The sequence below is a fragment of the Onychostruthus taczanowskii genome, unplaced genomic scaffold (genome assembly GCF_017590055.1).
Source record: "Onychostruthus taczanowskii isolate IOZ18803 unplaced genomic scaffold, ASM1759005v1 scaffold4, whole genome shotgun sequence".
NCBI lineage: Eukaryota > Metazoa > Chordata > Aves > Passeriformes > Passeridae > Onychostruthus > Onychostruthus taczanowskii.
In genome coordinates, this window is record NW_024501459.1 from 5,050,795 (window position 1) to 5,122,883 (window position 72,089).

The window sequence follows — 72,089 nt, forward strand, 5'->3', positions numbered from 1 at the left end:
CTGTGCTTTTTTTCAGATACAATTTTTTTCATTTAGTATAAGTGAAAGTCAACAATAAAAGTAACAAAATGTTTGCTGTATTAATTAATACACTTGCTTTTTATGTAGCATGATAGCTTTTCTTGTGGTCTCTGTTGGTTACATAGGAATTAATGCCAATTTTACTAAAAGCATGCTTGATGACCCAATTTGTTTTTTAAATAATGATCTTGTAGCTAACTGTATGTAGTAACAACGGGTCAGATTCAACATAAGGCTTGTAGGCTGCAAGAAGACAGATGATACTTCATGTGACTAAGTTTATGCCTCAAAGCTTTTTCCATGTTCTTTCCTGCTTAAGAACCAAGCCTGACTCAGTGGAGGGCAGCTGCTTTGATTGGCAGTTACTTCAAACACTGAATTTAAAATACTGTGGCCACAGATTCCCTGCTGTGTGTACCACTTGTGTGCCCAACATGGCACCCCCTTTCTATACCTACTGGCTTTTTAAGACATAATTTAAAGGTTTATTGTCTCCAAAGCAGTTGAAATGTTGTTGGGGAAGCCTTGTGCTCTCAGAAACCTGTAATCTACCTACAGTTGTTGAAACTGCACTATTTTATCAACCTTGCAATGTTTGTAGAGAACTTAATTTTTAATGGATGTTTGTTCAGTTGGGGTGGTGGGTGGGTGGATGTTGTATAGGATTTTTGTATTATTATTAATCCAGATGGCAAAATATCTGTAGAACAGGGAAAACATGTAAGGTTTATATAAAATATATTTTAATACAATATTAACAAAATGAAGTTAAACCAAAAAACTTTTCATTGTAGAAAATATGAGTGCCTTAGAGTAAAATTACTTTTGATAAGCTAAAGATGCTAAAATAGAATGTGTTTTTTCTGTGATTTAGTAGACTGAAGACATTGCTTTTTATTTTAAATGTATTTTTAGACCTTTTGAACGAATTATTACCATGCATAAGGACAGCACAGGGCATGTTGGTTTCATATTCAAGAATGGAAAAATAACCTCAATAGTGAAAGACAGCTCTGCTGCAAGAAATGGACTTCTGACAGAGCACAACATCTGCGAAATTAATGGCCAGAATGTAATTGGGTTGAAGGTAAAATAACTACTATGTAAGGGGTGGAGATAGCTGTGAGCTTTTTATGTTTGTATAGTGTGTTTTGGAGAGAATAAAAACGTTGTGATATATTGTTGGGTGTTCATAAAATAAAAGCTTCAGTCATGATGTAACTTGACTGGAGAGACATGGATGTTTTGGGCTTCTGTGCCGTTTTGTGTTGGTTGTCAGGGCAGCTCATTCTCATTCTCTCTGCCTCTACCTGGCAAGGCTGGGCCCCCTTTTTTTATCTGTAGTCCAACCTTGCTGGCAAAACAAAGAGTAAGCTTCCTCCTTCCAACCTACATCAAATTTTAGCAGGAATTGTGTATGACTTGTGTGTCCCTTCTCTAGTCAGTTCATGCAAGATACTCTTAACCAAACATCTGTGAAGTGGCATTGCAGTTTCAGTGATTTGTCCTGAAGCTTGAGCGCTCCAAACAAGGAGCTGGGGGGGGTCTCAAAGCCACGTGAAATGCGTCTAGAAAAAGCTCTTGAGCTGCTGCTTTCTTACTCAGCTTGAGTTGTGTTGCTCATATGACTTCTTGTTCCCTGACAGGACTCGCAGGTTGCAGACATCTTGGCAACAGCTGGAAACGTAGTGACCATCACTGTCATGCCTTCCAGTATTTATGATTATATAATAAAGAGGTAGGTAATACAAAGCAGCCATGGTGTTTTTTATAATCCAGTGGACAGTGACTAGAAAGTGTACTCATGATAAGATGTAATTACAAACTTTACTTGAAGACTGGAGGAAGGGGTGGGGATGCCTGAAAATTTGTTTAATCTGATGTTTTGGTTAAATTGGTGTGTTGGCACTGTTTCTACCCCGTTCTGTGATGATCCTTTGCCTTTTTATCTCTGGAAAAAACCTTTTCTAAACTTCTTTTGACGAAGCCTGCATTTTTAAGAACTGGATACTGCAAGTATTTGTTACCTTTTAACTAAAGTGTTGTTTGTAGTGCAGGTAATTTCTGTGGCATAAAAGTGATTCTGGGCAGGATAGTTTTGGGTTTCTTCCTAATCCTTTGGAAACAATGGCTTTCTACAACTAAATCTGTCCTGCAAAAATATTTTTGAAGTTGCTAGACATTGATAATGCTTCAGGTGTAATTGAATCTTGTTTTCCTGGTTTTTTTTTTTTTCGGGTAAAGGAAAAAGATACCTGCTTTGCTTTGTATCCTCTTTCTGCAAAGCAGTTTTCAGTCTAACAGCCACCTTTCCCTCTGCTCTCCTTCCCTTGTGCTTGTACTCTGCTTGCATACATATCCATACCCTGAAAGATACCAACAACACATAAAGTGTTGAGTATTGTGGGCTTCTGTTCAGTCTTGGGGTGTAGTTTGGTGCACCTGTCTGTAGCAACTTGTCAAAAATAGTGGAGTGAAAGTCTAGCTTCAGGTTTGTATTGAAGGACTGGCAAAGACAAAACTTAAGTGGTCTTCTGTAGTTGTCTTACAAACCTAAATGCCTTTTCATTTTCCTTAGGATGGCAACTAGCATCATGAAGAGCCTGATGGATCACTCTGTTCCCGAAGTCTAAACTTGCACCATGGATGTGTGTGTACATATATATAATGATGATTCCACTAAACTTGGGCTATTATACTCAGTGATCTCTTTCTTCTGCACATGAGCCTTTCTGGAGGCTGAGAGAAGATATGCTGCATCAAGCATTTGCATCTATAATGGCTGGGAATGTCACCGTTCAACATATCTCGTGTATTCACACACTGTAAAACTTGCAGCCTTACATGCTTGACAATGTGAAATTCCAATTGTGTTATGACTTCTTTTTGTAGGTCTTTTATTTAGCTTACTACTACTATAAGCCATTGCAACTAAAGGAACCAGGTATCACTTGCAAAGCTACATGTTGTTACCCAGGACAATGCTGTGCTTTGTATGTCTAAGACAAATGAGTATTTTTACTGCTTTTTGTTTGCAAGAGTAGATTTGAAATAGCATATTAGAAGTAAGGCTAGTACTAGTTAATTTTTTGTTCTAGTAAATACTGTTTACACAAAAATGCCACCTAGCTGAATATAGCTCAAGGCATCAGTCAGTAAGCGTTAATTCAAGTAGTGTACAGATACTCAAATCTTTTTATTACTTGTTATATGAATTGTAACTAATATGCTTCTCTCTCGCCTTAACCATGTTCTTTTAAGAATTTAGACATAACCAAATAAATGACCAAAACTTTACATCTGTGTGTGTACCTATTTAAGATGAGGTAAAACAGGCTTATTTTATCGAGATCAGTTTCAGCCAACAACTAAGACAGGAAATGCAGTGTAAAATATTTTAAAAAGCTTACTCCTTTTAACATTGAAATGTTTTAGAAGGGGTAGCTCTGGGCTACTTTAAGATGTGTTGAATGGAAAAAATTCTTCACTGTGAGGGTGGTGAGGCACTGGAACACGTTGCCCAGAGAAGCTGTGCATGCCCCATCCCTCAAAGTGTTTAAGGCCAGGCTGGATGGGACCCCAGCAACCTGTCGAGTAGAAGGTGTCCCTGCCCATGGCTGGGAGTTGGGAACAAGTGGATCCTTAAATCTCTTCCAGCCCAAGCCCTCTTACGATTCTAACTCTTTCCACCTTAAGCTTAACATATGGAATAGCAACCAGCTGTTCTACAAGATGTACTAATTGTAGAGTTGCAATTTCACTGTAAAATGGCCTACAGCTTGCTGGGTGTGCTGGATCTAGCTGGGTTAATGAAGGTAATGAAGTAGGGGTTGAAGTTAATTTTCTTGTAGGAGCAGGTCTGGGGCTGTGTTAGAGGGCTGTGACCAAAGCAGGGCTGATAACGAAGCAGGGTGTTTGCTGAGCTGTATGTGCACGGTGTCAAGGCCTCTCCTGCTTCTCACTCTGTCCCCTCTCCCTAGGGAGCAGGAGGTTGAGAGGGAGCACAGCTGGAGCCACTGATACAAACTGGCCAAAGGAGAATTCAACACCATTTGACATTATGCTCAGCAATAATTAGGGGGAAATCTTTCCAAGGCAGTTGTTGTTCTGGGCATCAATCTGCTGGAGCAAAACAGGTATGATTATCTTTAAATCACTGCTTTTTTCTTCCCCACTTTCTATTTTCCCTTTGCTTAGTTCTCCCATTCATTGCAGTCTATAAGTTTTCGTAGCTTTTTGCACTTTTTAGTGTCTTGCCCCTCTTGCTGTGGGGCAAGGTGAGTGAGAAATTGATCACTGGGACCAGTCCACCACAACAGGTCAGGAGCATGTTCAACTAAGACTTGAAGTTTAGTGATTGCCTTTTTACTATTTTTCCCCCTCTGCTCTGTTCCAGGTTTCAGCTATGAAATCTAGAATTACTGAACTTCAGTTTTTCTCATAGTTGGCAGCACCATGAAGTCACAGCAAAGAACTTGTATTCAGCAGAGGTATTATTTTGTAAAGATTTATTTGGGGAATCAGTTCAGCTATTCCTTCAGAACTTACTTGGATCAAGAATTGGTCTGGGGGTGGTGGTGGCATCTTAGTTATTTTTTTGCTTGTCCATTTAAGGGACATATGCAAAAGATTCCAAGAGATCACACCAAAAAGAAAAGCAAACACTTCAGAGTTTGGCAGTCTGTAATAAACTTCCTCACTGGCATGTGTAGTTAACTGTAGCTTTTCCTGGGTTGGGAGACCTGCTCTTCCAGGAAGGACTGAAGTTCAGCAGTGAAGAAGGGTCTTGGTATGTAGCTTGCTGTTTCTCAAATGAATTTCTCTGTTATGGTAAACCAGAGAAAACCATTACAGCACTTCAGGCTGGAGAAGTGATCAAATTCATCCGGCAAACCAATTTAATGGGACTGTTTGGTTACTAAATGATGTGTCTCTGGAACCGCTGTGGCAAGCTTACACTGGTAGTAATTGGTAGCTTCATGTAGCATTGGTATAACTCAGCCTCATGGGCCTAGCCCTGTGCCTGCAGTCATCTCTAAGGGCTTTGCCAAGCTCCTCTGCTTAGCTGTGCAATCCCTGGAGCCCAGACACTGATCTCTGCTTCTAACCAGTTTTTACTTAGGAGCAGATGAGTCAGCAAGGGCTGATTATAGTTCTAATTGGGCTTTAAAACTCTGTCTACAGCTTAACAAGTGGCATTTGGTTACTTAAATCTTGTGACTCCCTACTAAACAAATCATGCTAAAACTAAAACTGAAAAAAAAGAGTAAATCAAGACAACAATATGTTGGGGGAATGTAAGATGACAATACTTTTTTTTTTTGTTATCAGCCAGATGGCTGGAACTACTGGGGCAATCTATTGGAAAAAACTGTGATAGAATGTCAGTACAAGAACTCCCAGCTATAGCAGACAGCAACCAGAAGTAAAAGAATAATTAAAAAGCTCCTGTTTTAAGGCAGAAATTAGCTAGCACTGAAGAGTAACTTATGATTAAATGCATTTACATAAATTCACAGAAACTGCAAAAAAGTATCCAGTCAACAGGGTTAACTTGACTGTTTTCTTCCCTTTAAAAAGCTATGGTTGCTTTAGGCAATGGAGCAGGGTCAGGGCTCTGTTTTGTGAGTATGCTTTACAGCAGAAGGTAATCTCAGCTGCACTCAACAGCTATGCATACCATGCATCCATATTTAACCAAAAGGGTATATTCTCTCAGGGAGTTTGACCCTGAAGCTTCTGCTTCCTCAGTTCTGAGTTATTTTGATCTGGTTTAGCTCAGCAGGAGGCCCCCTAGTGACAAAGGACAATCCAAAATTCACCCAAGCCATTTCCAGGCAAATGTACAAAAATCACATTCTATCATGTTTGCCTCCACACAGATATGTTTGGGAAATAAATAAGGGTGGAGAAACAGGGCAGACACCAAACATTCCCCTGAAAGATTAAGATTGGTACAGCAGCTGTGCATGGTCTGGCTTAGTCTTTCACCGTGTGTGGCTTTACCACACACACTCATTGATTACATAAGAATCCAGTTATCTTCTAAGCCAAGAGAGTAGTGCAGCTGAAATAAATACCACTTTGGTTTAGTAGCTTTACCTTACTGAAAAATAAGGTCACACTCCAGCATACTAAAAGACTGGGGGATACCAAGGAACAGCTCTGTCTTGGAATAGGCATTGGGTGTCAAACCCAAGGCAGGGTATCTGACTGAACACAGTTCAGTGGAACACTTGTCCTGGACACAGGGCAACTTCAACACCAGCAGTAGGGAAGATCAGCAGAGAAATAAATAGATCTTCACTTTTACTCAGGCAGCATTACCAATGCAAATGCTTATTGTAAATAAACCATTTAAATACTTCTTTTAAACCATTTAAATATTTCAACTCTTTCACTTCAGAACAGTTCCTCCCAGGAAAAGACACCCTGAAGTCCTACAGAGAAAATAATCCTTGTGCAACATTGCTTTGTTCCTGGGTAAAGACAGCTGGGGGATTGAATAAACGCAGGAACTGCAGCTCTGTTTAAATGCTATACTGAAATTCCATCCCAAAGATGATTTGAGTTAAAGAAGGTTGGGAACACTAAATAAAACATGAAAATGCTGAAGATTACTAAGAAAAAAAGGATAGTAATAAAAATGAGAAAAGAGAGTGACAGACTTTTTATGCTCCAACTTCAGGCACAGGATTAGGGGAATATTTACCCCAACACACGTATGTGTAGCTGGTCTGTAGGGAAATCAACTTTAAGCTTGTCTTCTTTTCAGACCAATACATCAGTGCCATTTTTGAGTAGGGAAAAGCAAGAGAGAATTTTTTCTCATTGTGTTCTAAGCCTTTGCAAGTAGCCACAGCCAAGGACTATCTAGGAGCCCAGACTTGGGACTGCTGAGAACAGCAGCTGCTGTGTTCAAAGCAGTCACAGGCATCTCCACTAAGAAGAAATGTTGACTGCACATGACAGACAGCATTAAGCTCCACACACCCTAAAAGGCTTAAATTAAGAATGCAAATGCTTCTTCTTTCAAAGCAGTTCAAACAGCAAGCTAGGATATATTCCATGTAAATCAAACAATGACTGCAAGTTAAGAGCTCTTTAATTACAGAAAAATAAGTCTTTAATTTCATATCAGATATCATTTTACACAAGCAATTTCAGTATGACAGTCCATGAAAAACAAATGCATACTCTATGGAAGTTAAGGGCTCTCAATGAAGTCAACATAACATAGAAAGTTGTGGTTGAACAAAGCTTCCTATCTGGTTGAACTTCAGCAGCCATCATTGCACAGAGTTAAGTTCCTTTAAAAGGTTTGGTTTAAAATTAGAGTTCATTTAAATGACTGGAGGGAAAGGCACTTAGTATTGCAGTTTCCAGAACATGATTTGTTTGTCTTCCCCTCCTGTAATAACACTGTTGCACTGTTCATTCATCCACATGGATGTTACAGCACCTGGGAAACAAAATCACAAACAAGTAAATCCAAATGCAAGTAAGTGTGGTACTTGAGATGACAGATCTTTTTTTGAGAGAATTTAGCATAGTCTGAGTTTTGGATTATACTGACACCATATATGCTACAAGGAATTTTAGTAGGGTCCTAGGTAGCTGCTCTTACTCACAGTAAGGATCTCATGCTCCATTCCCTCAGCTCACTTTTGGAACTAGAGGGACATCACTGCTATGCAGAATGCAGATTGCAACTTAGGAAAGTATTCAGGGAGAATGAGCTTTTTCACTCTGCCATTTGGAATTTTCATGTTAAAAGTGTATTCAGATCTTGCAGCATATGCCTCAGAAGCCCACTTCTGAAAAGTCCCCAACTACAGAATGATCTCTCCACAGGTCAAGTTCCAGTGTAAAACTTAAAGCAGAGAAGTTAGAAACAACTGTTCTTAGTTAAATAGCCTTAAAAATTTGACTTAGTAAAACTAAGGTAGCTTTTCTCCACGCATCCTGGTTGCTGATGTACTGAGACTATACAGATACATTTAATCAGCCTATAAATCCCCATCCAGAACAAGTTTACTAGAGAAGTTTACTTAACATTGTTAGACTCAGCGTGGACAGACTGTGGCAAAAGATACAGTACAGTCTATACTGTATCTGAGGGCCAACAGGTTGACTTTTACATTGTTGTGTGAAGTAGAAAAATTGAAAGTAATTTCCCTTTGGCCAGTCTTCTACAAAGCAATATTCCTCCATTCTTACTTGAGTTCCTAGGAGGCTCACATGGACCTACTTCTAATTCTGGTATTTCAGGTAAAGCTGACATCAGGAACAGCCAGCTGGCTGAGCAGATGACTCTCAAACTTTTCAGTACTAAAAGAGCTGGAAAATAGGAATCTCACATTCAGTTTGAGAATGGGAATAGTTCAGGCATACCTGTATGCCCTTTGATTCTTTCAGTAATTTTTCCTCCAAGAAGGTCCCAAACCAGTAATTCACCAGACTGAGATCCTGATAAGATGGTATTTCCATCCCATTTGAAGCACCTGCAAGTAAATCTGAAATTAGTTCATGTCAAGCTTTTGCATAATGACAGCCAAACACTTCCCAACTAGGTCAAAAAAGAACTAGAAAGAGAGATATGAAACTAAAGAAAACCATCTTTTAACACAGTCTTTCTGGAAAGATTATTCCCAAACTCTTTTAAAGATTCATGACCCAGACTTGGTTCTGTGACTGCCCTAGACCCAGCCAGGGCTTCTGCTGGCAGAGTATGAAACATAGTCCCATAACAGAAGAGGGCCCAGTCAGCTATGCATGCGTGTGACATCCCAGTGCTCTCATGAGCCACCACTTTCACTTCTGCCACTTCATATTCCTGAAACCATCACTTAAAAAGCAAAGATGACTTTCAGGTAAATAACTAGTGAAAATATATATCTGAACATGCATATGTAATTATGTATACCCACAAAAAAATGAAGTGTATTCCATGTATAGCTGCTGTATTTTTACTCCAGTAACTGAGTAAACATTCCATCTGTTTATCTGACAAACCATAAATAACTGTATACTTTTCAGTTGGTGGAGAAAGGTGATCGGTCTTTGATTTTAAAGCCAATCTTTTTTTAAGACTATCAAAATAAAAAGAAAACATTAAAACAAAACCTCCACAACAAACCCAAAAAATCAATATTCGTGATGGAGGTGATTCAAATAAGAAAACTCAACTTGTTAGACATTTCAGTAGCCCAGCTGCTGGAAGAGCTGGCTAGCTACAGCTGTCATCATCTCTTAAAGGACATGAAAGTTGTTGTTGAAAAGGTGTTTACTTAGAGAGCTGTTTTGATTTTGCCCAGTTTGGAAAGCTTGATCATAATGCACACAACATGCTACAATGTCAGTCTTTGCACTCGAAAAAGTGATTCAATAAAACAAAGTTCCCAGTATTACGGCCCTTCCCATGCTGCTGTCACCAACCATCTCCACCCAGCTCCGTAACCTGCATGTTCTCACATTACCTCTGTGGCTCTTCAGTGCTCACAGAAGATACGAGCATTCCAGTTTGTACATCTATTACTTTAAAACAACAGTCCTCCCCTGTGCTCAGTAGATGTCTGCTGTCTGGACAAAAGAAGGAAGCAAACAAAAGAAACAACAACAACAAAAAAAGCATGTTCAGACATTCAGTTCTACTTGCCAAAGCACTCTGTGATCAGCATGTTGGATGTGACATTACCTGACCTACTTATCTATAAATAATTTACTGGAAACTAAGTCTCTAAGCAAGCAAAGACTAACAAGATTGGTTTAGAGTCTAGACCACTGGTCTACAGCCTAGCATGGCCTTGTGTACAATTAAGTTCTTTACAGAGGAGAGGTGTGACAATCCAAAACATCTCATTATCCCCCTTAAAGCAGTAATTTCAATAAGAAAGATATATTACATGATATTAAGAATAAGATTCCCTGTGAAACTCCCCACAGTGCATATTAAAAACTGAAATCCAACATACCAGGACTAAAAACAGCATGAAATACAGTCCCAGAATGATGTGGCAACTGGTGCAACACTGTAGCTGTAGTAACATCCCAAACACTAATGGTACCCTCTTTGGTTCCAGATGCCAGGATGGTATTTGCAGCATTGAGGTCCATGGTATTTACCTAAGAAGTTAAACATCCTGTGATTTCTCCTCTTCTTTCATGTGAGGCATCTTGAGACAGGTTTTAAACATACACAAAACAAGCCCATTATCCCTAAGAGGATATTTTATTTATGAAAAACTTTGAATTCGATTTTCAACATCCTTAATTAGGTACAAGTATGAAAAATTCAAACTATAAGAAGAAAAAATAGGTCACTTGGAAGACATTTTAAAAATCTTTTGCTTTGCAGAATCAGAAATGCTAAGTGACATTTCAGATTGCTTTTAGTACCAATACTCTCCATCTAACCGCTAGACTCTACCCTTAAGGGTAAAATTTTTAACTTTTAAAAAACTTCCTACCCATCAGCTGTTACCACCTCTCTTGGGTACAGTTCTTAAATGTCATCAGAACAGTTTCAGTATTTGCCAATATTGTGACCTATTAAAAAACTAACTTTTAGGAAGGTTTAGAACACAGTCATTCTATATATCTTCTTAGATTGATGTTAGAGTCTATAAACAAAAGTATAAAGTTACACATTTATGATGCATTGCACACAATGTGTTTGTATATTTACAGTGAAATTCACTAAGATATTTACCATGATAGCACAGTAAACAACTCAGGATTTCTTTTTCATTTGCTTGCCTGACATTAAGAGCAAGCTGTAACAATCAAAACACTTGAAAAAAGATTAATCTGTTTTCAATACCAAAGAAGCAAACAGAAACCACCCAATCCTTCCTGCCCCCCCATAGAAATTCTGTGCATACAAGCTGAGCAAGACAAATTAAGAAACCTCTGTTTACACTGGTGCTTCAGTCCCAAGAAATGGACCTTTCCACCCAGGAAGCAGGGAACACTGGTGCAGAACCATCAGACAGTGAAAACTCCAAAACAAAATGCCCCTACACATTTCCCAAAATACACCCCTCAGCCCCTAACCCAATCTTTGTGCTTTACCACTAGATCATGATTTAAATAATCAATTAATTTTCTTATTCTCAGATACCCTATCAATATACTTACACTAACATCATGTTCTAACTGTGCAAGCAGTTCAAAGTGGTGTTTTTTATTGCTCAAGATCTCTCCAGGAACACAGTGCCACACCTACAACACAGATAGTTATGTTTGTTCAAGGAAGCAGTAATATAACCCCAGATGTGTTCCTTCAGTGCTGAACTCTCCCATTACAAGGGGGGGCTGCTTGTGTTCTCTGTGGGCCTTGCCTACGTGGCAGAGTACAGCAATGGCACCTGAACTCCTTTACCCTAAGCAGAGCCACATGGTGAACACAACTCTGCTGACTCCAGACAGCCTACAAAGCCTACCTAAGAGTGGGATATCACTGCACTAAATGTGTACTTACCAAAAAATCACATACAGCAGGCTTTGGGAAAGTTTTTCCTGTCTCTAGCTTCCAAATTATCTTTCCACCTAACTGTAGGCATGCTCTTTAGATTAGCAAGTTTCTGCTCCTCTTAGCTGAAGAACGTAAACTACAAAATTATTAAACATTTTAGAAATCTATTCCACCCAAGAAACACAATCGCCAAAGTCACAAAACATTCCAGTTTTTGCAACAAAACAGTTTTCCTTCAGAATCCTCATTTTTTACAGTAAGTGATAATGAATGAAATTTCCTAAAAAATAACACTTTAGCTTTGAAACAGGTGAGCTAAAGCTAAATAAAGAATAAACTCTGGAAATAAATTTACTATGATATTAGCCAGGTTATTACTGTAGTACAGAAGGTACATCTACCCCAAAGCATTTGGCTGGCTAAGTATTACAAAGTGCTGGCTATAAATAGTCATGCAACTGTAACAATCCCATCTACAAACCTTCACAGTGGAATCCCAAGATGCAGAAAACAAGCGCCCATCACGCCAACAGATCTTGCTGACTGCATCGTCATGGCCCAAGAGGACATCTTGCTGTCTTCCAAATGCAATTGAATAAAAATATCTAACAGAAAAAGGTTATAAAACATGACATTTTGTAAAATTTAAGGGTTTTTCTTCTAAATAAAGTAAGTATGTTTCTGTAGTTTCTAACAGAAATCTAGTGGGAAAAAACAGAAATACAGACACTATTTTAAAAATGTGATGATTTTCTGTATCATTATCTAAAACCATAAACATAGTGACCAAGGCACTCCATGCAATTCAATAAAGCAACAGGAAGTAAATACACACATATGATTGTCCCATGAAGAACTTATGACAGTGGTATCTCCTGGTAAGATTAGACAAGATGACAAAGCCTGTAAGAAAAAAAAAAAAGCAATACTCAATTTCTTACCTCAAATCCAATTCAAGTACATTAACATGCTTCTGGAAAACAAGAAGCATTTTTAATATTCTATAAAAATAACCTGCAGATGTTAAATGAACACTGATCAAGAAAAACCTTAGAGGTTGGACACTGAACATCAAGAATACTTAATCTCTATAAAATAAAGGTAGCAGAAACATTTAGAAATACATGCAGAACTGATAAATCTTTCCAAAGAAACTGGTATTTCAAGCACATGGTATGCAACTCCTCATTCAGAAGTAAGCGGGTCAGCTCTTCATCTTGTAAGCTGTTCTGAATTCTAGACACAAATATCTAACAGAAACTAAAAATGCAGATTCTTTTGCTGTTTGTTCTCCATCACAGGTCCTTATCAGCTCAGGTCTTTCAAAGAACAAATACAACTATCTAATTCTTACTGCTCTCAACAAGAAACATTATTTACAGATACCTGCTCAGTTACATTTCTGTCACTAGAAATGGCATAGAAAAAACCAACAATCACAGCCCAGTGCTTCTACCTGGTGTCATTACTGGTCATGTTTTAGGTCTGTTTGAAAAACAGTAAGCTGCTGGACTGTAAACACTACTCCTTTTAGCATTGCTTGAAGTGTTTAGATCAGCACTAAAACTAAAGGGGAGAAGTACAAGAGTACACAAAGCCTCCTCATGAAAAACAGAATTTTGGCTCAGGAGTCAAAGAGCCCCCTTTTCACAGTGCCAAGAAGCAATGTTCCCAAGTTTCCCGTTGCTGAAGATTAGGAATTGATGTATCTAGATTCACCTGCTAATGTGTCCTATGGCAGACCATAGGGTCTTGATCCTGCAACTTACTTGGGGACCTTCTGTCTGGACAACACATTTGCCATTCTTGTTCCCCCTAGAGATGAGAAAACTGATATATCTTGGCGTCTTGCACCAATAAAAGACTGAATATGGCAACTAGGAGTGTATCTTTATAACCCAGGTCTGGCCAAGTGCTCAAGCACAGAAAATCAAATTCAGAATCTCTTTCCCAGCTCTTTTAGGAACGGGGGAAAGTGTTGTTCACAAGTTGCTGAGATCATTGCTCATGGAAGAAGGATGGCTCATTTTCATCCAGCACAGATTCCATTCCCTGTGCTTGGTTTTCCTCTGCTGGCTGACTCACAGGCTTCAAACACTTGGGTACAGTAAGGCAATGCTGGATGTGAGCATGTGGTGGAATTTAAGCTTTGAAATTCTGGTCCCAATGGCAGTTCAAGGTTGCTCAGGAAGACATCCCTGCTCATGCCAGACTGTCTACCACAAGCTGTTCCCTGGACAGCAGGGCAACTCAGAACAGAGCCCGTGTAACCATTTAATGCTTCTTCCCCATATTTGCAGAATGTGCTCTGTTTCTCTGGTGGCCTGAGAGAGTCTCAATTCACTCTGCTGAATTATTCACACACAATACAACTGTGTAGGCAGGGGAAAGAAAAGAGGCATTGATGGATGCTAAGAGCCATCTCACTGAGCAGCTTTCAGAAGATTCCCAATCATCTCATTCTTATTTTGACAGCAGCCTACCATGTTTGAAAAGGACACACTTCTCTGGATGGTTTTCGAATCTCTGGAAAACATCTTCAAAGTTGAATCTGGGGATAAGGGACAAAATAGAAGATAAAAGGACAATTTTATATTCTAGAAGCTAATAATTTTGCTCCTGCTTGAGTATCTTACTATGAAAAGCAGACACAGGTTTCTCATAGTCTCTGAGAAACTCTTTATAAGGCTTGTGACTTGGGCCTGCAAATACCCTGTTTTGTACCAGTTACAGATTGTTGTCCACAGTTACCCCATGCTCATCAAACTCTTAAAGAGAACTCTGGTATCTAAATGGACAAACTTTCATTATTACCATTACTGAAATTATCTTCCAAGCCTAGATAATATTGAAATACTTGAGTCAGTCAACTGAGCAAATTCATATAGTTAAGTTATTTAATTACATCGTATATATATTTCAGTTTCATGCCATTTTGTTAAAAAAACAACATTAACCTCCATTTACACTGCAGGTTGTGGCAAATACTTGTGCAATACTTACCCTGGGATGTAGTGAAAACAGAAGACCCATTGCAAGTGACTGCTATTCCAGTAATTGCCCTGTTTAATACAAGTAAGCTTGTGGGTGACTTCATAGGTTTTGAAACTTAACCACCATACTGTAAATAGACTACAGCTGAAATCTGTTATTTGAGCTCTGTAAGAGCTAAGACATTCAAGGAGATTAAAAACACTACAGTCGTGTGTTATCTGCCTAGAGACAAAAATATACCTTGACATATTATGTGAAATACCATGACAGGATCCCTATAGTGTTCTGTAAGAACTCCAACTTCATCAGAAGGGACTTGCCCGTGTGAAAAGATAAATGGTTTCACATTTAGTTTTTCCAATTCTGGAGTAGCTACAAATAGTCAGGAAGCTGCCTACAAGCAGATACTGAAAACCTCAAGTATCAGGAATTGGAACTTGCACATTTTTTCTCTTTTAATTTGACATTGGCAAAGTCACTACAGGAAGAAATTTAGACAAAGCTTATGTCAGGGAATTAGGAAGCACAGAGCATCCTGCACAGCCAAAGTTCTGTTACACAGCTCTGTGTCTCATTATTTCTCAGCAGTCTTCAGGAAAAAAAAAAAAGTAATAAAAATAATCAGAAGCTGGAATTTGAGTCTCTTTTCAGGATCAAGATTTCTCTAATGCTAATAATCTGGTAACAGATTTCTCACTACAAATATTACCTTGTTTTAGGGACATGATAATGTTTTCTGAGATTCAATTACAGTCACCAAGAAAGCAGCTGGACCCAAGGTAGTAAAAAATTCTCCTAACCAGCCCAGTCACTAGGAGAAGAGATGGGGCCACAGGAAAACCTGTTCTTTAAAATATAGCTGACATTGTTCATTATTAGGTATTTTCAAAGTTCACCCAGAAAGTGCCCCTACTGACTCCTGAATCCCTATGAATCTACCAGAACAGCAGTCTGGTACGTGGATTAACTGAAAACCTATAGCTGGAGACTTGGCAAACTGCTCATGCAGCAGCAGCTTGACGTGTACAGTGGAACAACTCAAGTGTTTAACCTTTCAGATCTGATGGGATGAAGTTGTGTCCTCCTGGCATTATAAAAAAATTAATGGAAGTCTTTATCTGGCCGCTGTTATCAGTTTTAGAGAAGAGTAATCAATATCTGCTTCAGGTACTAAAATGATAATGAATTTATACAGATCTAGAGCTAAGGAAAAGCAATAGCAAAAATCAAGCTGACAAATACCTTCTCAGGATTCATAACCCATCGTATGCTCAAGTTCATCTTGCATAATCAAATCACTAAGTCATCTCCCAAAGAAAAGTATTTACCTTAAACCCTAACCCATCATTCAGATTGACACACAGATGCCCCACCCAATTCAGTGGAAGAATTTTGACTGAAAAGAATAGTACCTACTCTTTGTGAATTTTACACTGCGTATCTAATTTTAGTTTGGCAATATTGTTCCAGGCAAGTGTTATACTTTCTTCTGTCAAATCTTCAAATGATTCTTCATTTGGAGAAACTGCAATAAAATGCCACAGTACAGTTCCATCACAAATAGAAAATAAAAAGACATGTTTCAAATACCTAGGTAGCTGACAAATATGAAATTACAGAAATCATGCAGAACTCCAGGAATAAGATCATTAGACTAATGCAAAGAGTGACAAGATCACTTTTTTCCCCTAAATCTCTTGCTGAATTTGCATAGGCTTACAGAGTCAAAAATAGGACTTTTCTCACCAAATTAGTGCTTTTAAACTGCAGACTTTATGGAATGCAATTCCAAAATGGAAAACAAACAAACAAAAAAGGAAACTTAAAAACTCTGCTGCAATGTTTTGATGTTCTTTGAAATGTCAAGGGCTTTTCAGATGGAAAAGAACTAGAAAAGCCATTTACTGCTACAATGATTTATATGCATTTATTATTCTATTGCATTATGTTAAGAGTGTCACAACTTCATTTCACTGTTGCAAATGTTAAGGGATTAAAAATGCAACAAAATTGAGACCATTAGATGGAGATTATAAAAAGGTCAAACCCAAGAGAAACTGTTGATGAGTGAATTAATGACTTAGGCAGCAAATCTACTTAATACATGACCATTACTATCACCACATACAACTCTCAAAGCTCCTCTTGCCATTGGATGCTACAGGTTGCCATGCCAAGTAGCACTCATTGTCACTCTTCTGCTTAAAAGTGAAGGCCATCAAATGGTAAGTGAATTGGAGGCAATCAAATGAGAAAAATCTTTCCAAGTGATACCTGGGCTGAATCTTCAGCCCAATTTATAGTTATATCACTATATACATTATGAAGACAACAGCATCTTAGTTTTGGAGAAGTGGTTTAAGTCCTGTCTTGAATGGCAATTGTAATGCCTGTGAGGGTATTACCATCCTTTTTAGAAGAAAGTTATTCAATCCACTCCATCCCTACAGTATAGGGGAAGTATAGGGGGAAATATATGTCCTTTCAAATTTTCATTCAAGTCATGGAAAAGGAGAAAAAACTGAGATGCTTAATTTAAGTTTTTAGGGTTTACTTTGATCAAGCTAATTAACTGATTACCCCTAAGACATTCTTGTTAAAAACCCAAACAAATCTTTGCACCATTTAGAATGCCTGCAGATATGGTCATTGAAACTGCTGTCACATCAGCTTGAATTTAAAGTGTCGGGAAAGGCTAGGGATGATTGCCCTCCCACAGCTTCAGAAGCAGAGGTTGAATAGTTCCAGAGGAGACCACTGGAACAGAAGGTAAAATACAAAAATTTGAAATTTGAAACTGGTCTAGTTTTGTTTTTCTGTAAGATTTAGTTCATGGATTTATCTTGAGTTGGATTACAGGGAAAGTAGCCAAGAGAGCTGTATAATGAGATCCTGTGGGAGAAAGAAACTACTCAAAATTACAAATGCTTCACATTGTTAGTTTATCTATTAAACATTTACCTGGAGACTCGGCTATGGAAATGCTGTGACTAGATGTTCGAGACAAGCTTTTCAGTTTCTGAATTTTCCTTTGAGGATGAGGGGTTGTAAACAATTGTTTTGGCGTCTGTCCAAACTCCAGGATTTGTGTCAGCAGAGCTACTTTTTCATTGGGGTCCATAATACTTTACAAAGCAAGATATATAATTAGGCCAAGGAGGCAAGAACTTTTTTCCCTCCCCTTCCCCAAAAGCATGGAACTGTGTGTGCAGTTATTACAGCACTACAGGCCATGACATATTCTTATAGAGCTGATTTACTGCAGATTTACAATCATATAACAGCTTCGTAACTTTGTTCATGTAAAATAACAAGTCTCAATGACTGAAAAAATTAAGCACTTGCAGAAAAGCCAGACTGAAGCAATGCTTAAGAAACAGTCTTTCAATGCAAGCTAAAACCGAGAATATGATGCTGTTTCTCTTCATATTTGGGAGTATAAAATGGAAGAGGAACACCATTCCTGTACAGAGCCCTTTTAGAGCTGGCAGAGAACCTGGAGAGATACTGAGAAACTTAGCTAACTGCTTTAACAAAAACATTCAGATTCTTGTTAATTACCTGTTTAAATCCACTCCTCCTTCATAAGTTAATGGGTGAAACACTGGAAAAAAAAGTTTATTTGTACAATGTAGATATACAAGGCTCATTTTGTTTGTCTTCCTACAAACAGAGCTGCATTTCTACTCACAAATAAACTATTTCAGCAGGCATTAGAGTTTGAGGTCTTACATTTTAATCCTGTTTTTTTTAACCTGAAAAAACTTAGAACTTCCAAGAGTTTTTCAGAAAGTTTCAGAAGGAATCAGTACTTTCATAGAGGAAGGCTCCTTACTTAAGCTTTTTAAATACCTACCCCCAATAAATAAATAAATAAACAGATAAATAAGAAAGCAAGCACAGTTGCATAACTGGATCTTTGGTTAATTTTCAGACAGGGAACAGAAAGTAATAAAAAATGATCAGAAAGATCTGTGTATTCACCTTTCCAGGTGAATTGCCATGACGCAAATGACTTGGAGGCCTCTGCTTAAGAATATTTACTTTGACCAAAGTTCATTCATACACAGATCCTTTCCGACTCTCTTATCTACTTAAATGTCTGCAATTCATTATGCTAATAAAAATCCATACTGCATCAGAAGCAGCACATTATGCATAAAAAGTGCTCTCATTAGTGGTCTCTTTTGAGTGGTAAAAATATAGGTGACATAATTTATATGCTGATTTGCTGTATTTAAAGTCTGTGGTACATTGTAATTGACACTTATCCTCACAGTATGACTGGATGCCAAATCCTACATTCTAAAATATAGCCAATCATATGTTAAGGACACAAAGAGAAAGTACACTGGAAAGAAATGAACAGCAGGAAAACAACCCAACCCACCCCCAACCAAACAGCAAAAAAACCCCAAAACCAAACAAACCCCAGGAAAACAACCCTTGCAATCTCAGCTATCTTACTCTGGAATTAGAAAGTGCTGAGCACCAAAATGTTGCTTATTTCTACCCTCACCACTGTTGTAGGAAGGTTTTCTTTCTAAACTTATTACATCTTTAAGTGCAAACTACTTCAACATTTTCTGTAACTAGAAGTTCTTCAAAAGGATCAGGGTTTTTGGAATAAATACCCTAAAATTCTGATCTGTTACTCTTGTTTTAAAGAGGGCACATCCTTATTGGGTAGTAACATACACAGCTAAAATATCAGACTGATGAATAGTTAATCATTGGTAATACTATTAGGTGTAAATGAACACAGCTTCACAGCAGTAACATAAAAACATCCCCCTTTGTAAGGGGGATCCCCATAGTGGCTAGATACATGCTCAGAGTAAGGCTGCAAACAGTGAAATGTCTCACATGCAGTCACATGTAGGTATAAACCAACCAAGGACAAACCAACACACACTTTTTCCTTCATTCTTGTTCTGAAGACCTGGAGCCCATTAGCATGTTCTTTCCCTTGCCAATTCTCTCAGGGGAACTTGTTTTGAAATTCTCACGCTGAAATTACAGTGGAGGAAGGCTAAATACGTGTTCATTTGGAGACCCTGCAGGCTTCCATTTTTAATTGGGAAACACTAATTCCATACTATATTGCCACACTGTGATGTGCAAGCAATTCCCAGCAACGCTACAGAATCATCTTGTCCACCCTCTGAAGCACATCTTCAAAGATGCAAATCACCATGAAGGCAATACTGCTCAATAAGTCACTATTTCCAATAAGGATCAAGCATTCAAAGCACAGTTATAAACACTCAAAACAAAATAAACATTACAGCTATGTTGTGATTTATCATTCCTGCCTAATTGTGGCATCCCCTTTTTTTTTTGCTAGTTCTATAAATGTGTATTTACCATTGTGAGCTGCAACTGCTTCACTTCCTTTCTGCTTGTAGCCAAATATGATGTCAATCCATTCATGAAGATGTTCTGATACATAGGGACTTTCTAAAGCCTCTTGGCTCTTCTGAAGAAAGTCATCAGGACCTGACAAGATAAAGGTTAATTAAAGGAGAAAATATCCCGTTCAGTACTGGCATTCATCTATCTTCCTCCTTGTTCTTAAAAAGTCAATAAAACACCCCACACTAAATATCAATTTTCTAATAAAAATAAAAAGCACCTACTAATTATGTCAGTGCTTTAAAGGAAGAGTTCATTTAGAAGAAACTGGAATGGACATTTTTGAGGAAGAACAATGATTCCAGCAATCTTGAATTAATTAATAATACAAGAAGTTTTAATCTTGAATTAATTAATAATACAAATCAATCTTGAATTAATTAATAATACAAGAAGTTTGGTTTGAACCAAAAAGTACAAGTCTTTAACTTAAAGAAGTTTAATAATACAAGAAGTTTGAGTATTATTACCTGATGCCCAAGGTGGAAGCTCTACATCTTCAACCATCTTTCCACCTTGTCTTTTTCCCAAGTCCAACTTCAAACTATTTACTAGAAAACTAGAATCATTTTCATAAAATTCTGGAATCAACTGGAATTTTAAAAAACAAACAAAAAAAACCAACTAAGTTTTGATATTAGCTTAGCTTTCATCACTTAAACATATCATTCATTGGCAAGAAAGTTATTAAAGTTCATATGTCAAGCCCTAAAGTTGGGTAGCCCTAAAGTTTCCAGGTTTTCCCTACAAGACAGTTCTCTGAGCTAAACTGCTAAATTCAGAATGGCACATTTTTAACAAGTAATATGTGACACATGAATCCATAACATCTACGAGTATCTTCAGAACTGTCATTGCATAGCTACGCTCTCATTTTTAGGACATCAAGTAAGAGTCAAGGCTAAAATCTAGAATAACATTTAAATTATGACAAATTTCAGAGGTTAAATCAATTATTTAAATACCACCATATCTAACCCTTAACTCTAGACTATTTTTTAAAAGCATCACTGTATTAAATAATGTTTCTTTGATAAAGAAATTCAACAGTATTTACTATATGACAGTTTATTCTTCTCAACACAAGTTAGAATTTCTAAAGGCTCAAAAACCCAAGATACTACTTCTACAGTTTAACTCTCTGGATGTAACATTGCAATACAGCCAATCCTTACAAGATTCCAGCAGATAATACATAAAATTGTCTTTTCAGCCTTAATCTACACTCTGGTGATTCCCATTTCCATTAACATTCACAATGATACTTCTGTTAAACTAAAAGCCAGAAAGCAGGCACAGATGAGCAAACATGGAGTTTACATAGGATTAGTATACGGTTAATAAAGGATTCATAAAATGAAGTCATCAGCCTTACAAAAAACCCAAAAAACCAAACCCACACAACAGAAACGCACAAACAAAAACAAAACCAAAAAGCAACAACAGAAAACAACCTAACACACTCCAAACACTCTCAAATCAACAGTAGATGAGAAAGGTAAGCACAGATGAGAAGATTTGAATAATTTTCCAGCCATTTCTTTACCTCTTTGAAATCTGTTGCACCATCCAAACAGTTTTTCCAGGTTTCTGCAATGCTAGGTAGGACAGATCAATCACACATTTGTTAAAAAAAAATATTTTTAAGTCTTTGCACTCCCCATGGATGCATACTTGAAAACAAAACCAGCCTAGTTATAGACAAAATGCAAACAAACCTGTTGAACATTCTGTCAGCATGATCAAACTTTCCATTCTGCAGACAGAGCATGTATTCTGGAGCTAAGGAGAAGGAAAAACAGCATCAGCTTGCTCCAAACCTTGTCTGCTTTGGAGGTAACTGTCTGCTCAGAGAGCATATAAAAGCTGTCTTACCGACTCTAACGAGATAAAACAAAACATAACCCGGAGAAGAATAATGGCTTCCATACATGAATTTGGGCTCTGGCATTTCCTGGTAACGTGTCTGCAGCATAGGAAGGAGAAAGAAACATCTGTTTCAAATCAGCACTGATGCTTTGCCTCAATACTGAACGCATACACACTGTTTCTTTCTAAAGGCACAGATTAGGATCACCCACCCTCAATTTTTCTTCTAATGATAAAATAAACTCTTAAATTCTAATATCCATGCAGCTTTAATCAAAGCAGTAAATCAATATGGCAAAATAGTTGTCAAAACTGGTCATCCAGAACTATCAGGTTTTCAGTGTTTTTTTCCTCTCTCACTTTAGCATATAACTGCAGTGACTCCAATTCAAAGAAGTGCAAACAAATGCTTCCTTTTTGTCTTTCACATGAAGATTCATAAGAGTATGGAAGAACATATGACTTCCATCAACCTGGGAGATTCCTTCCTGTCTGAAGCTCCTATGCATTACTCTAAAACATATCATAATACAAACAGAATGACTTTTACTGCAGTAAGCATGAAGCCAATAACAGTTTGAGGAAAGTCAGATCTTAGAAGGAAGACTTTATTTACTGTTACTGTAAACACAATATTGTTCATATTCTTCCGCCTTCCACAATCTTAGGCAGCTATATGATTCTGAAATATTTTAATCTTTTTATCAACATAATGGATTTATATTATATTTTATCAATATAATGGAGTTATTCTGGCAGTATTTTTTTCTAGTGTTCCATAAATTATTTTGCAATAATTAACTTTCCACAGAAGACAATAATTTTACACAAATAATTAAAAGCAAAGTAACTGAGGACCTTCTAAGTCTCTAAGTACGTGTTTGACAGCTTATGAAAGGAAAGCCTACCTACCTTGAGAAATAGAAAAACTTGGTGCACTATTATAAGTATATAGAATTTTTAAGTTGCTACTCTGACCTCCATGGATCCAAATTTCCTCCCTTTAAAGCACTTTTCCTCAAATGCAGTATTTTTCTTAAATGGAAATATTTAAGATTTCTACTACCCTTTCTTTCTTCTTTCAAACATGTGTTTTACATTACGCACTTAAATCCATGGGTTTTGAAGTTTCATAAACCCATGTATGTTTATAGCATCTCAGTGCCACCATATATATATATATAAATTGGATTTCAGAATATTATTTTAAAAGTAAGGCAAAACTTTCAAAAGTATACACATATGAAAAGGTAGTAAGAGAGAGGAAATGGATTAAAATAATTTTAAATTAGTACTGACAAAACCAGTTCTGATGAAATTAAGCTGGAAAATAAATGTGGAATGGTTTTAGGTATGTTTGATAAAGTTTATAGCTAACTTTTGATAAAATAATTTCTAAGACATAATTCTCAAAGCTTGCTGGACAAAGCTCCTTTTATTGCCAATATGTACAAGGCACAAAATGTTCAGCATATAAATATCAAGATATACGTACCACAAGTCTATCCAGCCTTTCCTTATTCAGGGCACCAACTGGTTTACTAAGGTCACGAAATGTTTCAGGCTTTGTCAGATCTTAAAAAAAAAACCAAATGCTTGGTTATAGACTCCAGGCATTCTACTAGACTTTAATGTACTCTAATCAATATTTAAAAACAAACCGAAAAACCCCCCAGCCTATCCAAGCAGCGACAAAGCAAACAAAAGCCAACACAGAACCCCTCCAGTAATTTTCTCCCTCCCTACTAACTGCAATCCCATAAAGTCTTAATGTAAATAGCTACTCATCTTCCTTCCAAGTATGTATAATTTCAAATCTCTTGCTTAAGAACTAATAGTTAATCTATGGGGCAGTTATTACAAGTAGTATCATGTAATCAAGGTACTGCTACCCAAGGCACAAAAGCAGCTGGTATCATTTTCTTCTTACTCATTAACCATTCTGTCAGGCTACAGTTAAGTCTCACCATACAATCAGACTGAAGTGTTTGAGCAGGTGCTGATGAATACCACAAGATTCCCCTACTCTGCTTCTTGCAGAGGGACACAGTCCTCAAGAGGACAAAATCCCAACACAAACTGCACTAAGACCCTTAATCAAGGAGCCTATTTAGGCACAAGCCTTGTCAGCCTCTTGCATTCAATCTGCAATGATAAGAATTTTAAAAGAACACCTGGATTCTACACACTTCAGTGCATCCAACTTGTTAAAAAAAAAAAAAGTAATGTTACTGCTTCTTTTCCATTTATAAGAATCACAACATATTTGAATGCTCAGTACTGCTGATCTGCAAAGCAACTAAGCAGATGTTTGGTACATACTCTGTATCTGAGGAGTGCAATACTTAACAGAAAAAGGTGAGGCATTTTGTCCCCTAAGCTAAAGGAGAGGGGTAAGGCCACAAGAAAACACCACTAATGCCAGGTTCATTTTGATGTGACATGAAGTTTATGCAGTGTAAAAGTCTCTCTGCCCCATTTCAGGTTGGTCATGATGCACTAACATGCTTTTTCATATACACATACCTAACACTGAACTAGAGTAGTCTGCTATGATCCAAGGAAACACAGGATACTGGGAGAGATCGTTGCAGCTTCTATCAGCCAGATTGTTGAGATGGAGAAGATACTGGTAATTTGATATATGTCCTCGCTGCCACTGCAACACATAATTTTCAGCTGTGTGCTCTGCAATATGATTTTCTAAAATAAAATAAAACAAAACATTAAGAGTTGGGAGGTTTGGAGTTTAGCCCCAAAATTATACTGTGATTAACATTGTTCAATAATTAAGGGCACAGTTTCTTAATAGAACGAGTTGGAATTAACTGGCAACTTCATGTTGCCATACCTACCACACTTCACATATTATTTAATATCTCTGCACATGGGTCTCAATTGCATTTGGCCAAAAAAAAATAATAAAGAAGGAGTGTGGAAATCAAACACAGTGAGAATGGATGCATATTTACATAGGAATGGAAAAATATTTGCAGACCATGAACATCTCTCAGCAATCTGGTAACCTTTAGGATTTCAAGTTTCTAGAAGCAGTTCTGCTTGAGTCAAGAAAAAAACTAAATATATTTTCCTACTGCAACCAAGGACACCCACTATCAGTAACTTGTGGAAAGAAGTCATGTATGTACATGAACAGGACTTAATTTCAGATCCACTGAAACAGAGTAGAGGAAAAGAAAATTGGCCCACACTCAAAAAAGTAGGAATTATGCACTGGAGTTCTCTTTGAAGTATAGGCAGGAGGTCAGTACATTCAAACTGCACTACCCTACTTATTAGCTGTAATGTCAACACATGCTGCTGGAAAACTGGGTTATTTATTTATTTTTAAACTTTCTTCCATTGATTCTGTATGCAGCATCTGGGCAAGTGCCTGAAATAGTATAATTGAAGGACTGCAACCATAGGATGATGGCAAGAAAGAAACTTGGATTAGATTATGGCAAGCCTCTACTTTACTCTCTATTTCAGCATAAGATGGAAAGACATTTTCCCATCTTTTCTTTACTGGAAAGACACAGTCCAATCTTTCCTTCACTTTAGGGCTTTAAATTCTACAAGTAAAAAGCATTAGTGTGTTCAAAGAGAGGCTCTTCTACTGCCAGAGAAATATCAAGGTGCTACAAACACTTTTAGGGAAACGGCTCACCATTTTTTTATTTCTAAGCCCAACATCATCAGCATTTTCATCTACACCTTGAAATTTCACCTTAGAAAATTATCCAGAGTAAGTCTGAAGTAGGGTAACAGCATGCAGGTATTTTAACAAAAGAGAAAATTATGTCAGAATCTATTTCCTTTCCAAAGAAAAATATAAAATACTAAAACAGTTCTAAAACAAAGTTATCATTGCTTTGTGGCCTTTCCATGTTTCTTTGTGAAGCAGGAGGGAAATGTCAACTGATATTTAGGTGAATTCATTGAAACAGAACCAGAGTCCTGGTACAACAATAAAATAGCATAAAATTTACATAAATATTTTCAATATTGGCAGTAAATATGGACTTCAATATTTCAAATTACAGAAAAGGTCATCCTTTTTCTTCCTTTTTTTTCCAGGACACACACATTTTAGGAAGTTTCTGTTTGCAATCTGCCAAAAAATAACCATCACTTTCTAGGAATTAATGGGTACAAGATTTAATAGAAATGAGAATTCATCTGTTTCAGAATGGTAATTTTCGTCAACTACTCCTAAAACTGAGGAAAGTTCAGGTACCTATGTGTGCACTGTAAATCCACCTATTACAGGAAGTTTTTCAATGGGGTCTTAACTGAGGACTTAGGGGATCCACACACAAGCTAGTCTATATTTTTTCAGCAAAACAATTTAGCTGAGTGGATCTTATTTATCCCTTGCTTTGAAGATAGTGTTTTGTGGTTTTGTTTCATTTGTTTGATTTTTGTTTTGTTGGTTTTTTTTTTGAAGGGGGGGGGAGAGAGGGCTGTTAAATGACAGTGTATATCAAGTGGCTAATTAAAAAAATTAGTTTTGCCTCACTAATGCCTCCTCAGCTTTCATATTCAGCTTTTCAAACACAACCAAACTGGTGCCATTTCACAACATTCGTTCTGATCTTCGCTCATTTCTATTAAAAATTGTTACAGCCTATATATCTGTTTATTCTTCTCATTCTTCCCACACACCAACAGAGAAAAATCCAGGCAAATTTCCCTTCAAAAGGTACTACACACTACATTAATAAATAAATACTCCAAACCTATATATTTTGCAATAAGGCGATAGACCTCATCTCGATCCTGATAGTTGTAGAATTTCAAGTAGATGTCAGAACATAGATCGTTTTCCGTGCAAAATACTTCAAGTCCCTGAAATGTTAAAGGGAGGAAAAACAAATGAGGGCAACTATTAACAAGCTGTAGTACTTGTGGTTTTTAACAGAATGTTCCAGTTACTAATAAGTCTTATGACTCTATACGGGGTAGCAGCTTTGCCCACAAAATCTGACATACTAAATTTTCTATTTCCAAACACAACAGCATTCAGTTTACACTGAGCCAATAGATTGTCTCTGTCTGGACTAATTAAGCCTAGGTGATAGATATTTAATTCTTTGCATTACTCCATTTGCTTAGGCAAAAAAAAAGTATATTTGGTTTAAATGTGTTTTGAGACTAAAAAATTCTGCAAGATTGAAATTTCAGCACTAACACTGAAAGCACACAACTGAGGTTTCACTGCAGAGCTCTTGACATTCCTCAGTCACGTACAGCAGGAATCATCGCTCCACATTAGTCTCAATATGAAGCAGTGACAAAACTTCCTCCATTAATCAATCCAGAGAAAATACACCAAGAGAGAGAAATTCTTTCTGTCCTGTGATAGGTGCTTGAGATAAATGGAATTAATTGCTCCCTAATGGTACTCCCTTCTCCTACGCTGACTGCTTATGAAAGAAGTTTTTCACCCTTGTCAGAATTCACTCTGTTTTCATCTTTTTGAAAACACAGGAAAAGAGAACACTTGAAGAACCGGAAAGGATCATTGAGTACCGATCACTATTTAATACAGAGTTTTTAAGAATTTAATACAGAGTTTTACCTAATGGTGCAGACTGTTTCAGCTGGTTCCGTTAAGAAACCATACATACAGCAAGACAATAAAATAAAATAAATACTTGAGCTTACCAGTGGCATCAGCCCATGTCTTCTTTTATAGATGCGACGCACATTTTGCAGTGTTATTTGTACTACTGGTTTCTGCGGGGGATGAGGGAGGGGAAAGAAAAGATGGAGACATTCTAGTAGGTTTATGTTCTTCTACCTTACCCTCCTCCGAAAATCGGAAGTTTTTCTTGACTACAGATATTAGCAATATAAAAATAATATCCATCCATGTCATTCTAGCAGTGGAATAGTGATGCTAAGCAGTTATGTTAGAAGGAGGAAGCTTGTCTTTGCTGTTGGTTTTTGCCTGAGCAGCAGAGCAGTTTAGGAGTAAGTAAGCAGCAGTGTATTATCCCCGAGTGTGTCGCCAGCAGCAGTGCTCATGCAGCAGAGCAGCAGAACACGATGAACCGCGTTACAGAGAAGCCATCGGGCCGCCGGGCAACCTGTGCCACGGGTGCCACCTGGCGGCTGGAACCAGAATGGCACCGTTATCCCCCTGAAACTCCTTTCCCTTGCTTGGACTTACTTCCAGCACTTCCGAATCATAGAATAATTCAGGTAGGAAGGGACCTTTAAAGGCTTTCTAGTCCAACCCCACTGCAGTGAGCAAGGAGGCCTTTAACTAGACCAGCTTACTCTGAGTGTGGTCCCACCTAACCTTGAATATTTCCAGGGATGGGGCATTCAAGACCTCTCTGGACAACCTATGCCAGTGTTTTACCACCCCAATTGCAAAAACCATTTTTTTCCTCTATCTAGTTTGAATTTATCTTGTTCTAGTTTACAACTATTACCCTTGGCATATAGCAAAAGGCCCTGCTATAAAGTCGGTCCCCCAGATTCCTCCTCCTTTGTCAAACACGCTTCCTCCAATTCCTTTTTCCATTCTCTGTACTAGTTTCAAACATTCCTTCCTCTTGTTACAGACATGATCTCTCTAATTCAGTGTGCTTTTCAGAGCACTCAGAGCTTTCCCTTTATTTCCCCTGTGTCTGAGTCTCCAGACTCCACAGTCTTCTTCTTGTCTTTTCCTTGTCCTTATGGCACTCAAATCAGGCAGACTCCTTTCTTTCCCCACAGGGTACCAGCGGATGAGAGCACTAGAGGAATGCTCCAGTCCTCAGCCCTGGGGAGGGAACTGGCAGTTCAGCATTGGGATTAGAGGATGGGTCTAGCTTGGTACTTCATCCCTGGCCAGACTGTTCTCCACCAGTGTGCAGGACCAGTCATACCCAGCTGGAGCAGCACCAGGGCTGCTGATGTAAACTCACATGCTGATAAGCAAATTGGGAAAAAAAACTAATCTGAGAATCAAAGTCTTCTGGTGATCGTGCTACTGACATGTCCATACTAAAAGTATTTCACAGAATCATAGCTAAGTCAGTGGCCTGCTGAGATGATCACTTCTGTTTCTGTGACAAAGTTTCAAAGCAATAATACATCTGCAACACACACTCAGTTTTCCTCCAGAGAAAGAAGTGGTCAATTTAATAGAAAATCTAGCTAAGAGCTCCCAAAGTAAACCACATGTATATAAAGCTCTTACTAAATTGGAACAGTATCAGACTAAGATTGAGAAATTTATCTGAAATGAAATGTAATAAATAGTGATCTTCAAATATTAATAGAGAATGAACAAAGGACATTTTGTGCTTTGTCAGTAGGAGGTAAACTTTAAGCAAGTTAGCACAGAATGAAGCCTCAGAGAGAGAGATACACTGAATGCAGCAGAGATCAAAGGAAAGCTAATGACCTTCTAAATATAACTGAAAATAGTTGCCTTGGAGATGTGCTCTACGTGCATTTCAGAGAAAAAGTACAGAGAATTAAAACTGTCCACTAGCAGGGCAGCGTGCTCACATTGTAAGCAAGACCATCTATGAGGCACTTACAGGATATCCATTAAGAGGCTGGAAGTACAAGTTAGCATCACTAACGCACACATGCCCTGGATTAGTCACCAGTGGTGTCACCATTTCTGCTTTACATTCCATATGCAGCGTTTCAGAAATGCTTTGAAATCTACAAGTGAAGAAAAGGAGTAAGTTTACCTCCAGTTCTTACTTTGGTAGAGGCACCCTTAAATTACTTAGAAAGGTTTTAGTTAGCTTATAGCCTTGGGACATCAGAATGGGGACTTCACTAAGCCTATTTTACATAGGAATAAAGTTCTTTTTTGGGAACACCACTTTAACAGGCACTCCAGGAACACTGCTACATTCTGTTCCAGTCTCAGGGCAGTAAACCAGTTGATTTCCCTAGAACTATAGTTTCATTTGGCATATACTGGTGCCCAACTGCAACAAATTCACAGAGAAATGAAACATTTTGGAGACAAAGTAACACATTCATCTTCCCAACACAGACTTTCCCACTCGACATTCCAGATGCTTCAGAATACTAGGAAGCTAACTCTCTGAATTAGAGAACTTACACTAACTCAACCAGCCATCTAACTATCAGTGCAGTAGACTAATCAACCAACAAGATGAAAATGATTTCCCAGTAGAAAGTGATTAGAAAAGTACCTGTATTTATCAAATGAAGTTCTAGCCAAGCGTGATTGTAATATAGCAGTTATCTAATGTGGAAGGAAAGAAAAATTAATATGGTATCTGATTCAAACGCAGCGAGAACTTAATTATTAAACAGTGTTATCACAATTTCATTATTAAAGAGGGATATTAGAAATAATCTGATACTCACCATGGCAGCTTGATCTCCCATCTTATCTAGGCAAGAAGCCCTGTAAAGCTAAACAATGCACTTTAAGTGAAATAGCACAAAGATGTCCCACACTGCTCAGAAGTCAACAGAAACAGGAAGGGCTTTAGCATTCTTGGTGATGGCACACTAAAAGATCTATTATGATTTCTTTTCAAAGTAGCACATATTTATTCACTTCTACTGTCATGTTACTACTTTGCTTAGTACCACCCTGCGTACTGAAAGCTAATATGGGTCACTTACAATAGCTGTCAGAACTAGATGCTGTGTTCAAGTCCACATTTAAAAAATAGATACTTCAAGGTTTTCACCTTGAGTACAAATACAGCTCTACACTAAAAATCAAAAGATGCTGTGATGAACTATGCAGGGATATCAAATAGCCACATACCTGATGTAGAGTTTGCACAACATCTCCTACTTTCCAAGCAACATCCAGTTGGAATAAGTGTTCTGCTCTACCCTAAAATTAAAAGTACATTTACTATGAATTAATTTCAAATAGAACTCAGTGGAAAAAAAATATCTTCCCTTAGGAAAGTTCTCTGTGCAGTGTACAGCACAATAGCTCTGAAGTGAGCAAGTTAATATAGTGCAAACATCAATAAATGAAAAGTAGTACCTGTTCTGCCTATTTTAATATGTATTTTAAACACATGCAAGTATAAAACTAGCAAATTACATGTTACATTTTAAACAGCTACTGTATTTCTTATAGATGAAAGACAGCAGTCCATCAAATCTTTAAAGTCTAGGCTAAAAAAGTTAGTCATTCTCATCTACATAAGTAGTTTTGAGCTGAAAAGATCCCAAATCCAGTCACAGTCGATTTTGACTAGTCATTCACAAAAGCCTCACTAACACATCAACCAGTTTATGTGGCACACTCATTTTTCTCATACGAAGTTTTCCCAGCTTTCTTAAGCGTCATTTTATAGTAGATATTCCTGCTTTTACTTAAGTATATTAAAAGTATGTGTGTGGATCAACTGGCACTAGCTTTAATCACAACTCAAATTTAGCAAAGGTTGTTGAATACTTTCATGACCCCTGAATGTAGTATAAAACTATATCAACATGTTTCTGTAGCATTTTGTGATTTCTCAGGCTAGACTTAAAAAAAAGGCAACAAAGTAATCAGTAAGACTAAAGAAAGACATTGGTCGAACTGACAGCAAGAGGAAAGCACGCTTCAAAAAGCAAATGGAACTGGATTATAGGGAGATATTAAATTCAGTAGCAATTTAGATAAAAGCCTTGCAACATTTCACCTAGAGCATCGTTTTCCTTCAACAGGAAAAAAATACAGCTTTCAGAAATCCTAGCAAATGGTCTACAAGTATTGCTTACAGCCAACAATGTGACAGTTTTTGTGAGCAGTTGTCTCTAGCTCTCCAGCCATGTTCAAAGACAAGAGCTCAGTATTTTGTAATTGATCTGAAACAATCAAAGAAAGACATGGAAGATAAAATGTATTACTCAATTCCAGCACTCAGTATATGGACGTATACGGAACTCGCAACAATTCAAGTAGAAGATATTTAGCAGCAACAGAAAAAAAATCAGAAAAGACTGAAGGCGAACTAGATTTCTTGTTTCAAAATGCAGAGAAAAAGCCGAACTTCAGCAAAGTTGTGATGCTTAACTGTCAGAAATGTTTTAACTGTGGATGAATCATAACTTAGGAGAAAATGAAGTGAAAAGCTTTCCAAACAACCCTTCTGATTTTTTCCTTTTCCACCGTGTTGGCAATGAGATGGCAATGAGATAAGGTATTTGTCTGATACTTAATAAATCTTGCACATGGCTGCAAAACAGATCATAGAAGGACCAGAAGACAAAATAGGTTCAACATATGAAGAATTGTTAGAATAAAAAAAAGCAAAGAAAAAACCACAAAACTTTGAAGTCCTAGTTCTGAGGCAGATCTAATCACAAAACCAACCCAAAGCACTTGTTGAGAGAACAGAGATCCTCTCTGGTCTCTGTGCTGTTCACTACAGCAATACAGACGTACAGACTCCGTTCTTAAAGCTTCTCACTTAAGCAAAAACATTGAGAAATATAATTCTGTCTTTTTCAACTCTTGGGCAAAATGTGAATTAACTCTGAAAAATGAGAGTTTTGCATTTGTGTCTTAACTAATCTCACAATTTAAGCAAAGAACCCTAACTTGCATGCCTTGAAGCCTCCAGGCTCAGAATCGGAGCAGAACAATCCCATCAGCAGAAAGCAGCCAGGAGCAAGCTCCAGTTTCTGCTGTGAGCAGCCTTACCCACCACTTCTTTGAACTGAGAAACACTCAGCTGGGAAATATCAATTAGCAATCTCTCATCTGAGCAGAATCTCAGCAATCTCAGGTCTGAGCAGAACTGAGAAGCCACTTAACCAGGATGCAGTGTCCATTGTACATGAGCAGTCATCTGATAGGTCTGACTGTTGAGCCCATGGAGCTGCACATCAAGGTAAACGGCAAGTGTCAAATCTGCAGCATGTCCTCCAAGAGGTGTAAGAAAGCCACCACAGAAGAATTCAGACATGCTTTTTCAATATTTTTTAAAAAATACCTTATTTTTAAAGCTTCACTGTCATATTTCTCAAATGATAAATATCTTACTCTTTCAGAAATGAGAACATAAATCCTTATGAAACTCCAGCTTGCTAAGAGCAGTGAAAAAATATATACTTACTCTTACTGTTTTATAGGGTGCAATAACATTTCTCTCTTTAATGAGAAAAACCTGAAAGAATAACAGATATTACAGATTCACCCCTTAAAAATAATAAAATTAATCAGAAGTACTGGTAAATACAAAGCTAAGAACACTATTTAAGCAAGCAAAACACTGGGTTGTAATATCCTGCTTTAACTACCCCAGATAAACTGCAGAAAAACAATGAGCTTTTAGATCAGCTAAGTTCAAGGAGGGCAAGAATCCAATTTCATTCAGAGGCTTACTTACACAGTTGATTAGTGGGCTTTTATCCTAATCATATGATCTTCAAGGAGCTACATTCAGTGGGGCAGATCCTCCCCCTCTTTTAGTGGCTCAAGGTTCTGCCCAAACAGGAATTACCCCAGACTGGCAACACACAATATACTCTGTGCAAACTTTCTCAAATGAATGCCTTTCTTCTGCTGCTAAATGTTTCGCTTCCAGCTCCAACCACAATGAACACCAGATTTCCTCCCTCATCCAATACCATGCTTTTGAACAGTTTTATTTCTCTGGTGCTAGCCTCATCTCTGAGAACATCTTTCCTCTCCAAAACCCACATAAAACAACTCTCCTTCTTCAGAACATTCTCACAACTCCTATAAAAAGACCTGATTGGTAGCACACTAATTTGTACGCTGTGCCTTATTATCCACCACCTAAAAGGCAACAAGCCAGAAATAAGTTATGGTTTTGCTGTCTGTAGAGAAGGCTCAAATTGCTAAATCTCAGGCCTAAGCTCAGGACTGGTTCTGAACTAAACAAAATACACTGGACTGCTGTCCTGGGGTGACAACTGCATAACCTACTGTGTTCTACTCCTGGCCCAAGAAACTTAGATGATCACAGGTCCTTTCCCAGTGCCTCAGTTTCCTTCCTATAGGTAGCACACCTGCAGTTCTACACTCCCAGATTCATTCAGAATCCTTCTGGCTGCTACACACAGCCTTCCCCATTGCCACCAGCTGACAACAGAGCCAACCTTCACCCCATGACTGCTCCAAGAAACATCCAGCAAACAAAGCAAGCGGCAGGCTTGGAAGCCATACGCTCAGCATGCCTCTCTAAGTGCTACATTAAAAAACAAAGGTAATTAGTGTCTTACATCTGACAGCATCATGTACAGACAGACCTGAACCAGGCCATGGCAGAATCAGAATGAGAAACCTGCTTCACATTCATTGCTCTACTGCAGGATAACTATACTGAGTACTCTATATTACATAAGAAGTAGACATAATGGCTTGGTTTTCTTTACTTGTAAGCTGAGCAAAATCTTAAGCATATTGTATTAATTTCCCATTTTTGGAGAATTTCCCCCAGTTTTATCTCAAGAAAAAATACTGAAATAATATCAAATTATTATTTCCATTTACTATATTTTAAAGCCATTAGTTCTAAGTTGTCTGTTACATAAAGAGAAGCTGCTTATCCAGCTATGTACTAACAAATTTTTCTAATTCTTAAAGGAAAAGATGTTTAAGATGTTCCAAGTATTCCCTATGTGTGGTTTCCTACAAGGCAAAAATTTTACTTAAAAAGCCATATTTTTAATTAGATAATTATTAATTACAACTAGTCATAATTACAACTAGTGACTACTTTACACTTGGAAGACCATATGCCTTTTATACAAAATACTAGCATTTATGATGCCACCCAAACATTTCAGAATGTGTCCTCAGAGACAGGAAGATGACTTGAAAGCAACAAATGGGAGGTGTGGGGGGTGCTAACCACACTTGCCATCTTAAAACTTAATTCCTCTTTCTTACAAGATGTTTCTTATAATCAGTTGCTCTTCAGAACATAGAGTAATGATGTACTGTGGAAGCATTGCCTGGAGGAGTTAGAAATATGTTTTTAAAAATCACTCAGTGCATAGAAAACCTGCCAACTCAAGAATTAGATTACACAGTATTTTTCACAGGAGCAGTTTCAAAATGAAATTAAATATACTGGTTACTACAACAAAAACCACAAACTCCTCTGGCATAGACAGTATTAAATGCTTGAGCTTGTTTTTGACTGCAGCAGCACATAACTTAGCAAGGCTATCAATTTTGGGCATTGGTAAAGACATATTTTAGAAATACACAAGAATATTTAAAATTGTATTTCCTGCCTCAACTCTGTTCTATCCTGAAAGGAACACATAAACTTTTTTCTTTTTTTTTTTTTTTTTTAACTTTTACAGCTTTGGAACACCTATCAAGTGCAATTTATCAAAATTTAAAGTGCATCCCCTTGGTTCACTCTAAGAATCCACAACCACAGCTCTTGACTGAAACTTTAAGACAGTAGCAGGACACCTTCAGAAAACTACTTGGTGGACAGCACAGTCCAGAGTTTTCACAAAGCTGAACCATAGGGATCAAGATAGCTTTGCCATTACCTCAACATGCCGCAGAAAGTAGATGAAAGCAGTGTAACAACAGCAAACTAAAGATGATTAATAACAAGTTTTATTACCATCTATTCTCCTTTTTCATTCAATTCCAACGTTTCCCTAAGCTCCATTATAAAATGTGCAGGGCAAAAACGTTCAGTTTATTGAATTAATGACTTAATGAAGTCATTAACAGTTTGCAATTTCCAGCATCAACAGTTTCACATTAATGCTAAGTTTTTGACACTAATTAGTTTTGTTTTCAGTTAACTTCCCACCCTTGGATTACAGCTTTGAGGAAAAATACCATTAAAGAACATAAGCTTGCTCATTTATGTAACCTCACCCATTTATACATCAAGAATCTATTATATGCATGTCTTACCTGGCTACATACAACAGAAATCCCTCCAGATGTATTCCTAAAATGTAAATAAGATATTTGAAATGATGGGAATTTGGGCTTTAAAGGAAGTTAAATACATACAGTATCCTAAATTTACCTACCTTGTGAAAGGGTTATTTCCTTCATTATCTTCTGGGGCTTTTATACTAACGCAATCCCGCAATGGTATCTGCAGCAAGTTATAAAAATACAGTATTTCTTAAAAGCTTTTTAAAGAGAATTTTTAGTTACCAAGAAATTTAAGTTTGCACTGCTTACCTTGATAATAGGCTGGATATTGTCATCTGGTTCAAAAATAATTGACTTTGAACAGATTTTTAGGGAGCCTCTGAATTTTCTAGAAGGAAAAACAAAAAGTTGTGCATGAATTCATGATCCATGAACTTAGAATGACTCCAGTAAATGAAGGTAGGTAAGAGTTTTGTACCTTTCATCTTTGCAATCTTTATTTATAATATGATTAGCTGTGTGCTGTTCAAAGTAATATTCTTCCAGGTTCAGAAGAAGTAGTGAAAACCTACAAATTAAAAATAAAAATTGTTTATTCTAAGAGAAAATACCATAACAGTTAGTACTCTTAATAAAAACATTTTGGGTGTTTGGAAAGTTTTCACTGATCTCTTTGCTGTACCTCACACCCCAATAATAATTAATTTAACTTTTTAAAATAACAACCTATACAGAAAATTTGTGCACATGTGAAGAAGATCACCCGATGCTCTTCCAACACATATAAGGTTAGATATTTGATTCTGATGTCTTAGATGGAAACTATTCTAATATAACCAGGCTTACTGCTTTAGCCCTGATCAATGTATGCCAGGCAAAATATGCAATGACACAAAAAGGAAGGGCAGGAACTAATCACTTAGAATAGATGGAATTAGATTGTTTTGAAGCAAAGCCAAATTAAACTGGTCTAAAATGTTAAGTGAAAACACTGGCACAGATTTTACAACATGAGTGAGTCACTCAATGGATGCCCTCTAAGGAAGCATTACCTTCCTCACCAACCACATTTTGTACTTTCTCCACACCTCTGTTCAGCCCCCAGGAAGCCTGTTCATGGTCTAATGTGATTAACAACAAACCTCAACAACAACAAAACAAAAATAGGAAACTGAAGTCTTCGAAAATACTGAATTGCAGGATCAGAGTAATGCCAGTGCTGGTACCAAGTAAATGCAAATAGGCCAGATTAGGGGGAACGTGAAAATGCTTTCTCTACCAACTTAAGTAAAACTGCTGCAAATGATCAGAACTCAACAACTTTCTAACAGGGTGAACACTCGATCACTGAGTGTTTCAGCTGTAGAAAATGCCAGTGGATACTGGCACAGCAGGAGAAGCAAAAACAACTTCAGCTGGAAGTACAACTTGTTTGTGTGCAGTGCTGATCTGATCTGCACAAGTACTTAGTATTTATTTACACCCACATTTTGAGCTTTTTGTATTTTGCTCATGATGTGCTTCACTAGAAATGCCTGTGAAAACACTGCTAAACACCAAGTGTCCCCAGAGCAGTATTCAAACAGCAGTAAATATATCAGGAGTTCACAAAATGAACTGAGTGACTCGAACAGCCTGTTCATTAAAAAAGCATTTTTCACAATGGAAAAAATAACATTATTGAAAATATGTCTTGTGCACTTAAAGATTGTGGTTGTTATCTTAAACAGAACATAACAATACAGGTTTTACTGCAACTACAAGTAACAGTGGCTCTATACACTCAAAACTTTTGGGTTTGTGGTCCCAAGATACTTTGTCTTACTGCTCTGCTGCTTTTTTAAAATGGCCTTATCTTTACTTTCCTCTCTTGAAAACAGTTTTTTATGATCCCATTGTGCTGGTTTTGGCTTTTGGTTTTCTTTGCAGTATCTACTATGGGGCTTTGCTTTGAATTTGTGCTGAAAACTGCTGATCATTCCAAGATTTAAGCACTGAGTGTGCTTCAACTGAGTCGAGGCCTTTTCTGCTTCACCCCACTCTGCCAGCGAGGAGGCTGGAGGTGCACAAGGACTTGGGAAGGGACACAGCCAGGACAGCTGACCCCAACTGACCAAGGGTTATTCTGTGCCATTATACTCAGTAACTGTGGGGAAGCTACTATGTTTCATATCCTATTATATTCCATTTTTCAACATATCATCTAGCTGGAATCATCCAGGTCAAACTGAGAATTTCTGATTTTGCAAACTCAGATCTTACAAGTTCTATCACATTTTTAAAACTTTTTAATAAAGCGATGTTAGGATGTATAAAGAGAAATTCACCAGTAAAATGCTCTTCTTTCTAGTATGTGTAAGTGTACTACGTATACTATACATATAATTATTATTATTTAATTAATAATAAAAGTCAAGAACAAAGGTAGCACCCATATTTGTTTGAAAAAAATCTATTATTTTTCATCAGAAAACAGCCACTATTGACATAGCGAACATGAGCTTCAGAGAAATGGCATTTATGGTCCCACAATTTTTTTTTCCCAAGAAAACTGTGATTCTTGTTCAATAGAATTAATTTCTGAAATTCTGCATGCTTGGGCTCTTTCCTTTATCTCCATCTATTCTTTTAACAAACTCCTCACATTTATATTCTTTCTAAATTCACCTGCTGACAGCACTGGTATTTACTAGATTTTTTAGTTTTTGGTAAATGCAGGCATCCCTCATGTATTCAATACAAGCCATGTTTTTATATCAAAACATTGGCTGTTATTCACAGTAACTATAACATGCTCAACATAGGCCAAAATACATAAACCAAGAGAGCTCTCCTTGAAATTTTTCATTATAACTACCTCTATGAAAGTGTCGTATCTTTGGATACTTGTCACTTATAAATCAATTCACCTTCCCAAAACCCGAAGCTGTTGGCAAGAATTTGAGGTATTCTTTCCCTAGCACAACACTTACTGCTGCTGAATCAGATGGTGTCATGAAGGAAAAAAAAAAAAAAAAAAAAAGGCACAAAAACTCAATACAAACTCTTTATATAGGCTAAATAGGTACTGTGGGGAAACTGTAGGTTTACTCCTTTTTAAATACCATGTTTGCTAGCAGCATCCAGTTTATCCTTTTGTTATTCTCCCTGTGTCTCTTTCACATGAGTACTCATTTTCCAGGCTTACAGAGACAGCATTGCTGTAGAGCTTCCTGTTAGAGACCAGCGACCTCCTGTGCAATGATCTCCTGCTCACTGACCTCAGCTTTGCTGTCTGGAAAATGGGTTGTAATGCTGTGCTGGAAGCTGTTAAAGCATTTTTCTTCAAACACTGTCCATCATACAGGCTAAGTGCATTTTGCATATTTATCTTCCCCTCCCACTCTCTACAGAACCTTCCATGTAGTTCTGAAGCCTCTTCCTAGCATTTCTACACTTGCTGCTACTCTACTTGCAAGTCCACTTACTCTCACTGCATTTTCCTATATTTTCAGGCTGCAACAAGTCACCTCTGCAGGCAGACAGAGCCCAGATATCAAATCTCCACAAATGCAACCACATGTCTCTACTTCTCTCAAGCACCCACTGCAATTGGAACAAACTTACTGTCTGTCCCAAGACTATGTCACAAAAAAAGTGCCCCTTTTAAAATTAATACAACACCATAAGTGAAAGCACAATTTTCAGACTTACATCTTACTCCTGGACCAGTTCAAGTTATTGCTATTAAGGAACTCTGAAGATTATGATGTGTGATCTCTGCAATAACCTTCTGGAATTTCTCAACTCAGTCTTAACTGTTCAAGTATTTAAATTTAATTTGTCTGTGTTAATGATCCATAGAGTTGTCAAAGAAAAGTCAAGTTTCATCACATGTTACTAGAGTACAGTCAGAGCTGTTATCTTCACAGAAGTAGTATTTTCACATAAATAAACAGAGCCACTGATAGTTACTGTATCAACAGGGTCCCTCTTGAGAACCATCACTGCACATAATGATACTTCAGGCTTGCCAGGAGGTTTAACAAGGATCCTACAGATAGCAAGGGTACAGATCAGTCTCTGGCATGTTGCATAAGGAGGCAAACAGTGTTGTGAAGGCCTGAAAAAAATAGGACATCAATCATAATAGCTACAAAGTTACAGTAATGGGGATCTTCAACATGCAACTAAGCAGTTGGGCTTTGGGCTATCTGCCTTACAAAGAGCTAAAGGAAGTATTCCAAAGACACTTGTGATAGCAAGATGACCAGCACACCAAATTTATATACTATCAACTGCTATGTGGTCCTACAACATGAATTTGTATGCATACATTTAAAATTAAAATTTAGCATACATTTAAAATAGTAATTTAATTCTGCACATAACAGGAAGACTTAAAATAATATAAAAATCAGCAAGTAACAGTAGGCGGAGAATGCATGAGATACCCTGTATAAGAAACTGGTTAAACCTGTAAGAGTTGAAAACTATATTTTGGTTTTCAGCCACTGAGCAGCTGTACTGTTCCCAGTGCTGTGTAATTAACAGCACACACTGTAAGCCTATGATTTTATCACACTGACCTGGAATAGCAACCTGGATCAAAAAAATCAATGCCAACACAAGTAACAATAAGTAAGTCTGTCCCCAGTCTACCCTTCCTTGCCTTCAAGTCTGATCCCAAGATCTAAAAACCCCTCAATCTAAGCAGTTAGTCAGGCAAATCAAAAGTTTTAACTGGGTAAGGTACAGAAACGCTTCAGTATCTAAAATGAAAAAGAGTTTTGATTTTTTTTCCACTTTTAAATTATCCGCAAGAACCACCATCTAAAAAACCAAATAAACCAATAAACAAACAAAGCCCAGTTCTAGTTCTTACATATTTGTAGGAGATCCCTTCAGTTTCTATTAAACACCTTGCCTGATGCTCTAAAACTTTGTATTCCTGTAATAGAGTAATAAACAAATATCATAAACAGAAAAGGATCAAGTTTGAGACATTTTTCATATTTACCAGCAAGTGATTTTGATCCATTTTCAAAATTCATAGCCCAATTTTTAATCAAAACTTCCCAAGTATAAATCATTAATGAGTTTTTATTTAAAATCTACTTAAAGGTAATGCTATAGTTTGGAAAGCAACTCAAATATCTGTTGACACAAAATCCTTTGAAATCCAGCAATAATACTCACACCTTAAAGTTTATTACAGGATGTTTTTATGTTTACGCCCTAATAAAGACAGGCTTATGCCCACAAATGTTGTGGTCACTATGCTATTCAATGGTTTGCTACACACTGATTAAGTTAGTAAGCCACAGGCATGTCTTCATGGATCATTGACTTTTTTTTTTTTTCTACAATGAACTCGACCTCCTAGGCTATCCAAAAAAAAAAACCAAAAAACCAAAAACAACAAACCAAACCTATTATTCTGGAAATGACACAGAGACAAATTAGATAAGTTTTTAAAAAAAGTTCAAACCCCATGGAAGTAGCTATAAGGGTTGAGAGTCTGCAAGATGTTGAATGCCTTACACTATAGCCTCTTAATAGTCCAGCCTTTACCCTCAATGTCTCACCAAGAGCAAACAAACCTTCAGAGAACTTCCAAGATGACTGTATTTTCTTACTACGTGTAGTATTTGAAAAATGGAAATTGAAGGGGAAAAAAAAAAAGAAGCAGCTTCAGTAACTCTACTGGTCCCACACACTTGTAATGCCTCAAAAACTACTTCCAGTTGTGGAGAACAGGCAATTTTGACTTAAAAATTATCACATTAGCAGACAGGCCATAATGCAAGCTTCTATTCAGCTGTGGAGTTTTCCCAGGATAGTTTTGTACATGGAAGGGTACATGGAATACCAGAAACAGTACCATGAGAATGGGTTGGGCAAAAGAACAAGGTGGTCAGGAACAAAACTTTACTCTTTGGAATGCAGCAAACCAACACAGCAGCTCTGCTATCAAGAGATGCTAGGAAAGAGGCAGTTTCACTTTCCAGGGTGAAATAAATCCATAGCCACCACTGCCACTATGGCAAATCCTTGAGCTTTAGAGTGGGTAGAAAGGCCCTTACACTGTTACACCTCAGGTTTCATGCAAGTTCTGCATCCAAAAATCAACAATAACAGCATCTTGGAGAGGGAAGAAAGAAGAACATGCTAGATAAGGGAACATCTTTTATTATAACAACTCACACAGCTGGAAAAACCAACACCACCAATTTAAATGACACAAGGAGTCTCCCAGATCCCAAATGAAAAAGATTTTCAGCCACAGTTGTGCCTGTCTGTCTGAGGGTATATCTTGGTGGGGTAGGAGCTACAGCAAGGGATGATTGGTACAGTGTAGATAACACACATCTTTACAGCCCCCCAGATAACTTTAATGGAGGCATTAAGAGCTTTTGTGCTGGAACACCTTCAATCCCCACACAGTGTTAAAAGTACAGAATCTGGTAAAGAGTTAATATTTTAACAGTCTATAAGGAGCTGTTTGAGCTTAAAAGGTAAGCGCCTAGACTTAAGGGAAAAGGTAAATTAAAGCATGCCAACATAATTTAGCTTGAAGACCTATTTCAAATTCCTGTCTTTGTACAGTCCTAGAAAGATTATATTAAGAATAACTGAAAAATTCATATGCCAGTCAGTTGGAAGGTATTTTCTTATGAAGGGAATCAGTATTCCTTTGAGAAGCAGCTCCAGGTAGAAAAAAGAAAAAGGTAACCATCTTGCCAAGAAAAACAGAACTCGCTTCCTTTTTCAAAGAGCTGCCATATAATTGCCACTCAGAAAAGGTCTGAGGAATATGAGTCAAGAACACACCCAAGATGCATAAGAAAACTTGGCACTAAGTAGCAAGAAAACACTTGCAAAACTTCAGCTTGTATGATGTCATTCCCAGCACACAAGGTTTGGGAACCCAAAGGCACCCAAACATTCCTAGCATTGTTCTGAGTATGCAGCCAAGAAGCCAATCACCCTTTACAAACTACAACCTGGAGTTTATAACTCCTACCAAGATGCTATAAAATATCTTCCAAACAAAAGTGTGCTGCATCAGGTTTAGTCTACTTGAGAATTTTACTGTTCCTCTGCTTGATGTGCACATCCCTCTGTACTTCAGTCTGAAAAAGACTCAGTTTATTTTATACACCAATTTCACCTACCAACTGAAGCATTGGACTTATTCAAACTGGACACAGGAATGACCATGCTGGGACCAGTGCCTTGGCAAAATCCTGTTTATACCACCCAGGAAAGGTACCAATTGATCCTGCTTTAAATTCATAATCTGTGATTGAAGCCTTACTATTTTTGTCCTTTCATCAGAAAAGCACATGCTAGAAATCTGCTTGGACACAAGGGTTTCAAGTGGCCGATCCAACACACCTTGCACAATGACTTGACCTGAAACTGGAAGTACAGTCCTGATAACAGAAGGAAATTGTCAGGGATGAAAAAGCAGGGCTGCCCAACCTAGCAGCAGCACACAGCTATGCAAAACCAACTCTAAAATTAAACCTCCTCCCACCAAGAACAAATTATCTGTAGACCAGCTGTAGGACTCATTTGCTGATCTTTGGATAAAAGACTTCATTATGCATATTTTGTCTCAAGAGAGTAAGATAAGGCTACAGATTTAAAAAAAATTAAAAAAAATATATAAATCCAACACCCAATCAACCATCATACCAAATCTGCAGCACCTGCACGCTGCCAGTAGGTTGCTTCATGTGAATGATGTTTCCAGCAGCAGAGATGAACCCCTCACATAGGAAGCCAAGCAGGGTGCAAGACAAACCAGCGGCACCGTAGAGAGAGACCCCGTCCCAAGTGTTTACACTTGTCTGCATGTGGGCATAGTGCCAGAAGTGAGAAATCAGTTCATAAAGAAAGCAACGATCTGAGCCAAAAACCACATCATCTAATTTGATGTTTTGTAACTAAAATTGTTTGTAAAAAAGGATTGCTGTTCATGAAGGATCAATATTTTAGGGATTAAATAAACTGTCTTGGACACAGGACATTTCAGCATTTTCTTGTTTTCTTCTAGAAAATGGCTTATAGTCAGAAAAGAAGGTTTATGTAACTAGATATTAAAGTGGACTAATTAGTTAAGAAGAAATATTTTTTTCCAGATCACTTAAAACTAATCTGATCTTCCTTCCCTCCAAAGCAACTGCATAAGAAGATTAACTTCTTACTTACCAAGTTTCACACTACTCTTAACTGGAACTTTTATAGCTTAAAGTTTTGTAGAAAGCAACGCACAAGAAACAAAAAACCACAAAAAAATCCCAAACTAAAACACACATCAAATGCCGTTGCCACAAGTTTTAAGAAGTCCTGTTCATTTCACTAGGAAATATCTACCCCAAGGATACACAGATCAAGCAAAGCTTTCAAGCAGAAGCTGGTGTCTCTAAGAGCTACTCAGCACCTAGACAAAAAAATTTCTCAGAACTGTCCCTTCAATTAAGTCACAGTAAGCTGGTTTTTTGCTGTTTTAAGACATAACTATAAGGACAACACACAACAAAAATACAGTGCTTCTGATCTGATAATTCTAAGCTTAAAATATTTTAAATCACTTAAGTGCTTTTAAGATTTCCTAACTGAGAAAAGCACATGAAAAGAGGGAGAGGGAGGGATCTGATATAGGGTACAAAACATATAAAATTACTTAGATTTTATACTAATATCATTTGTTAGGTAAGGGGAAGAAACAGAGAAATGGGTTTGCAGATACAGGAAAACCTGCCAATGCAAATAAGACTGACCTTTCATAAAGTGCTCAGATTACAAGCTCAAATAATAAGATCCTGATACGCTTTCAAGAAGGAGCAAAGAAAAAAGTTCTCATCAACAACTGTAGATCAGTAATACTGACATTGATATGCTGAGTTTGTTCTCAGGGCTTTTTAGAAGAGATTTGGATCCTATTTAGGTTCTTTGGGACAAGACTGATTTTTGGCCTTTTTTTCTCAGCTTTTCAAAAAAAACATCTATTTACATTAAATCCATAACACAGCTCACACAGTCATTTTACTTGCTTTTTCTACAATTAAGATGCTTTGTTTACAATTAAAAATATTTATATTTTCCTTCTACACCAGAAGTTTGTCCTTTCTGCCTGCAGCCCCTTACACACATCTGAAACCACAGCAGTCCCCCCAAAAGCAGCAAGATGCACAAGAAGACAAAACGTGATCCAGAACACATCTGTACTTAAAAAAAAAAAAAAAAAAAAAAAAAAAAAAAAAAAAAAACCAAGAAAAAAACAACACTTCAGAGGATGTGGTAGCTTCATGGGCTGTACAGCTATGATTCAGAATTTATATGGACAGAGTGAGTCCAGCTCTTCATCATGTGGTTTTCTCATCAACAATAAGCAGTGCTGTGCAAGCAGCAGAGACCTGCAGCAGGAATTTGCACAGGGCTCACACGGGACCAGCCTGCTGTCTCCCTGGTTCCCGTAGCAGGGGACACCTGGGGATCCCTGATCCCCCCAGAGAAAGTGCTGTCCTTCTGCTGTGTGACCCACGCCGACCTACTGCTCTCTTAGGGATTTCCTATGTGGAAATGTTAGGCTTGCAAAAGATTTTAAAACTTTTTGACAAGACAGATACAGCTAAGCCAGGCAAAAGGAAGTGGGACACTACCTAAAAATAAGAGAGTAAATTCAGGATACACTCAAGCATGTGTGATAAGCCTTTGTTGTACGTTCAGAAACAAAACAAAGATTATAGTCAGCAAACAGGAGTGCGCAAATTGAATTTAACGCTTTAAAGAGACAACATAGAGTCGATAATCCAAGGGCTGACAGTACACTGACTATAGTGTTCAGGGGAAAAAAAAAAGGAAAAAATATCACAACAAACTACAGTGAAGCACAGCTCCATGCCACAAGAGCAACTGAGAACAAACTAATAAACAAAAATTTACAAGACGCTATTTTTCATGCAATTTATGCAAGGCAAGCAGCATTCCTGTTTTCCCAGGTCCTTTCTACACCCTTTCCAGCCTTAACTCAGGGGAACCATCAGCCACCTGATCTCAACGGTACCAGCAGCGAGGGCAGCACGGCGCCGGGGCGCTGCGCCGCGGCCTCTCCGGAGGCCCCGCCGCCCGCAGCCCCGCCGGGCCCTCCGAGGGGCCGGGGCCGAACGGGGGCGGCCGGGGCCGGTGGGGCAGTACCGCTCACCTCTCCTTGGAGTACAGCTCCCGCTCCAGCCGCCGCCTGCGGATGAAAGCCATGGAGCCGCCGGGCCGAGCCGCCGGAGCCGCCGCCACAGCAGGCCGGGCCGGGCCAGGCCGCGCCTCAGGGAGGCGGGGAGAGCGGGCCGGCCGCGGCCGCAGCCGGGCTGGAGAGCCCGGCCCTCCCCGTTTGTACCGCCGGAGAGGCGGGGGAAGGCGGCACAGGGAAAAGGCCGGGGAAACGGAGTCAGTCGGTGCCGGGGGTTCTGCGTCCTCGCCCGGGCTGCGGTGTCTCTGCGGCCCTTCGGGGCCTCCGCTGCGCACACGGAGGGAAGCTCACGCTGTATTACATTGTGAAACAGCTTCGTTACGTGGACTGAAATAAAAGTTTTAAATGTAGTGCCACTGCAGTGAGATCATTGTGCCCGTAATGCGTGTGACAGAAGCTGTCCGGGCAGAAGGTGCGTTCAAAGCCTGGAGTCACAAAATGTGCGGAGCTGGAAGGGATCCAAGTCGATCCCTGCACGGGGCATTCCCAGGAGTCACACCATGCACTGACAGCATTGGCAGAACGCTTCTTGAGCTCTGTCAGGCTTGGGGCTGTGACCGCTTCCCTGGGGAGCCTGTTCCAGTGCCCAACCACCCTCTGGCTGAAAAACCTTTTCCTCATACTCGACCTAAACCTCCTCTGACTCAGCTTCATGCCATTTGTTCAAGTCCTATCATTGCCTAGAAAGACTTCTATAGAAAGAGGAGTTAAGTAAAATCTATTAGTTCATATAAAAACCCTTCAATTCATAGAACTGTCCCTGAATCCGAACAATTTGTTATGAGTTTACAGACACGATCTCTTTTGCAGTAGAGAAATTCTGCTTTTTGAATATTTATAAATTAGAAAAATTGATTCATGGAGAGGATATAATTTTTCACATAGAAACTAAAAGAATTACTGGCTTCTAGACCTCAAGAGATTGTCTGATGTACTCTCTGCTCTCAGATGGATTCAGGTATATGTTGATCAGTGTTACTCAAATATTTTCAATTTGTGGACGTAGATATGAGAATGTTCTATTTACAGAATGCAGATTTACTTTGGCTAATAGTCTTTCAGGGTTCTCTTCAGGAGTACTTTACAGAATCTAAGGAGGCCATAGATCACAGTTTGAAAACCACTTCTATCAGCTGCATGAACTATTTCTTGAATCAGTTTGTAAAAACACTGTTTGAAGAAAATCTGCAGCATTTGAGTGTAGCTTGTACAAACTTTTAACAGCATCTGTGGATATATGTTTGTCCAATAGCCAACCTGATTTTTCTTTGCTGCATTCCTTGTCATATTTCCAGTGGAAATCATGGAATCACAGAATCATGGAGGGGGTTGGGCTGAAAGGGACCTTAAAAATCATCTAGTTCCACTCCCGCTGCCATGGGCATGGACACCTTCCACTGGACCAGATGGCTCAGGGCCATCCAGTCTGGCCTTGAACACTTCCAGGGATGGGGTGTCCACCACTTCTCTGGGAAACTTGTTCCAGTGCCTCACCACCCTCACAGTAAAGAATTTCTTCCACACATCTAACCTAAACTTTTTCTCCTTTAGTTTAATGTCATTACTCCTTGTCGTTGTGTCTACATGCTCTTGTAAATAGTCTCTGTCTTTCTTGTAGGCTTCATTCAGGTACTGGAAGGACAAAATTAGGTCACCCTAAAGCCTTCTCTTTTCCAGGCTGAAGAATCCCAATTCTTTCAGCCTTTCCTCAGAGCAGAGGTGCTCTATTCCTACAATAATCTTGGTGGCCTCCTCTGGACTAGCTCCAGCAGGTTGAGGACTAGCTCCTTCCTGTGTTGAGGACCTCAGAGCTGAATGCAGTACTTGAAGGTGAAAGGTATTTATGTGCCTCACATATGTTTTAATAAATATTTTTGTATAAATGTATACTTATTCATATAATTGTTTATACGTGAAGATATGTATATCACCCTCTCATAGACTAAACATTTTTTTCACTTTTCTTATAGACTACACTCTTAAATTATTTATTCTTTCAGCTTTATTCTGCCAGAAAGTCACATTCCAGTATGACTTTTGCCTTTATCTTACGATATAACGTATCAACACCAACTAGAGTGCAGTAATTATGCCCTGTGTGTTACACATGAGAGGAACATTCATAAATACATCCCAGTAAGAACTTGCTTGTCTTATTGTGACAAAAATTTGTGCTCAGAACTGATTCTAACATGTCATCTAGTTCTCCACTTTTTCTCCTATATATGTAAGTTCTTCTCAGGTATAATATTTTGCCTTAGCCATGAGGATTTAATCTTGATTACTTTAAACATTCATCCTAGTTAAGAAAATAGTTTTGAAATTTGGTACTCTCTTCTAGCTTTCACAGTGGTGAGAACGAGGTTTTTTAATATATCTATATTCTGTTGCATCTTGCGAATCAACAATGAAAATACTGAATAAAACTGAAATGACAACAGATCCTTATGGATTCTCATGGCAGGTTCTCTCCAAGTTTGATTTGTGTAAGCAGCATGCCAATTGCCTGGTGCTTTCATAAAAATTATGTTTCTTTTGATTTTTGTTTTAATGAAACTGTCATGGGACAGTGTCTAAATGATACTAAACTCAAAACCTATGATACTTACTGTTTTTCTACCAAATCAGTGAAATTGATTGCAAAAAAGGGCATTAGAGTAGTGTGAGAGCAGCTGTTCCTGACAACCTTATGGTAACTTCTTATTCATTAATTTATTCTATATTATTCCTTGACATCAAAATAAATCTGGATTGCTTTAGACCAGCTTACCTTAAATAGATTAATTTTATAATTTTCTTGTCTCTTTAAACCTATATAGTCTTTTAGAAATTCAGAGATTGTTTTTGGTATATTATTTAGTAGATTTCTTTAGGCCCTATTAACTTGATTACATGAAATTTACATAGTTTTTAGCTCATTCCTTCTTTAAGCTCTATGGTAAGATAAATTTAACTAAGTATCTGGGCACTTCTAATGTATTTCCGGAATATTTTATTGTTGCATTTTATACTCCTTTTTACCTGTCACTCATTTTGTACTGTAGGCTTTGTAATTTTATTCTTTTATTCATATTCTTTTATGTTACCCTTCAGTTATGTCCCCTTATTGTGACTTCTTCAAATCTTTGAAGAGCTTTTAATGTGATGTTAATACAGTCTACTTAAGCTTCCTTTCCTTCCTTTTGTTCACATCAAGATAGCTTGCTATTGTATGTTTAATTAAAAATGAGTCTATTGTTCTCTGTAGAAAATCTAGGTTAGCTTTAAATGACTGAGCTCAGGCCTAGGCTGTACAGAAAGGAGGTTAATTAACTCATACAGAATGGCATGCTGTTATGATGAGCCTGCTTTTAGTACCTAGACTAGCTTGATTAAAGTTAGCTTAACTATTTCTACATAACAATGCAATCCATAGTTGGCAGTGCTGACATGCTTTTTCTTCCTCTTTTTCCCAGAGCAGGGAAGTCTATTTTGGTCAAATGTGTCATGATCACTTTCACTCAGTTTAGTTTCTGCCTTTAAAATCAAAGTGAGCTCCTCTCTGCTTGTCATGCAATTCCAGTTGGTAATGCCTCTGTACTGTGAAGCAAAAGTTCATCCCTAAAATGCTACAAGAACTTGATGAACATTTTGTGTCCTGCCATATTGCTCTTCAGGCTGGTATTCAAGTGATTGAAATCCATTGTTATCTCATGGGCAAGCTTCTTGAATACCTTCATTAGTTGCTCAGAATACATCAGAAAAAAGCATCAACTTCCTCCTTTTGAGTACAGCTGTAGTCTATTATAAAAAATAGACCTGAATCATAATGTAATTTTGCTTCCTCCTTTTAATTTTCAGCAGGAACAGTATCTTTTGTCTCTTCCTGAATTCAATACACATTGAATCATCATCCCCTGATTTACTGTGCCCATTTTCCCTAGCATTCTTATATACAGCTATCACTCATGATATGCTACCATATCTCTGGGGTACTACTAAACCTGTATTTTTTCCATAGTCTCACTAGATCCCTGGCATTTGACTCCAAATATTCCAGGTTGTTTTTAATTTTTTTTTCATTTTTGGTTTCTGGCAGATATTTCCCATGGTATTTAACTACAAAAGCTTTGTCAATTATCTAAAAAGCTTCATTAAATACAATGCTCAAGTGTTTCTTGTCAATCCATTCTATTCTATTGGGCATTTTTAAATATGTTCAGAGTAGGCTTAACCTCAACTGTTGAAGTCAGTGGTGAAGTTTCTGTTGGGAGTATAAAAGACTCCTGAGTGTAGTTCAAGGATTCATCCAATAATATATTTTTTCTGAAAGATATGTCAATAGCCAACCTATGGCACATTAGCCAAAGGCAAAAGTAGTAAAGAGTACTTTAGCTTATTGTTAGCAGAACTAGTCAGAAAACAGAAACACATTTTTTTCATGGGGAAAAAACCAACATTGTTACCTCTCATTGTAACCATTGTTATCCAATGACATTTAAACCATTTAACATAAGTTTGCACTTTTGTAAAGAAAACATTTTTGAAAGATATGAATGAATAGTTTTGCTTTCAGGAGACATTTAGGACAGACTAACTTCTACAAGAGAAACACTGGCCCTAGTTTTCTGTGACACACACAGTCTTTTCGCTGTGTGTACTCAGAGCCTAGAGTAATAAATAAATCCTTAACTGGTACATCTTGCTTCTACCACAGTAACAATAATAAAATCAACAACAAATAGACGTGTCATGGCTTACTTGTTGCCCTGATCTGAGTGACAACCTGGAGGTACTTGCAGAAACTCCACTGGATTAAAAACAATCATGTAAAGTTTACCCTCATGATAGAATTGCCAGCTCCATTCTGAACACATTTAAACTAGTTTGTAATCATCTTTCTTGTACTAAATTCTGCTAAGATTTTCTGAGCAAGTTGTAAGTCAATTTGTTTGTGTACACAATGTGTGTTGGATTTAAAATCAATTTTAATTAAACTAATGTTCATCAATAAAAAAAAGTGTAATTCACCATTTTCCATGGAGAAGAAAATAATCCTAGAGGCAGATTTAAAGTGTCAACATTTAAAGATGTTCTATAAGTCAAATTGTAAAGGCAAGGATGACAGAAACTTGTACAATTATTTTACATGTCAATTTAAATTGAAGATTTTATGCAAAATAAATGTTTCTAGTGAAATCCTTCTAAACCACACCCATTCTGAAATACAGTACTTGATTATAATTTGGTTTGGTTTTAGTACTCCTTGAAGGAGTACATCTCCTTTAGGTCTCTGTACTCCTTTGCTAACATTACTAAGCTCGTTTTCATAGGTTAATCTCTCTACAATTTGAGGGCTTGATTTTCAGCTGCTGGTTTGGTACACCCTGCATATATAGATCCCTGCATTTCATTTTGGAAGCATCCTGAAGAGGACTCATAAAGTAAGGCAGAGTACATGGTAATCCAGAAATAATCTGGTACACTTTTATATACCTGCACTGCTGAAAAAGAAAATAATACTAATTTAGTCTCTTTAAAGACATGAAAAATTTAAAGATCAGAGACAAATTTGTAACAGAAAAGAATAGATTTACTTTATTAAAACAGATTTGGAACACATGTGAACTATATGGAAAAAACAGCCGAATGTGTTCATCAAGTAAGATACTCCCACACCCCTTCAGTGTTCCAGCTACTTTATGGAGATGATGGCTTGGCTTCCCTCCAACACCTATACATACTTCATGTCATTAGATGCATGAGTCACTCTGCTCTGCTGTAGAGCTGCTAAATGTGGTGCCACAAATGTTCATTTGAAAAATGGATGAGCCCTTGAGTCATATTTCAGTATAGCTGGTGTTTTAAGAAAAGGCCTTTTAGTAAACTTGTTACATATAGTCCACAGGACAATGGAGCTGCAATTTATATCATAGTAATGAAAATAAACATGGATAGTGGTGGTGAGAGAAAACCTGAAAAGTCTCAGGGAAGGAGGGAGCATCTATTAAGGATAGATATTCTATGCAAAAGCAGTATTCCAAAAACCTTACAGACTAAACAGGAATTTCCATTTGATCCACCGCTACAACATGTCACTTAAATGTAAATTTAAAAAGTAACTTGCAATGTCATTGGGTTTTCCCTCATTTTGAATGGGCACTGTTAAGTTGTTGGCAGAACATTAGTTAGCTGATGTTTTTTTATGATTTTTATGATGATTGTTTTATTCCTTTGCTCATGAGCAAGTTCATGTGACTAGACATAAAAGAGTATATGTGTATAAAACTCAAAAGGATGTTTAAATCCCACTCAGTAAATGGTAAAACCACAAGTCTCACTTTTATTGGTCTACGGGTTCAGTGTTCTGGCAGGGGGTGTTTTTCTTAGATGTAGGGGAGGGAAAATAAAGCAGAAGAATTGAGATGCAGAACTAAACTGTTTAATTAGTTTATGTAGTTGGCCTTTAAACCTCTTAAAATGTTTCAGCTAAGAATATTTGAAATGCCTATACTTTTTGCATAGGTAACAGTCCCAGATTTGTTAGGCCATTTATGTAGTAGCTACTTCAACTCCGTGTCCAACAGCATTCTTGCTTGCAAAGAAGAACTAAAGAATAATATTCATGCTTCCATTTTAAATCAGTAAAAAAATTGCATAATTTAGATTAATTTTCAGACATGCATATGAATGAATTATTCCTTTGACATATATTCTTGTGTATTGGTTGACTTTATCCCACTTTCCCTAAACCAGAAAAGATAAAGAGCAAACCTGTGTTATGGTAAGTCCTGTCTAAAAGCTAAGACTTGTGATCAACTATGGATATACAAGATCAGCACAGCTAAGGCCTGCATAAACAAATTAGACTGTTTTTCATATATTGAAGAACATACAACAAATATATAAAGGCCTTTCCTTCTTCTTTCCCAGCTAGAAAACTTGGCATGCTTTGAATGATGTATAATAGAGAAGTCCTATGACTATATTTCTGAATATAAGACTAGATTTTTTTCTGAAGTAGAAAATGCTTTCTCCTCTGTCACCAGTCAATAGAGTTATGTATATATATTTATAGCAGCTGGAGATGTAACGATGAGTACAAACAACCCTTCTATTCAGAGCAGTTTTTTAGAAAATAATTTCTTCAGCAAATAATTGCACTTGAAGCACTAAGGATGAATTTTTCTCATCTAAATTTAGCCAATATGCAAGTTAAGCCTTTAGTCTAAGGTAGTCTCCCATGCTTCTACTGTGTGTCATGGAGAGAGATGTGTGATTCACTGTTCTTATCCTGGACATCACAACTAAGGGGAATAGATTTTTTTCCTACAGGATTTCTGCTCACTCTGGGGAGAGTCCAGATGACTATCTTAGGTTAGATATTCAATTTTAAGGTACTGCAGGTGACTGAAATGAGCTATGTCTGCATTATTTGTTAACAGCAATCCCAAATTTGCTCTGAAGATTAAAATTCCCCATTGCCATATTCACATATATGCAGCACATTTTCAGCATTTCAAAATCTCTGTGACCATGTTGATCTCTTAGTAATCAGACATGCCTGGACAGGATGGACACCAGGCAGCATTGTGGAGGGAAAGTTCCCTGGACATGAAGCACACTGCTCATATAGCTGTTTTGTAAGTTGTGCTTTTAATTGTGGTGGAAACATATCTGCTATCAGCTGACTGGTTTGAAGGAGAGAGGAAAAGCAGTCTTTTGCATTTTAAGAGGAGCAGAGGTGAAATTCTGGGGTTTTGTGTGTTCTGAAAAATTTCCAAAACCAAGCTAGAGCTTCTGCTCAGTACTCATAAGCATATGGTAGTTTTTGCAGGATCACATTTAGAATTCTGACTTGCTATGATATGAAAGAGAAAAATTCAGTTTTTGATATTGCTGCCTCATTATAATAGCTTGACTTCAATAGCCTTCTGTTCAAAGAATTGGAACAGAAAAGGGTGTGAGAAACTACTTAGGACTACATCACTCAGCAATATGCAGAAAATAAATTGAACAACTCTTCATGCTGTATGGCTTCTGATACTTACATTTTTTTTTTAAATTCCTGAAGCGAAAGACCATTAATGGAAGAAGTTCAAGTTACCTGATCTTTTAAAAGGATATTGGATAGAGGGTTTAGACAATGAGGGAGTATTTGGCTTGTCACCCTTGGATGGTAAACACTAAAGACTTCACATGCTGCAAAGACATACTTTTCAAGTACCCAAGAATTTTTAGAAATCTAAAGCAAAAAGGACCTACACTTCCTCTGAGATTGTGAACCTTAAACCCATGCTTCAAAGGAAGCATATATGCTCAGCAACTATAATGGCCAGGCATTAAAGGATACAGCACTCTGGTTGACAACTTAAGCAATGAACTGTGGTGGTTTTGGAAGACAGAAACAGAAGAAAAAAGACAGGAGCATGGTTTTTCATCACTATATGGATCTATGTCCTACATGTGGCTGCATTCATTTAGCCAGTTGTACCTGTGTGTTGGATGGTTTTGACTCTGGTTATTTTCCTTCATCTGACTGTAAGGATTTGTTACCTCTTTATGCAAGAAGAAAGTTATTTCTTTGGGAGAAGAACCATCTCTTGTTTGTATTTATATAATGTGAGACAGGATATTGTGGCCCATGACATTAAACCAATTACAGCAGTAGAGCTACATTAGTCACTGGTGATGGCACCTGGACGATAAGAAAGTCAAGGAAACCAGCAAGACTCCAGAGGTCTAAATTAAGTGATGAGAGCATAAGCAAATGCCATTACTAAAAGGAAATATTGTGATGGACAGGGTAAGATTCTACTAGTCAATTACTGACAGAATTTGATTGACATTCAGGTTTTCCTCTACTCTGACCAGTGCTTTTCAATCAATCACAGTACCAAAACCTTTCCACAATTTGAAAGCTTATCATTTTGGAGTGATGTTAAAAGGAATTGTATTTTTTTAAAAACGTATTTCAATATTTTTGCCTGAAAATGCATATATCTTTACAACAGGTGTTTCTCTGGTCTGTGCTGTTATTTGTGCTCTTGTCACTGTTGTGGGTCTCCAGATATTGAACTTTTTTCTCCCCCACCTTTTTCTCAAGATATTTAGAAAGTAATTAATAGACAGGAAGTTATCGCACATTTAAATATGCTGCAGTGTCTAAATATATGAATCTCCTGAACTTAGGACACTGCCACCCAACACATGAAAGTACTCTAAAAACTAGGAGATATGTGCAGAGCTCTCAGTTTTTGCAGGGTTTTTCTAACTGTAAACCACAAGCTCTTGTGAAATAGCAACACCACAAAGGTTTGTTCTTGCTTATATTTCACCAGAAGCTGTAACCACAAGTGCCAACTGTCTACAGATGATACAGGAATTAATTTGTAAAGGAGGAGATGCAACAAATTATCAAGAAAATACTTTTACAAAATCGCTTGTGGTGTTATTTCTGCTATTGGGACTGCCAGGTAACAAATATGATTTGTAGTGATATTTTGCTCTGCTCTCAACCACAGCAAGCCCTGACAGACCAGTAACCTTGAATCTTGTTTATTGCACACCAGGGCATGAGCTGGGACTTTTAAAACACTTCTATTTACTGTTCTGTCTGTGGAAGCTCTGCCAACTTCTCCCTTCACTCTCTAGTGTGTTTAGTAAAGTGTTTGCATTGCTTTTCTTCCAGTTCTAGGCCTTAAGTTTACCTGGTGGCTAATACACATCTCTGTCTTCTGGTGGGAAATCAGTGTGATTGAGCCAGGACAAAACACCACCTCAGATTGATGCTTCTGAGATTGTTTCCATCCTAATAAATCAGAAACTTATTATGTAATAATCTTGTACATTAGTGATTGTTTGAAATGTGTTTACATTTATTTTAGACAGACAAAATCTGGGGAAATAATTTCCAGAAATATTTTCTTAGAAGTTTATATGACCTGTGCTTGTTTATGCAAAGTTTGATCATATAATAAGTGGACATATTAAAACCTAAACATTTTTCTTGGTCCATCCATTTCAATCCATTTAAGATTCTTGTTTCTGACAGAGATAGCTACTGCATTTCAGAAAACAAAATAAAGATTGATGCACACAGTTTATGATGTCCTTCATTAAAAAACCCTCTATCCAAGCCTTTGGATATCACCACACAATAAGAAACTGTTATGAGTTTTCACCTTGGAGAGATCTCCTATTGAGTTCTACACTGCAAAAAATTCAGCCAGAGGTGAGTGAAGTGCTTCAAACCTCATAAACTGTGAAAACAGAGGAGACCTTGAGGTATCAATGTGTGGAGGAAATTTTGAAACTAACTTTAGAATTTTTACTTGAAAATTTCATTCTTGAAATGCCCTAAATGTAGATGATAAACTGCTTGTGAAGCTATTTGCCTATTTATATCAAAAGGACAACATATTAGCTTTTTTTAGATTAAAAATAAAACAAACAAACAAACAAAAAAAAAAAAAACCCTGGAAAAAATAGCAGTGCTGTTTCATATTTTTGGTCACTTGATGGCACTAAACTAACACTGTATACATATTAATCACCAATAGCATAAGAATATTTCCATGCCAGTGTTTTGTTTTCTGTTTTTATGACTTGGCCTGATCAAAGTGCTTTGTTTGGTTGAGGGCAGATTTCAGACACAATGAAGATTAAAATAAACAAACATATACCCAAGAAGCAGTGGTGAAATCTGGCTGACTGTGTTCCGTCTGTCTTGTTAAAGTTCATGACATACTACAAATACCACAATGGAATGGAATATGTAGCATTTCTGAGAAAAAAAAAAAAGAAAAAAAAAAAGTCAGCTTTTTAATGTAATGCACCAAAGACCAAACCAAGCCTTCCAATATAAAATCTGCAAACTTTGGACATTGGCATTTACACCAAAGTTTGTGGCCATCAGGTGGCCATGCACATGAGGCAGAATATGGGATATCCTGGACTTTTCCATATCCCAGTGTCTTTGGGGAAAATGCGAATATTTCAAGGCTAAATGTTGGGTTTATTGTGTGAATTGGAAGTGAAGCAGGGAGAACTTTGCTTGGATGGTCTCAGCTGTGTAATAGGAACCCCCTGCTGTGATATATGTGTGAAGAAGGTATTGCAGAACCACTGCGTCTCCTAACAAAGGCATGTCCTCACAGACTCTCCAGCAAACTGTCTGTATTGTATTTGTTTGTACTGAAATCTGAGAAATCCTCAGTTAAATGTATCTTTTTGGGAGGACTTTTCAGTATCTAATAGAGTAGCAAGGGAACATTTTAATTTAATTTTTGGAAGTTTTGCCCTTTCAACATATTTTTCTATAAAGGAAACAAAACTGCATTTTTAAAATAATCTCCACAGATCAGCAACCAGAAATACTTTTGTTGGCTCAAGGAACATATTTTCTCCTGATAATGCTTTTTCTCTGGATGTTTTAGACTTCTTTTTCAATACAAAGTTACTTGCATTTCAAAATCCAACTTCAGTCCTACCTGGACTTTGGCCCTTCTAATTTTCTCCCTGCAGAACCTCATAATATCCTTGCAGTCCTTCTGAGTTGCTTCCCCTTCTTTCAAAGATCATAAATTCTCATTTTTTTCCTCAATTCCAGCCAAAGATCTCTGTCCAGTCAGGCTGGTCTTCTTCCCCACCATCTTCTCTTTTGGCCCTTGGGGACAGCCTGCTCCTGAGCCTTTAAGATTTCCTTCTTGGAGAATGTCCAGCCTTCCTGAGCTTCTTCTTCAGGACTGCCCTTCAACAAGTCTCTTATACAGGCCAAAATCTGCCTGCTGGAAGTCCAAGGTGGCAGTTCTGCTGGCCACTTTCCTTATTTTGAGAACTGAAAACTTAATAATTTTGTGATAGCTGTGCCCCACATGGCCTCCAAGCATCACATCACCCAACAGTCCTTCTGTGTTCACAAACCATAGGTCCAGCAAGTGCATTGCCTAGTTGGCTCCCTCACCAGCTCTGCCAGGAACTTTTCTTCCATGCACTCCAGGACATTCTGGACTATTTCATCTCTGCTGTGTTGTATTTCCACCAGATATTTCTTAAGTTCAATTTCCCTATGAGAACAAGACCCAGCAATTGTGAGACTTCTTCCAGCTGCTTATAGAATATTTATTCTGCCTCTTCATCCTGATTAGCTTGTCTGTAACAGAATCCCATGAGGATATCTGCCTTGTTGGCCTTCCCTCTGGTTCTTATCCACAAACACTCGACCCTATCAGCACCATTGTTAAGATCTAGACAATCAAAACCCGTGCTATGTGTTTCCATTCTTACTACCTATTACATTTTCATCTATGTGCAGTATGGTACTCATCCTGAAAGGGAAAATATCCATGATTTCACCACTTCTGGAACAGTGAAATATTTATGTGCAGGGTTTTTTTTCACTGTGTTGTGGTTTAACCGCTGAAGAGATAAGGCCATGATGTACTTCACTCTCTCATGTACTCATAAGCTCCTATCTTCAATTATTCTGCAACTACTGAGAAATAGATCAGAAATCACAGAATATTCTGAGTTGGATGGGTACCCACAGGGATCAAGTCCAGCTGTGAAGGGGCTGAACCAACAATCTTTGTGTTATTACCCCCTGCTCTAACCAACTGAGCTAAATAAATATGATATTTTTGGGAGTTTTTTTCCTTACAAAGGAAGGATTTTCAACTTTCTAGCTAATGAATCCATTGTCAAAATTTTGGTTGCATTTGTCATCTCATATGATCTTAACCATGATAAGCTTAAGGAAAGGAGTTGCAAAGCATTGAAGCGATTTCCACAGTATGCAAAACCAGTTTCAGCTCTCCTTTCTACTCATGAAAGTTAATGGCTTTCCACAGGAGGTAAATGAGGAAAAATTTGGCTATCTTGGTTTAAAAAATACCTTGTTTTCATGGTTATCTGCACTAAATTTAATCCAACTACAACAAATGAATCTGTTCACAAAGTTGGATAAATGTGAGCTAAGCTAATATAAGCTGTGTGAAAAGTCACCCTGTTCTATGCAGTACCAAAAGCATTTGAACTTCATATGAAAGTATAGAAATATATAAAATCTTCTCAAAAATAGTAGATGAAAGTGTCATTTTTAGATGCATGTCTATTTTTATATGATAAATAAAATCATAAGATCTCAAATTGGAATGTGCAAGCTTGCTGCCAGAGAAGAAAAGACAAATGAGGAAAAGCTCAAGAAAATGTCCTTTCGATATCACACACTGTCAATTAAGTTTTTCACTGTTGCATTTCTTAGTCTCTTGTGCTTCATATACATGTGCTGGAATCACATATCAGAAATCCAAATTTTTTATGGGCCTGGTAAAAAAATCATCATAATTTTAATTCCATGTGAAGGTTTGATTATAGTTGTAAGTATGCAGCTCAGAAACTGCCCTCTCCTTATGTTGTTTTCAAATAATCTTTTGCTCATGCAGCATACAGTTGGTTCTACTTCTATAAATTTCTAAGGGTTTTAAAAACGTTGCAAACTTAATCAGTCTGTAAAAATTTTAATCAAAAATCTAGCATTTAATGGTAAAGTTGCTAGAGGGACTTTCAGGAGGACAGACACAGGGAAACTTAGTAGCTCTGCCTGGTGGAGGGGTGAGTGCACTGCCTGAATGGTGTGGGCACTGCTGCCTTGCCTCTCTGTGTCTTCATGGAACCTTGTGATCCCTATTCAAACCATTTGGATACCATTTCTACCTGAATAAAAAGGGATGCAGAAATGCAGAAATGACTGTGACTCAGCCAGAAACATTCCTGGAAGCTCCTAGGAAGTCTTCCCATATCCACTAACTCCATTGCTTATCCCTTTTAGCCCTGATCAGCCATTAGCTACCTAACAGGGCAGACCCACAGTTCTGCTGCATTCAGTTCTGTCTTCTATCTTATAATTATGTACACACAGATACACTAAGATGTATGCATGTGACAGATCTATAGCCTAACTAACTCTTTAGGTATAGGCCATCCTGTTTGGACAATGTGCAAATGAAAAGGTAAATCTTCCCTTCAAAAAGCCTACTAATTTTCAAAAATTCACGTATTATATTTTAAAATATAAATTTTTTTTTAAAAGGCATCGAGTTACAGACTACAGACAAATTATTAGTTTATGAGTACTGAAGGCTGAGTTGAATACAAAGAGAAAAAAATGTTGCGAAGCCAGATACTAAGCTAATGCAACTTGACATAGCTACCTTAACATCAGTGGAGTTCTTCTGATTTACACTAACTGAGAATCTGGCCCATTAAAATATAAAAATAAATCTACAAGTACCTACTAAATTTGACCTTTGTACTTTGAAATATAAAGCAGACTTTTTATCCACTGGGCTGTGCAGTCCTTGGTTAAAATCCACTGTGATCAAGACATATTATTTTTGGGCACTGGAAGGTGCTAATATTGTTCATTGAAAGAAACAGAAATGTGTTGTGAATTCAAAAGAAAAATTAATAGAATTTTAAAAAGTCATTAAAATAAAGAAGTCTGTGGAGTTCAAATGAATCACATTCCTTCAACACAAATTAATAGCTGTGTGCATGAAGATCTGCTCAAGAAATCAGACTTAATTTATCTGGCTTCCCTTAGCCCTTAAGTGTGGTAAAAGGAGCAAAGATTTTTCTTTCACCTCGTTGGTAACTGCTCATGCTCCTCTTAATCTCTCAATTCCAGTCCTGAATAACATGTGAAATTTTGGAAAGACTTTGTCTTTAGCAAAGAACTGCAATTATAGTTGTGTGCATTGCTGGTGGCCACCCTCTCTCCAAAGGAAGCCTTTGCAGCTTCTGTGCCTATCAAGAACCCCTGTGCCCTGCAGCCCCTCGTACAAGCTGCCTGGGAGGCTGTGGGGTCCCAGAGGAGACCATGGCAGAGGGTAGACAGGCACAAAGCCTCTCTAAAATTATGGAATCATAGAATCATTTAGGTTGGAACAGACTCTTCAGATTGTTGAGTGCAATCGTGTAACCTGCTACTGCCAAGCCCACCACCACTAAACCATGTCCTTGAGAGTCCTACCTTGAGTGTCCTATCTACCTACAAGTATTTTGAATAACTCCAGGGATGGAAACTCAAGGACATGGATTGGGCATGTTTATGAGACCAAGTAGAGTGCCAGATTTCAGAACTGAAAATAGGTGTGGCTTCCCAGTTATTGTGGGTTAAACTTGACAAAATGAAAGTTTTGACTTTCAGTCACCAGTGGAAATCAGAAATAATTAGATCAAAATAAAAAACCACAGTTAATGACCCCATTTGGAAAACTGACCAGAGGATGTTCTCACCCAAATAAATGCATACATCCAAATGCTGCACACTGGAAGCCATGGGAAGTGTGTAACACACACCCAGCTACATAGCAGGAGTCATGGAGGAACTCACATTCTGCCAGTAATCTGCATGATTACTCAGTAGCCTGCTGGCATGATTTTTCCTGTGCCAACTGGCATGCTCTGCCATAAGGTCAGACTCAGATTTGGGCTGTGGAGTCATTAAGGACCATTCTCAAAAGGACAGTGTCAATAAGGGTGACAAAACTTGGCTCCCTCCACCCTCACCCTCCTCCCTCTGCAGTTCTCCCAAACTGTGCTAGCAGCTAGCAGCTTTTTAACTTCAAACATATCAGCATATCAAATCCAAATTGTGTAACCCTAATTTTATTTTCATGCAGCAAAAGCATTGTTTTGGTAAGTTGCAGTGCCTTCTATATTACAGTGAACAGAGTGAGCACTCACAAACACAATGACAATCGTATGTTAGATCCTCAGAGGTACCACACTGGCCTGAAGGAGACCTGAAGGACAGGAGATAACCTGGTGTAGACAGGATCAGGCCAGGCCACCTCACTTCAGAGAAAAAGAATGGTCCCTGAACAGGTGTTGTTTGGCAGTTCAGCCACAGTCGCAACCACTGCAGTATCAGGGGCAAAGAATGGATGTTGGTGTTGCCAAGTAACATTTCTGTGAACTGAAATGCCGCCTGACAGAACACAGCAGGTACAAACATAGGAAAGGCCTTTATCCTACACATGGTTTAGGCAACCACATAATGCAAAGACATAAAAATAAGCCATGATATCAAAGTAAAAATCTAGCATGCGCTTTTCATTACACTAATTCTTTAAAAAATATCCCTTTTAAAATAAAGTCCTAAATATTTAACAAGCACACCTCATTGATATGCTGTATTATGCCTAGCAAACCAGAATCCAACAACAATAAAACCCAATGTTTTATTGGACAGAATGCATAATGCAAACTTTTCCATCTAGAGAGGTTCCTTTTTTTCTCACTGGGATGAAGTATATGAATAATAAACTAGGTGGTATATGTAAGAGACCAGTGTTCTTTCTTTCTTATGTAAGTTAGAAAGGCAGGGAATAAAAAAAAAAAAAAAACAAAAAAACAGGAAAAGCATCTTCTAACTAACTGAGAGATGGCTATTTTTGAAAATATTAGGTAGGAGCACATTTAAGTCCAGGTAGTCATTACTCAGCTATTCTCACACAATTCTTTCTTATTGCCTTAAATGTGCATTTAGTGCTGATCTGTGCACTACGACTTCTAAATACTCATGTTCAGTTATTGAGAGTAAATATTCTTGAGACAGAAAGCTCAAAGCCCACTACAGAAAATCCACTTCAAGTTTAGCTGGAAAAACATTACAAATCCTGGGCCAGGAGAGACAGAAAACATCCCAGCAACATGAAATCTATATTCAGAATGGCCTTTAAATTAGTTTCCATTGTGATAGACATTCTAGTCTGAAAGGGTCAGATCTTCTTAGGAATTTGGCATCAATCTGACTATGGGCCTGATCATCATGGGACAGTATAGATGAAATGTTATTGAGTGAAAGTTACATCCTGTCTGTGTAAGAACCAAACAAAGGCTCCCTAAACCTATTAGACAACTGGTTTGGGCAATATTTTGGCTACTTGCTTCATGTATACATGTAAATGTGGTTAGAAAATGACAAAATTCTGTTTGACATTTTATTTAAGATCTTCTGCCACATTGCACAAAAACTTTCTTAGGACTGCTGTCTGCTCTCTCCATCTGCAAACAGCATGGAATATACACAGAAAAGTGCATAGGGAAATTAAACTTTCTGAAACACTGTCTCCTCTCAGGGATAGAAAAATAGGTCAATTAAAAAAAATATTAGCTCCTCAAGTTAGGCACCTGAGTTGTCCAATTTTAAGATTCTTAGTCCTGGTTCCTGGTGAATTTGAGAAGAATAAGCGATACTGTCTAAGGATTAGGTGACTGGCCCTTTATTTACTGGATTTTTAAAAACGCAGACGTCCTTCTCCACTGCAAGATGGCTCACTGTTTTGCAGATTAAGTATCCATAGCAGATTGTGCATTCCTAGCAGATTGCATTTGGCCTTCAGTTATCGATTACAAAAGCATGAAAGCAAGTAAGTTTACATATATAGGTTTAGCTAAAATAAGAACAACAAAAAAATCTTTCTTAATCCTGTATAAGGCAGTAAATGTTAACTTAAATAATTTCCATTTGCCATATGGTCTTCAGGTGATTTGATGTAATTCAAAACAGGCATTCAGTAGCCTAATGATTTTAGTGTACCACAGATGTGTCATTCCCTTGAAATATATTTTTAGTTTGCTTCTCAGGCCTTGATTCTGCTGGCATTAGAAGTCCAATTACAGAAGCAAAGCAAATTCCAAATTCAGTCCACAAGGCTACATTATCAAAACCGTTTCCACTGGAAAAATATTAATGTCAGGCTTGAAATACCTTAATCATATTTCTCTTCATTACCCAACACAGTATATGAGGATATGATGTAGAAGAGCTAGAAGCTACTCAGGAAAAAACTCTTCCCTGTTTTGTCCAAGTCATTTCAGAGAGCTGTGATCTGAGCCTGAGCTAGGCTCATGGGGTTGCAGTTTTAACATGATTATGCACATGCATGACTAGCACCCATACTCGAGTGCACATACTGCAGATTTAAAGTCAGTGGTTCCAAACACATCTTAGTTTGTTTTGTTGCTGTGTCTAAAGCAGTAATGATAGCTCTGTGAGAGGTTTTAGAGAAGAGGTGTTTTTTCCTTTGCTGTTTTTATTTCTTGCAAAAACATAAGTATTAGAAACATTTAAGCTCAGATGGGAAATTCTTAAACCGAATGACTATGTATTCATCGACTAATGAAGTTTAGATACGTGTGAAATATGTACATGAAACCTTGGCTGAGCAAGTGCACTTCACTTTGTTCTCATTCAACCATATGGATCAAAGGTTAGCGTAGCAGACATCATAGATGGCAATCCCCTAAGAAAGCATGTCTTTTCATTCAGTTGCTTTTCTCAGCATTGTATCTACTACATCTAGTATATACTTCAGGTGATTTTGTTTTAAATGACTGGGATTACTTCAAATGACTGGAACAATGACAGAATCACTGGTTCTTTAAAAGATTTTCAGATTCCTTCTCAAAAATTTCCAGAACTACCATTAGCAAAGTGGGACTTCACACACACATCTCAGCAGGGACAGCAGCATATATGAAAGCAACTGCAATGAAACTGAACACTCTTTCTAACCTTTCATTAATGAGATCACAGTTGCTAGCTCAAAGCAGGTGAAACAATAAATATGCAGTTTGAACAGAGAAAGTTTAATGGTATACAGAATTACTTATTACATAAAAAGCAAAAAATTGTATCGCAGACATGTTGCTTCTTGCCAAGCTCTTGTTGGCATTCCAGGAAAATTAATAACTGACCTACTATAAAATGCTATTCTTCTATTACTTTCTTAAAACTTTCATCAAAAATAGATATCTCGAGTGTCTTGGATATTTCTGGTTCTTTTGAGGATTTGCTGTAATGTTAATCTCCACAGTGAGGTTATGTTAACACCTTCCTGCTGTTAAACGAAATTTCACCTTCAGACACAGGGGGACTGAATTTTTAGACAGGGATAATCCAGGACTCAGCAGCAGTGGATTTTGGAAAAGTGAGTGAAATATAACCCAAGCTGGGCTGACTCGGTTGGCAGGCTGAAGCTGAAACAGCTTAACAAGAAATGAGTCTTTAAAGATCCTGTGTGTTGATACTTCAGAAATATGTTACTTTTTCTGAAACTTCCAAGGGACTTTATGAGGACTACAAAATGTTATTTCATAGCTGCAGAGCAACAGATTTTTTTCCCTTGGAAACAAGGGATGTCCATCTCAATCAATTCTGCCTCATCAGCTGCTTTGACATGAATAATCATTGGACCTATTAAAATGTCTGCAGATTCCTCTTTCTTCAAGAGTACATAGAAATTAGAGCTGAATGTTTGCTCATGTATTACAAGTTACAGGGATTACAGTGCTATGCACTGTATAAGATTGATAGATCGATAGGCAGGCAGATAAACATGGAAATGTTCTCAAAAGTTGATGCCATCAGTATGTGTGTGACATCAATTAGATGGAGGTGAACCTCTCCTCAGGCTGCAGTCTGGGTAAGGGATTGCTTGGATGAGGCTCGACTATCAGAACTGCAGGTTGTTCACTAGATAAGAGCAATTCCTGAAGGACACAGTGGAGGTGAAATCAGAATTCAGGTATTTCTATAGCTATTGCAGATGAGGAGAGAATTTTGTCCAGTTACTGGTACCTCAGCCTGGTTACAGGAATAAACTGCTATGGTGGTCCATTGTCATGGGAGGGTAACTTTTCCATTCAGGTCTTAGAACAGTTCATTATGCTTATACACAGAACCACAGAATCTCAGAATAAGCTGAGTTGAAAGGCACCCACAAGGACCATCAAGTCCAACTGTAGGCCCTCCACAGGACTATATATATATATATATATATACACACACATATATATGTACAGGTAGACAATACATAGCAATGTGTTCTGTGTCAGCCTCTGCTTGGCAAAAAAAGTCTAAGCAGAAACTCCAACTACCAAGTTTATTTTGTGTATCTTGTTTGTGCAAAAAGAGTTCTTCCATTCATTTAGTTTTTGAAATAACAGATTGTCATTTAACTTGAAAAGCTCTTTGGCTATGCCTACCTTAGCAAATATGCAGATGAATCCAGGAGTGCCTCTGCAGACATTTTAATTATATACATTTCAGAAGGTGTTACTTTGGGCTCATTCTATTCTGTCATGTAGGCCGAATGCCTGTCAGTGACTGAAGTGCACTAGGTGTGCTGCGGAAGGGGATTCCTTTGGGTTTTTTGCTTGTTTGGTTAGTTTTTTTGTTGTTGTTGTTTTGGTTTTTTGTTTTTGTGTAATAAATTTGAGAAGTATCCACAGTTCTCATTGTCTAACCCTTATCCTTTGAACATTTGATGGGTGGATCTCAAGGAGCTTTGTAAATCTTTGCAGCTTCAGATGGTTGAAATAAGAGCTGTTATCACATTACACCCAGGAAAAGCAACATACTGAAGTATTGCATGACTTGCCAGTACAGGAAGTCTTTGTTTGAACCAGTTGTATATGCCACATCTGTTGACTAACAGCTAACTTTTAAACTACTCTTCAGTAGTTTAAGCACAGCTTCTTTCAGAGCAACAAGCCACTAGAGATTCCTACTTCAGCCTGTGCAAAACAGTACTGCTTATCACCTAATGAACAAAATGGGCAAGAAATAGCTATGTTGTATATCAGATTTGTTCTTTGTGATGATATGATGTGAAAGCAAATGCCAAACACAGCCAAAACAGAATGGTATTTCAGCCAAACCACATTTACCTTGTGTACTCTGAATATCTATATGCAGGGTTATATAAATCAGGCATGAAACTAGAAAGTAAAAATATTCACCAACAAAATGTAGCAGCTGTCGTATTTAAAATGAATGAATAAAAAAGAACCAGTCTGGGCAATAAAATAACAGAGATTTTCAACCTCAAAACCAGCAGTGACATAGCTCTGATTTGCACTTTTTCATAAAGAAAAAAACCCTTTTAAATCTTGTTGATGTTAAAACTATATATGCAGTAACTTTTTGTCTTCTGCCAAAAGCCTGCCCTCTATTAGATCAATGGCATTTCCTTTGAAAAGCATCTGGCTTCTGAGACTGCGATGTCCATCAATGAAATTCCTGGTTGTGAAAAAACAACAAGGAGATGATATAGTAGGTAAGGTTACTGACATTTCTCCAAATAGGATTTCCTCTGTGGCAGTCCTGAATAGTCAATTTTGAACATTTACAAAGAGTTTCACAAATAGTGAAACTTCATTATCTGCAACTGGTGAGGAGATAGAGTATTATAGAGTAAAATAGATGGCTACCCCATTTAATCTATCATCCTGCCTACGCATGGGTTCATTGTCTCATTCAAAAAGTGTAAATAAAAGGTCTGCACAACAAAAACAAAATACACCTGGTCAGTTGTGAAATGCTGATTTCCTAAAACATATTTCTTTCTGACTTATATATAAAGTAATGTGTTTATATCAAGAAGCATGATGTTTCATTACACTTAATTATCTTAGCGTAATTATAAATGCTAATGGTCACATAATTATCTAGATTTTTTTAAAATCCAATCACTCAACTCACTATTTCACTCGAAAAGTCTCTTGGGGCTGTAAATCCCATGCTTTGCATGAAAAAATATTTCCCTTAATTTGTTCTTAATTTAACTGCCATTAATTACATCATATAACATCTTCTCATATTTTGGAATACAGAAAGACTGGGTGCTTATCATAGTTTTGTATTAATAACACTACATTTCATTGCTTGTTGTATAAGTTAAAACCATAAAATAATACATAAAAACCTAGTGAATGAGATGATGACAATAACAGAAAATAACAAACTTTATGAGCTCTGTTACAACTGCTACCTTAAATCATCATACAAGCATTCCTGTTCAAAAATATGTTGAGTCTGCAGTCAGCTCAAAGTCGAAGTGTGTAGGTGAATACTGAAGAGATGAGTCCAGACTTTAGGACTGTATGACAAGCTTTTTCTGCACTATAGGGACTACGGAGAGATCCTGCATAGTCTGCAACTGTCAGGTCATCTCACAGACCCCAAGAGCCCCGACCATCATAATCACAAGTTGATAGTTAGGAAATTTTTACTCCTTCATTTTAATGTCTCAGTTCTGGACAGTCCTGCTCTTGTACCATTGCAGATGACAGTGTTGCCCTTCCTCCTTCCCCATGGCTCCATGACACCACTGCTTTCACCACATAAATCTGGTGCATCCCCACAAGACACTGAAATCATGGCATTTTTTCACTTCAGAAATCTGACCCTTACCGTTAAAGCCCACTCCAGAGTCTCTTTAATTAGCAGCACAGGGACCTGCACCAAGCAGAGCAGGGAAGTCTACATGCTGTCCCGAGATCATTGCTTTTGCAGCCTGTGAATGCCACCCTGCTTCTCGGGATCTCCTCTGGTCAAGATGACCCCGAGGTGTGTTAAAAGTCTCTTTTCCCCAACCCAGCTGGCGACGAAGGAGTCAGAAGTCTTTGGCTCACGTTCTCAAGGTTGTTTATTTTTTCTTATCTAAAACATTTTCTGTCTGGCCTGCCGAGTTCTGTTCAGCAGGTCAGTCTGAGGCACACTGCCCTCCCACAGGGCCGGCATTGTCTTTTGTACTACAAACTACGTACTTGATATTTACAGTTATGTCCCAATACCTATCATCTATGCTAGACAGTGACTTTCTACTCTACACCAATCCCAAAGTGCCACCATCACCAAGAAGATGGAGGCTAGGAAGAAGAAAGAAGAAGAACAAGACAAAGCCCAAATCTCTTCATCTTGTGTCCTAGACCCTCACAGTAAAAATCTTAACAATTCCACTTTTCACCCAGTGACAACTACTGTTATACTACTTAAACTTTTGTGACCTTTAATTCTTAATACAAAGGTGGTGATTAGTTCCATGGGTTGAACTCAAAGCCACAGGGGCCTTTGGCTGCATGCCAGGGTCTCTGATGCCCCTGCCAGGGCTTCAAAGCCCCCTGGCTGGGGCTCAGGTCATCCAGGACCATCATGGAGGCGTCCTGGGCTCCGACACCTGCTCTCCACTTTTAATAACTACCTTACTTTGCCTCTCTTCCCTGCTTTTGTACATGCCAGCAAGAAGACTTGTCATCTCCTTCAGTGAGGCAGGGTTCTCAGAAGGCACTTCTGAAGATTGCCTAGGCTGAACTCCCATGTTCAAGCAGTGTTGAATAGAACAGGCTGCCTAAGACCATGCCCAGATGGTCTTAGGTCTCTCTCCTCTGCTCTCCTATCTTTTAGAAAGAGAGATCCCATTCATAAGTTGATAGCCCACAAGGCATCTGGATGCAAAATCTAAACATTAGCGCAACAGACAAAATATGTTAGCAGAGATTTCAATTATGATGGTTTATTGTTGTTTTTAATATGAAAAATGTTTGTAAATGGTTGTGGAATCCATGGTGTCAGCTGTAGGTCTTGAAGTTTCTGTTTGAAGAAGAATTTGCTTATTTTTGTCTTTGTTTTCATGTAAAGTTGTAACAGAGGAATAAGGAATGTGTTAATAAACACATTATATAATAATGTGTTTATATGTGTATGCACATATCCATATGCACATATGTATATATACACACATATATGAATATAAAAGGGGTTTGCTTTGTGTACATGTGAAAAATATTGTCAAAACCAATTTTACTGCTTTTTCCCTTTCATCAGAAAAAAATTAAAATTGTTGCCCTGTGCACAAAAGCACAGAAATAACCACAAACATCTGCCCAAGCCGCAAATGTTGAACCAGATAAACTTTGAAATAAATTTCATTGCTGTGCTTTGAATAGCACAAAGAAAAAAGTAATCTTCTCCTGATATCAAGCAGATTGCAGAATAGGGATGTAAGTTAAGAATGCAGGTTATGTAGTTAAAATGTGACCAAACAAAGTAATATAAACAACATGAGAAGAGCTATTAAATGCTGTTGATACAATGTCAATATTGTCTCACTCATAAGTAATTCCTCTGCATTTCTATATTCTGTAGGTTGATCACTGCAAATGTTGATCATCTTAATGCCTTCTCTACAGTGAGCAAATTTTTGACATTAATGGTGTGATCATGTATTGGCTGTGACCTCTTTCCAGAGAAAATCTTGGTACTGAGTTATAAGTTTTGAAGATTTTTGCTGAAGATCATTTTCAGTTCTGAGGAAACATTCAGATTTATTCAGAAGTTATATCACAGAAGCTAATTCTGATTAAGAAATACCTAGTCAGATTGTAAAAACTGCTTTCAGATTGATATTGTTTCAAATATACTTACCTCTTACACAGGTGCACTGGTTCCATTTTTGTTTATTATGTTGAACATAAGATACTTGTGTTTGCCTTCATAACTCTTCAAATTCTCTTGATTTTTAGGCCATTAGGCTATAATAAACTGACACAAATACTTTATTATATTGCACATTTCCTCTTTATTATACTGTACAGCTGTGTAAATGTACAGTTTGAAGAAGCCAGACATAGAGAACTAAGTAATTTCCAAAATTTCTGAAAAAGCTAGTAGTAAGTGATTGATGTGAATTATTAACTGTCAATGATTATGAATATTGGATCCAGTAGTCTAGAAACCATATTTTCCAACTGAAAAAGAAAAGCCTCAATCAGTTAAACTTACTTAAAGAAAGGATCAAAATTGTACCACTATATTTTGTGAGAAAGGAGATATTGCTCATAATAAATATTAATCATAAATATTGATTTCTGAAATGATGACAAATTAAAGAATAATGTGATTCCTTCTAAAATTTGTTAATGCAAAAATGTCAAGTTATGACAGTACTATTGTACTGTAAACAAAGAAAAACATTTCTATTTATATGCATGTACACTATATAGTGTAGAATGTACCAATGTCTCATATGTAGTCTCCAACTCTAACTGAAGAATATGTCAGAGAACAGCTGTGGAAGGAAGGGGAAGAGGGTGGTTTCAAATCAGCAGTTTGATCATCCTGTACACATGAGTTTAAAAGAGCTGGCAAAGGTAGTCAATGAACACAAATGCTGAAATTTAGTCAGCATTGAAGCACTAATAAAATTCCATTAGACATTTTGAACAGTTCCCATTGTATTTTAATAGGCAAGAGGTAGCAGTCTAGGCAATTATGGACTTATCAGCCCAGTCCTGTTCAAATAATAAGCACAGAATAAGTAAACCTGAGTGCTAATACAGTTCTGTGCTATAGTTCCTTTAAAGTGTTACTACGGTACTAATGAAGTTAACATCAATTCACATGCACATATGGAAAACAGATCTGGTCTGACTAGCCTGATAGTTTTTTTTCAGGGAAGCTGGGTGATAAGTGTAGTGGTGCTTGAATTTTAGAAGTTTTTGACAGAGTTCAGAGCAACCTTAGGGTTGAAAGCTGGAATGATAGAAAATAACATGGTATATATAACTGAACAGAAAATTTCCTAACTAGTCCTTGCAAATGTGGGAAACATGGGGCAGAGTTACTTCTTCCCACTGGGAGCAGATCTGGAACCTTTCCTGTGTCTCTCATTGCAGAAGTAAGGCATGCTGTGGGAAAAGGTGAGTGATGAAGAGAAAGGGGTGAACTGCTCATTGTAAACAAATTTTATTTTTCAGACAGTCACATATAATGTCTCTCAAGTTAGCCCTCTTTGTGCAAATGAAATCACCAAGTAGTGAAGAAATAGGTCAGCTCAATAGAAGTGCTTATTGTATGGCAGTGGACTGCAATGCTGATGTGATCCTTGGACTATAAACAGAGTGATCTTAAGAGCTGGAAAAATATATTCCCTCTTCATTTGGCATGAATCTGACTGTTACTGCAATCCTGTGCTAATGTTTTCTCTGCAGCCTAAGGAAAATGTTTGCAATTTGGAGAGCATTCTGGGAACAGTCATGACAGATACAGAAGGACAAGTAAACATACCTTAGAGAGAGAGAGAGAGAGGGAATGCAGGAGCTCTGTCTGTTTAGCTCAACAAGGAGTAGTTAGGAGGATGCATTTGGTTACAGTCTACAGCTGACTGCAGGAGGAAAATAGGTTAGAATAGAGGATTTTTTGGATTTAGATGCATGAAAATATCCAGCTTTGAGAAGCTGAGGACACAAACACTCCATAAAAATAGGTTAGAATAGAGGATTCTTTGGTTTGGATTTAGATGCATGAAAATATCCAGCTTTGAGAAGCTGAGGACACAAACACTCCATGGTACAATTGAAGACTAATTGTCGTTTCCAAATGACTTCACCAAAATCCATGGTGA

The 72,089-nt window shown here is 37.6% G+C and overlaps 2 protein-coding genes across 3 annotated transcripts in view; one reads left to right on the forward strand and one right to left on the reverse strand.

The window, feature by feature from the left end:
• LOC121340186 (syndecan binding protein) overlaps nucleotides 1-3,318 on the forward strand; it is a 15,879-nt gene extending 12,561 nt beyond the window's left edge. The window contains exons 7-9 of the mRNA XM_041412759.1: nucleotides 937-1,108; nucleotides 1,668-1,759; nucleotides 2,600-3,318. Coding sequence (XP_041268693.1) covers nucleotides 937-1,108; nucleotides 1,668-1,759; nucleotides 2,600-2,654 — 319 coding nt within the window. The 3' untranslated portion in view covers nucleotides 2,655-3,318. The remainder of the gene's footprint in view (nucleotides 1-936; nucleotides 1,109-1,667; nucleotides 1,760-2,599) is intronic.
• Nucleotides 3,319-7,124: 3,806 nt separating this feature from the next.
• NSMAF (neutral sphingomyelinase activation associated factor) lies at nucleotides 7,125-46,274 on the reverse strand. 2 transcript variants are annotated; one of them, XM_041412685.1, is made up of 31 exons: nucleotides 45,811-46,274; nucleotides 36,094-36,183; nucleotides 35,925-36,003; nucleotides 35,768-35,835; nucleotides 35,646-35,682; nucleotides 32,845-32,895; nucleotides 30,546-30,617; nucleotides 30,134-30,181; nucleotides 29,956-30,008; nucleotides 29,320-29,449; nucleotides 27,446-27,517; nucleotides 26,546-26,626; nucleotides 24,302-24,434; nucleotides 23,271-23,350; nucleotides 21,782-21,872; nucleotides 21,625-21,688; nucleotides 21,453-21,504; nucleotides 20,377-20,497; nucleotides 19,859-19,990; nucleotides 18,053-18,095; nucleotides 17,453-17,616; nucleotides 15,908-16,016; nucleotides 14,501-14,559; nucleotides 13,981-14,048; nucleotides 12,333-12,400; nucleotides 11,979-12,102; nucleotides 11,161-11,244; nucleotides 9,996-10,146; nucleotides 9,501-9,603; nucleotides 8,416-8,525; nucleotides 7,125-7,483 (listed from the first exon to the last, which is right to left on the reverse strand). In XM_041412685.1, exons 1-31 carry the CDS (start codon nucleotides 45,861-45,863, stop codon nucleotides 7,389-7,391), a joined length of 2,685 nt encoding a protein of 894 aa, XP_041268619.1. In that variant the 5' UTR covers nucleotides 45,864-46,274; the 3' UTR covers nucleotides 7,125-7,388. The 2 variants fall into 2 exon arrangements, with proteins under 2 accessions (XP_041268619.1, XP_041268618.1); XM_041412684.1 differs by having other exon boundaries at nucleotides 24,302-24,478; nucleotides 26,518-26,626.
• Nucleotides 46,275-72,089: the final 25,815 nt, after the last annotated feature.

Bases quoted from the DNA above. Each gene is read 5' to 3' on its own strand.
- NSMAF (XM_041412684.1), bottom strand. From the start codon at position 45,863: ATGGCTTTCATCCGCAGGCGGCGGCTGGAGCGGGAGCTGTACTCCAAG. The intron at 18,096-19,858 runs GTAAATACACAT...TTTTTTTTCCAG, and splicing joins AGCAGTTGCAGCTCACAATG to TGTTTCACCCATTAACTTAT. The intron at 12,103-12,332 runs GTGTGTATTTAC...TTTTTCTGTTAG, and splicing joins TCTTCATGGGACAATCATAT to ATATTTTTATTCAATTGCAT.